The sequence below is a fragment of the Nelumbo lutea genome, chromosome 1, assembly GCF_056320005.1.
Source record: "Nelumbo lutea isolate HS-2025 chromosome 1, American lotus-T2T, whole genome shotgun sequence".
NCBI classification, from domain to species: Eukaryota; Viridiplantae; Streptophyta; class Magnoliopsida; order Proteales; family Nelumbonaceae; genus Nelumbo; species Nelumbo lutea.
The window spans coordinates 113,765,827-113,837,915 of record NC_142684.1 but is presented as its reverse complement, the minus strand read 5'-3'; the positions used below and the strand labels follow the sequence as shown (position 1 = coordinate 113,837,915).

Genomic DNA, 72,089 nt, shown 5'->3' with positions numbered 1-72,089 from the left:
AAGAAGGGGCAAGAGCCCCCTTGAAAAACTATATAAGGAGGCCTCTAGGAGGGGAGAAAGTGGTTCAATTGCTTGAGAGGAAGGCTCTCCCACTCTTAGAGGTTCGGCCACCTTGAGAGAAGAGAAGAGAAGAAGGCTAGGCGCAAGGAAGAAGAAGAAGAAGGGCTGAAGGAAGTTCAAGACAAGCAAGCTAGAAGAAGAAGGTGAGTTCGAATTGAGGGATTGTGATTCAAAGATTTTTTGTAATAAATCATTTGTAGTTTCATTCTCTTTTGATTTGAATTCAGTTTCTTAGTTATATGTTCTTTCTTCTTTCTCCTTGTTTCCATTCTTCCTTGATGTATTTCAGCTTGTAAAATTCCAGTTCAGCAATCTAATTCTTTTTTATTCATTCAAATGGTCATGCATTGTACTTGAAATTTCTTGAATAAGGGTGTGATTGCAGATCAATTCGGCCAACTAACCTTCAAAACTCAGATCTGAATTCTCAGATCTGAGGTTGCAAGATCTGAATTGCTTGAAAGAGAATTCAGATCTGCAAATTTCAGATTGGGCGAATTAATCTACAGCTTGGAATTCCTAGAGTGCTTGAGAGAGACTCTAGGAATTCAGATCTACTATTCAAGAACTGAATTGAGTGCAAGGTTAGAGATAACTTGCACAATTCAGTTGGTGATCAATTCAGATTTGAATTGATGCCTTAGAAGTGTTTGAAGAAATGCATTCATGGGGATTAGATTCTTGCTAGAGATAGAAGAACCGTCACTCATGCATAGGATGAACATGCACTTGAGAGAGGCTGTTCATGACCTTGGGGTTTCACCAAACCAAGGCTCAATCATGATTCATTCGAATGATCCAAATTGATAGATTGCTGAATTCTGAGATTGACATTTACTGCTTACTCTTCTAACCTGAATTGAAGGCAATTGGACCAATGATTTAGATAGATTTTAATTTAGGATTTCTTAGCTTTCATTAGAGTTTTGATTTATTTGTTGATCAGATAAGAAGTGCTCAATTTAGTATTGGTAATTGTTTCCTAAATCCTCGTGGGAACGATACTTCACTCACTACTTTATTACTTGAACGGCTAGTGCACTTGCTAGTGTCACAATGAGCTACAAATCAAGAAGGCATTCTACCCAATTTGCACAGACATGGGTTTTGGGAAATTTGTTCCCAAAATAGATGGGCAAAGAATCTAAATTAATTTTAAATAAATTTGATTATTATTTAGAATAGTTCTTCATAATTTTCTTTATTTATGGGTTGTTCGTACAAGAGGAGATCGAAATCTTGGTTTGCGAAGGGAGAACTACAAGATTTGCAATTTATTGAATTTATTTGTTACATTTGGTCTGTAAATATTTTTTTTATTTTTTGACTCAATGTATAGGCATTCGATCTAATGTAATAATTAATACAAATAGGTTTTTTATTTATTTTAATTTTTGGTTCGAAGATGGCAGCGCAGAGAAGGAGATTTCGCTGATGGGAGATTCGCTATCTGTGATTTGCAGTTTAAGAAACTGCAATCTGTGATCTAACCTCTATTTTGCAGGACGGAGTGTGTGAACAGCCCTGATTAACTGATTATTGATTTTCTTTTATCTGTTACTTAATTTCAGATTATTTTCTTGAATTAAGGATTTAATTAAAAATCAAACCCTAGACCCATTCGAACAAAGATTGGTTCAAACTGTTTAGACCAAACCTAGGGTTTAATCAAGGCTGAAAGTCATCCCCAATTTTCCCACTAATGGGCCTAAGGATTGATATTTAATTAAATGGTTAATTCGGCCCAGCCTGTGAAGGCCCAATTTTAAATAGTTAAAACTGCAAAAGCCTATTTTAAAGGATAAAGCTATATGGGCCGAACTGGGTAACCCTAATTCAGCCCATATACCTAGATAAAATTAATGGTTAATATTATGGAATTTTAATGGGCTTCCAACAAACCTTACAGATAATTAATTGATTGGATCAATCTATCCATGCATGAGATGTATGGATGTGTGATGTGCTACGTACATGGGCCATAAGTGCTTGGCGCATGCTCATTCGACAGTGGCTCTTGCGCACACCATGGCTGAATGCACATCATTGCCATGGTGTTCCTTTAGGTCAATGGATGACCTCCCTCAGTGGTGGGTCCCACACCTCTGAAGGGATGAGAGATCATCCCATGGACGCCCAAAGATTGCGGAATAAGTGGGCGAATTTCAAAAATTTTTCTCTCCCTTCAACTGGGAATCACATTCCCTATTTAGAAAATCATATTTTCAATGATCATTCTTGAACCTTAAACTGAACCAGATCCGAACCAAAAGGAATAGGAGAGAATTATACCTGATACGGAGAAGTAATATCTCCCAACGAAGGTGTTCACGCCCAAGGAAGGATCAAAAGACTGCTCCCACTGAAAATGGCACAGTGTAGGATGGAGCAGAATCAGTAGTGTTCTTCCCCAACAACTCTGTCCTTCGTAAGAATCAATAGAATGGTACATGAGCACAGCTTCCTTTTCAATCCTTTCTCAAAGAACTGATGTCAAGATCCAATCTTGACTTCTCCCACAACTGGAGATCAAACTGGCAAACAGGGCGGCAAGAACAGGGAGGCGGCAAAAGAGTATTCGCAGCGTGCAGAATTCTCTCTTCTTCATTTCAGCACTAAAGAGAATCTGATGTATATCTCCTAAAGGCTGCCGCCCCCTCCTTCTTTTGTTAACTTAAAAGATCAGCTTGTAATACCATTAAGAGCTGCTTATCCAAATCATATTTTGATCAGCCTTCTCTTCTAGTGATAAGGATAAACCCTTATCTTATCTACAGATTAGATCAGCTTTCTCCTAATCCCATTAGGAGGTTTCTAGATCTGAATCACATTCAGATCTGCACTCTCTGAGTGGATAGGATTAAGACCCTATCCTATCTGCTAATCCATCTCAGAATTTTCCCCTTTAATTAACTAAATAAATAGCCCAGCTCGAAATGGGCTTTAGGCCCATTAAGCTTATGTGCTCACTTAACCTTCCTAACTGCTGCCCAGTTGGGCTTCCTTGTATGGCGTGGAACCCAAGCATTGATCTACACATCAGCCACATGGGTTCGGCCCAGCCTTTGTTACAAGGCCTGGTCGAATACACTGTTAAAGATAGTGCACCCCCTGAAACCCATCGAATGGGCTCTATGGGCCCAACACTTACCCTAAGTGGTCCCTGGGCCAAGCCACCTTGTAGCACCCTGTTAGACAGTTTTGTATGACCTTAGCTTCAATAAAAAATGATGTACTTTATGAGTTTATTGTAAATGAATAAAAGTACATATTTGATTCATGTTCCCTTGGTATGTTTCTATGTATTACCCTTAAACTGGACACTTATTGAGACTCGTGTTAGTTTTGAATGTTCACAGCCAGTGGGTCGGTCTGGGGAGACTTATCCTGACAAGGCTGACACTGTGGTGCCACCAAGTCGGTTGGGGTGGCTTGTCTCAGCTACCGGGGTGAGACCCTAGGCACATACAGTGTGGGATTAATTAAATCATTGAACTAGACCAGATTTCTAGTATTGCCCAGGACCTTGGAGATTTATGGGCAAAACTGGAAAGTTACACCCGACCCCTAGACTCGATTATGATACTGCACTAGGTGTCAGATCGGGCTGTCTTTTGATGTACCAATCAGTGAGGTCCTTAGCGGGGGTCAAAACCTGGGTATGTTGGGACAATCCGAGAATTCATCTGAGTGGGTGATCATAGTGACAGGATCAGCCCCTTTGTCGGACAAAGGTAATGATCGGGGATGCACTCTCACTGTTGGAAACCAAGACTACCGCCAACCGATTTCAACCGTTGAAATTTGTTTTGCAAAATATATTTTATATGAGATATAAAAGTATATACATTATGATTTTTAAAATGTTTGCAAAAGGGTTTTAATTCCCGGGATCCATATAAGTAGAGAGTGCAACACTGTTCCTTGCAGCCGAGGGAGAGGTCCTCTCTTGTCGGGCAGTGTATGATCGTTATGGGCAGAGAGGTTAAGTGTAAGACCATTGAGGATAATACTTGATGGGCTAATCTTGCATCTGCCCACAGTCCCTGGGTGTTACAAGGTGGCTTGGCCCAGGGACAACTTAGCATAAGTGTTGGGCCCATAGAGCCCATTTGATGGGTTTCAGGGGGTGCACTGTCTTTAACAGTGTATTCGACCAGGCCTTGTAACAAAGGCTGGGCCGAACCCATGTGGCTGATGTGTAGATCAATGCTTGGGTCCCACGCCATACAAGGAAGCCCAACTGGGCAGCAGTTAAGAAGGTTAAGTGAGCACATAAGCTTAATGGGCCTAAAGCCCATTTTGAACTGGGCTATTAATTTAGTTAATTAAAGGGGCGAATTCTAAGATGGATTAGCAGTTAGGATAGGGTCTTAATCCTATCCACTCAGAGAGTCCAGATCTGAATGTGATTCAGATCTAGAAACCTCCTAATAAGATTAGGATAAAGCTAATCTAATCTGCAGATAAGATAAGGGTTTATCCTTATCATTAGAAGAGAAGGCTTATCCAAATATGATTTGGATAAGCACCTCCTAATGGGATTAGGAGATGATCTTTTCAAGTTAACAAAAAGAAGGAGGGGGCGGCAGCCTTGAGAGAGAGGAAGAAACACATCAGATCCTCTTTAGTGCTGAAAACTGTTAGACAGTTTTGTATGCCCTTAGCTTCAATCAAAATTGATGTACTTTATGAGTTTATTGTAAATGAATAAAAGTACATATTTGATTCATGTTCCCTTGGTATGTTTCTGTGTAATACCCTTAAACTGGACAGTTAATGAGACTCGTGTTAGTTTAGAATGTTCACAGCCAGTGGGTCGGTCTGGGGTGACCTATCCTGACAAGGCTGACACTGTGGTGCCACTAAGTCGGTTGGGGTGGCTTGTCTCAGCTACCGTGGTGAGACCCTAGGCACATACAGTGTGGGATTAATTGAATCTTTGAACTAGACCAGATTTCTAGTCTTGCCCTTGGCCTTGGAGATTGATGGGCAAAACTGGAAAGTTACACCCGACCCCTAGACTCGATTATGATACTGCACTAGGTGTCAGATCGGGCTGTCTTTTGATGTACCAATCAGTGAGGTCCTTAGCGGGGGTCAAAACCTGGGTATGTTGGGACAATCCGAGAATTCATCTGAGTGGGTGATCATAGTGACAGGATCAGCCCCTTTGTCGGACAAAGGTAATGATCGGGGATGCACTCTCACTGTTGGAAACCAAGACTACCGGCAACCGATTTCAACCGTTGAAATTTGTTTTGCAAAATATATTTTATATGAGATATAAAAGTATATACATTATGATTTCTAAAATGTTTGCAAAAGGGTTTTAATTCCCGGGATCCATATAAGTAGAGAGTGCAACACTGTTCCTTGCAGCCGAGGGAGAGGTCCTCTATTGTTGGGCAGTGTATGATCGTTATAGGCTGAGAGGTTAAGTGTAAGACCATTGAGGATAATACCTGATGGGCTAATCTTGCATCTGCCCACAGTCCCTGGGTGTTACAAGGTGGCTTGGCCCAGGGACCACTTAGCGTAAGTGTTGGGCCCATAGAGCCCATTTGATGGGTTTCAGGGGGTGCACTGTCTTTAACAGTGTATTCGACCAGGCCTTGTAACAAAGGCTGGGCCGAACCCATGTGGCTGATGTGTAGATCAATGCTTGGGTCCCACGCCATACAAGGAAGCCCAACTGGGCAGCAGTTAAGAAGGTTAAGTGAGCACATAAGCTTAATGGGCCTAAAGCCCATTTCGAACTGGGCTATTAATTTAGTTAATTAAAGGGGTGAATTCTAAGATGGATTAGCAGTTAGGATAGGGTCTTAATCCTATCCACTCAGAGAGTGCAGATCTGAATGTGATTCAGATCTAGAAACCTCCTAATAAGATTAGGATAAAGCTAATCTAATCTGTAGATAAGATAAGGGTTTATCCTTATCATTAGAAGAGAAGGCTGATCCAAATATGATTTGGATAAGCACCTCCTAATGGGATTAGGAGATGATCTTTTCAAGTTAACAAAAAGAAGGAGGGGGCGGCAGCCTTGAGAGAGAGGAAGAAACACATCAGATCCTCTTTAGTGCTGAAAACTGTTAGACAGTTTTGTATGCCCTTAGCTTCAATCAAAATTGATGTACTTTATGAGTTTATTGTAAATGAATAAAAGTACATATTTGATTCATGTTCCCTTGGTATGTTTCTGTGTAATACCCTTAAACTGGACAGTTAATGAGACTCGTGTTAGTTTAGAATGTTCACAGCCAGTGGGTCGGTCTGGGGAGACCTATCCTGACAAGGCTGACACTGTGGTGCCACTAAGTCGGTTGGGGTGGCTTGTCTCAGCTACCGGGGTGAGACCCTAGGCACATACAGTGTGGGATTAATTGAATCTTTGAACTAGACCAGATTTCTAGTATTGCCCTTGGCCTTGGAGATTGATGGGCAAAACTGGAAAGTTACACCCGACCCCTAGACTCGATTATGATACTGCACTAGGTGTCAGATCGGGCTGTCTTTTGATGTACCAATCAGTGAGGTCCTTAGCGGGGGTCAAAACTTGGGTATGTTGGGACAATCCGAGAATTCATCTGAGTGGGTGATCATAGTGACAGGATCAGCCCCTTTGTCGGACAAAGGTAATGATCGGGGATGCACTCTCACTGTTGGAAACCAAGACTACCGGCAACCGATTTCAACCGTTGAAATTTGTTTTCCAAAATATATTTTATATGAGATATAAAAGTATATACATTATGATTTCTAAAATGTTTGCAAAAGGGTTTTAATTCCCGGGATCCATATAAGTAGAGAGTGCAACACTGTTCCTTGCAGCCGAGGGAGAGGTCCTCTCTTGTCGGGCAGTGTATGATCATTATGGACTGAGAGGTTAAGTGTAAGACCATTGAGGATAATACCTGATGGGATAATCTTGCATCTGCCCACAGTCCCTGGGTGTTACAAGGTGGCTTGGCCCAGGGACCACTTAGGGTAAATGTTGGGCCCATAGAGCCCATTCGATGGGTTTCAGGGGGTGCACTGTCTTAACAGTGTATTCGACCAGGCCTTGTAACAAAGGCTGGGCTGAACCCATGTGGATGATGTGTAGATCAATGCTTGGGTCCCACGCCATACAAGGAAGCCCAACTGGGCAGCAGTTAGGAAGGTTAAGTGAGCACATAAGCTTAATGGGCCTAAAGCCCATTTCAAACTGGGCTATTAATTTAGTTAATTAAAGGGGCGAATTCTGAGATGGATTAGCAGTTAGGATAGGGTCTTGATCCTATCCACTCAGAGAGTGCAGATCTGAATGTGATTCAGATCTAGAAACCTCGTATTAAGATTAGGATAAAGCTAATCTAATCTGCAGATAAGATAAGAGTTTATCCTTATCACTAGAAGAGAAGGCTGATCCAAATATGATTTGGATAAGCACCTCCTAATGGGATTAGGAGCTGATCTTTTCAAGTTAACAAAAGGAAGAAGAGAGAGAACAAGAAATACATTAGATCCTCTTTAGTGCTGAAATGAAGAAGAGAGAATTCTGCTCCCTGCGAATACTCTCTTGCCGCCTCCCTGCTCTTGCCGCCCTGTTTCCCAGTTCGATCTCCAACTGTGGGAGAAGTCAAGATTGGATCTTGGCATCAATTCTTTGAGAAAGGATTGAAAAGGAAGCTGTGCTCACGTTCCATCCTGCTGTTTATTGCAAAGGACAGAGTTCTTGGGGAAGAACACTGCTGATTCTTCTCCATCCTGCACTGCGCCATCTTCAGTGGGAGCAGTCTTTGGATCCTTCCTTGGGCGTGAACACCTTCGTTGGGAGATATTGCTTCTCCGTATCAGGTATCATTCTCTCCCATTCCTTTTGGTTCAGTTTAAGGTTCAAGATTTATCCTTGAAAATGTGATTTTCTAAATAGGGAATGTGATTCCCAGTTGAAGGGAGAGAAAAATTTTTGAAATTCGCCCCTTATTCCGCAATCTTTTGGCATCCATGTGATGGATCTCTCAACCCTTCAGTGGTATCAGAGCTACAGGTTCAAATCTTGAACCATTCTGTTTTAGATCTGAACCTGCGCAATTAGGGAGAAGGCGTTCTACCAAATTTGCGCAGATTTGGTTTTTGGAAATTTGTTCCCAAATCAGATGGGCAAATAATCTGAAATTAATTTTAAATAAATCTGATTGTTATTTAGAATTGTTCTTTATATTTTCTTGATTTATGGGTTGTTCGTGCAAGAGGAGATCGAATTCTTGGTTTGCGCAGGGAACCAGCGATTTTGCAGTTCTTGATTTATTTTGGGTCTGTAAATATTTTTTATTTCCTAGACTCAATGTATAGGTATTCGATCTGATGTAATTATTAATAGAAATAGGATTTCTATTTATTTTATTTTGGATCAAAGATGGCGGCACAGAGAAGGAGATTTCGCAGATAAGGGAAATGCTATCTGCGATTTGCCCTGTTTGACTGATTCTTGTTTTTTCTTTTATCAGTATTTAATTTCAGATTATTTTCTTGAATTAAGGATTTAATTAAAAATCAAACACTAGACCCATTCGAACCAAGATTGGTTCAAAACTGTTTGGACCAATTCTAGGGTTTAATCAAGGCTGAAAGTCAGCCCTAATTTCCCACTAATGGGCCTAAGGATTGATATTTAATTAAATGGTTAATTCGGCCCAGCCTGTAAAGGCCCAGTTTTAAATAGTTAAAACTGCAAAAGCCCATTTTAAAGGATAAAGCTATATGGGCCGAACTGGGTAACCTTAATTCAGCCCATATACCTAGATAATATTAATGGTTAATATTATGGAATTTTAATGGGCTTCCAACGGGCCTTACAGATAATTAATTGATTGGATCAATTTATCCCTACATGTGATGTATGGATGTGTGTTGTGCTGCGTACATGGGCCATAAGTACTTGGCCCATGCTCATTCGACAGTGGCTCTTGCGCACACCATGGCTGAATGCACATCATTGCCCTGGTGTCCCTTTTGGTCATTGGATGACTTCCCTTAGTGGTGGGCCCCACACCTCATCAAGAGGTTGCGTGTAGAACCCTAGCTGATTTAAGGCCCACCGAAATCTGGCTTTATGAAAGTCAGTGGAAGCCACTTTGGTTTGACCTAAATCAAACTAGGGCATAATTTTGTTCCCTCCACCTAATATGAGTGCATGTGATAGGGAGATTCATATGATGAACTCTCTAAAGGCCTTCCATCATTAGCAGCATGAGGATGGGTCCTTCAGTAATGAGGAAACGCACCAGAAAATGGGCTATCCATTTGCTGTTGGGCTTGTCTGAGTGTTTCATAAGATGATAGGGGCGTCATAGACCGATGTGGGAGGGGCTTCACCAGAAAATGGGAACTCTCTCACGGTACCTTGGCGTTCACAAATATGATGGGTAAGCACTCACTGGACAGAAAGGTTTACCTGAAAACGGTTATGAACCTTGTCTGACAGAGGCCAAAGGGAAAACTCATATGATGAGTGGATGTGATCCTTCACAGAAAGGTGGTGGGGTTTTGCAGCTGAAACTGTTGGCTCCATGCACACTATGTGATTTCCCACATTTCTAGAGACAATCCGTAGTCTCCGTCACTGAGAAAGGAGGGAAATCTTAGAGACGAATTAATGGAAATGGATCATAGATTAAAATCCATATCTATGAAATGAACATGAATCAAATTAGGTTGTGAACTGATGTTTGCTCTTTTATCAGAAAATGGCAAACGGATCTTTTGCAAAACTACTTGATGACAACAAGTTGAAGGGCCCAAACTATGCTGACTGGTACAGGAACCTTATGCTAGTCCTAGCTTCTGAAAAGCTGGACAAAGTGGCAAAGAATCCTGCCTTGGAGCGTCCGGGTGATAGGGCTTCTGAGGCCCGAAGAAGAGACTATCAAGAATGGGAGGAGAAAAACTCCCTTGCCCGGTCTTACATCATTGCCTCCTTGGACAACCCGATACAGAGGCAGTTCAATCAGATCGAACTTGCTGAAGACATATTGGATAGTCTCAGGACAATGTATGAAGAGCAGAATCGTTCTACTCGACAAAAGGTCTTGAAACAGTTCATGACCACACAAATGTCCAAGGGTCAACAAGTTCACGACCATTGTCTTCGGATGATGGGATACATCAACGAACTGGAGGCTCTTGGATCCGGGCTGGACCTTGCTACCCAGATAGATGCTATCCTTAACTCTTTGCCTCCTTCCTTTAATCCGTTCATCATGAACTATAACATGAACAAGCTGAATGTCAGCTTACAAGAGCTCAACAATATGTTGCAAAGAGCTGAGGAACTGATTAGAAAGGATGAGCCTGCAGCCATGCTTGTTGAAGCTGGCAAGACAGGCAAGAGAAAGAGGAAGGCAAAGAAGCCTAAAAAAAAAGCCACCAAGAGCAAGAAGCAGAGCAAAGACAAAGCATCGGATGCCTGTCACTTCTACAAGAAGACCAGCCACTGGAACAGGAATTGTCCTGCCTACTTGGAATCCAAGAAAGGTAACTTCGAAACTTGTGTTCTAGAAACCAATTTGTTGGTAGCTTCTGCTTCCTGGTGTATTGACTCCGGGGCTTCGACTCATGCTTGTAACTCACTGCAAGGATTCAAGGTAAGCAGAAGGCTGAGTGAAGGAGAAGTCACACTCTTCTTGGGGACTACTGCAACTGTTGCAGCCGCGGCCATAGGAACCGTGGAATTATTTTTTAGAGAAGGAATAATTGTACTGAAAGACTGTCTTTATGTACAAAATTTAATGAGAAATTTGATTTCTGTCTCAAAACTGTGTGCAGATGGTTATTCTGTCTTCTTTAGTAATACGATTACTGTTAAAAGAAACAACAGATTCATCGCATATGGGGAACTGGAGAACGGTCTCTATGTTCTACATCCTTCTCTAGAAACTAACATAACCAAAACTACATCGGCTGAAATCCCTAAGAAGAGAGCTCGTGATACAGTTAATCCCACGTATCTGTGGCATTATCGACTTGGCCACATCGGTGTTGACCGAATCACAAGGTTGGTAAAGGATGGTCCTTTGGATTATCTAACTGTAGAAGATCTTCCCACTTGTGAGCCTTGCCTACAAGGCAAGATGACGAAACGACCATTTAACGGTAAGCCTGAAAGATGTACGGGCACACTTGACCTAATACATACTGATGTATGTGGTCCCCTGAGTGTTAGGACACGAAATCAACACGTGTATTTCATCACCTTCACAGATGATTTTTCACGATACGGTTACGTGTACCTAATGAGACACAAGTCTGAATCCTTTGAAAAGTTCAAAGAGTTTAGACAAGAGGTCGAGAAACAGTTAGGGAGAGAAATTAAGGCCCTTCGATCAGATCGAGGTGGCGAGTATCTCTCTGACGAATTCAGAGACTACTTAAAGGACAATGGGATAGTATCACAATTAGCTCCTCCTACTACACCACAACTTAACGGTGTTTCAGAGAGGAGGAATAGGACCTTATTGGATATGGTCCGGTCGCTTCTCATACACTCAGAGTTACCCACATCCTTTTGGGGTTACGCATTAGAGACTGTGATTTATGTGCTAAATCGGGTTCCAACCAAATCGGTTCCGAATACTCCATATGAACTTTGGACCGGAAAGAAACCATGTGTCAGACACTTGAAGATTTGGGGTTGTCCATTTGTAAGCTACCCAAAAGGCTCTGTAGGTTACCTATTCTATGACCCAAGTGAGCAGAAAGTGTTCTGCAGTCGTAATGCGCAATTCTTGGAAACCGACTTTATCCTGGACACCCATCGTCAGGAAGTTGTTCTTGATGAGGAGAACTCAGGAGCAGTGGGAGATGTCCCACAAGTTCCAGGTAGTGACCAACCTAGAAGATCCACTCGGGTATCCAGGCCACCAGTCCGTTATGGTTATGACCAGGATAGTTACCTGGTGGAAACCTTGACTAGTGAGGAGGATCCCGTGACTTACACGGAAGCTATGTTGGACATACATTCCCAGAAGTGGGTGGAGGCCATGAGAGTAGAGATGGAATCAATGGAGACCAATGGAGTCTGGACTCTAGTAGATCCGCCCTCTGAGGTAAAAGCAATCGGTTGCAAATGGATTTACAAGAGGAAGAAGGGCCCCGATGGTAAGGTTGAGACCTTCAAGGCTCGTTTGGTGGTGAAAGGGTACACTCAGAAAGAGGGCATCGATTATGATGAAACCTTTTCGCCTGTGGCCATGCTTAAATCTATTAGGATCCTGCTAGCTGTAGTAGCATACCATGATTATGAGATTTGGAAAATGGATGTCAAAACTGCATTCCTGAATGGAGATCTTACTGAAGATATCTATATGCAGCAGCCGCAAGGCTTCATTACTGCAGGTCAGGAAAAAATGGTATGTAAACTTAATAGATCCATTTATGGACTTAAGCAAGCTTCTAGAAGTTGGAACATCCGTTTTGACTCTGCCGTCAAATCGTTTGACTTCGAGCAGAATCCGGATGAACCCTGTGTCTACAGGAAGTACAGTGGAGATAAGGTTACCCTCTTGGTTCTGTATGTAGATGACATTCTACTCATTGGGAATGATGTAGGTATGTTAACTACGGTGAAAGTATGGTTATCACAGCAATTCTCCATGAAAGATCTTGGAGAAGCCTCCTAAATACTGGATCTTCGACTCTATAGAGATAGATCGAAGCGGATAATAGGATTATCCCAATCTGCCTACATTGACAAAATAATCAAGAGATACAACATGGAAAACTCCAAGAAAGGAAATGTTCCTTTCAGGCACGGAGTCACTCTCTCCAAGAAGATGTCTCCCAAGACTTCTGAGGAGATTGATGGCATGAAAGACGTTCCCTATGCCTCTGCCGTAAGTAGCATCATGTATGCCATGCTGTGCACTCGTCCTGACATAGCTCAGGCAGTGAGTGTAGTAAGCAGATTTCAGGCCAACCCAGGGCAGGAGGATTGGACTGCTGTGAAAAACATACTTAAGTACATTCGAAGGAAAAAAGAGTTTTGTCTAGTATTCGACGGTAGCTCACTACAGATCCAAGGGTATACAGATGCCGATTTCCAGTCAGACCCAGATGATAGAAAGTCTACATCTGGATATGTTTTCACGATAGGATCGTGTGTTGTTTGCTGCAAAAACAGCAAACAGTGGTCCATATGGATGAAGAAGTTCATTCATGAGTTGGGAGTAGTTCCGTCCGACACATCACCCATCCCATTGTTGTGTGACAACAATGGAGCCATTGCTCAGGCTAAGGAACCACGAGCCCAATCGAAGTCGAAGCACATCGAGAGGAAGTACCACGTACTGCGGGAGATTGTTGGTAGAGGGGACGTCTTGATTCAGAAGGTAGCGTCAGCGGATAATGTAACAGACCCATTGACAAAGCCACTATCACAGAAAGTGTTTGAGAAACACGTGGAAAGCATGGGACTCCGGATAGTACCTGATTGGACCTAAGTGCAAGTGGGAGCTATTAGACAGTTTTGTATGCCCTTAGCTTCAATTAAAAATGATGTACTTTATGAGTTTATTGTAAATGAATAAAAGTACATATTTGATTCATGTTCCCTTGGTATGTTTCTGTGTATTACCCTTAAACTGGACACTTATTGAGACTCGTGTTAGTTTTGAATGTTCACAGCCAGTGGGTCGGTCTAGGGAGACTTATCCTGACAAGGCTGACACTGTGGTGCCACCAAGTCGGTTGGGGTGGCTTGTCTCAGCTACCGGGGTGAGACCCTAGGCACATACAGTGTGGGATTAATTAAATCTTTGAACTGGACCAGATTTCCAGTATTGACCTGGACCTTGGAGATTGATGGGCAAAACTAGAAAATTACACCCGACCCCTAGACTCGATTATGATACTGCACTAGGTGTCGGATCGGGCTGTCTTTGATGTACCAATCAGTGAGATCCTTAGCGGGGGTCAAAACCTGGGTATGTTGGGACAATCCGAGAATTCATCTGAGTGGGTGATCATAGTGACAGGATCAACCCCTTTGTCGGACAAAGGTAATGATCGGGGATGCACTCTCACTGTTGGAAACCAAGACTGCTGGCAGCCGATTTCAACCGTTGAAATTTGTTTTGCAAAATATATTTTATATGAGATATAAAAGTATATACATTATGGTTTCTAAAATGTTTGCAAAAGGGTTTTAATTCCCGGGATCCATATAAGTGGAGAGTGCAACACTGTTCCTTGCAGCCGAGGGAGAGGTCCTCTCTTGTCGGGCAGTGTATGATCATTATGGGCTGAGAAGTTAAGTGTAAGACCATTGAGGATAATACCTGATGGGCTAATCTTGTATCTGCCCACAGTCCCTGGGTTTTACAAGGTGGATTGGCCCAGGGACCACTTAGGGTAAGTGCTGGGCCCATAGAGCCCATTCGATGGGTTTCAGGGAGTGCACTGTCTTAATAGTGTATATCGACCAGGCCTTGTAACAAAGGCTTGGCCGAACCCATGTGGCTGATGTGTAGATCAATGTTTGGGTCCCATGCCATACAAAGAAGCCCAATTGGGCAGCAGTTAGGAAGGTTGAGTGAGCACATAAGCTTAATAGGCCTAAAGCCCATTTCGAACTGGGCTATTAATTTAGTTAATTAAAGGGGCGAATTCTGAGATGGATTAGCAGTTAGGATAGGGTCTTAATCCTATCCACTCAGAGAGTCCAGATCTGAATGTGATTCAGATCTAGAAACCTCCTAATAAGATTAGGATAAAGCAAATCTAATCTGCAGATAAGATAAGGGTTTATTCTTCTCATTAGAAGAGAAGGCTGATCCAAATATGATTTGGATAAGCACCTCCTAATGGGATTAGGAGCTGATCTTTTCAAGTTAACAAAAAGAAGGAGGGGGCGGCAGCCTTGAGAGAGAGCAAGAAACACATCAGATCCTCTTTAGTGCTGAAATCAAGAAGAGAGAATTCTGCACCCTGCGAATACTCTCTTGCCGCCTCCCTGCTCTTGCCGCCCTGTTTGCCAGTTCGATCTCCAGCTGTGGGAGAAGTCAAGACTGGATCTTGATATCAATTCTTTGAGAAAGGATTGAAAAGAAAGCTGTGCTCACGTTCCATCTTGCTATTTCTTGCAAAGGACAGAGTTCTTGGGGAAGAACACTGCTGATTCTGCTCCATCCTGCACTGCGCCATCTTCAGTGGGAGCAGTCTTTGGATCCTTCCTTAGGCGTGAACACCTTCATTGGGAGATATTGCTTTTTCGTATCAGGTTTCATTCTCTCCCATTCCTTTTGGTTCAAATCTGGTTCAGTTTAAGGTTCAAGATTTATCCTTGAAAATATGATTTTCTAAATAGGGAATGTGATTCCCAGTTGAAGGGAGAGAAAAATTTTTGAAATTCGCCCCTTATTCCGCAATCTTTGGGCTCCATTTGATGGATCTCTCAACCCTTCACACCCAGGGACTGTGGGCAGATGCAAGATTAGCCCATCAGGTATTATCCTCATTGGTCTTACATTGAACCTCTCAGCCCTTAATGATCATCCACTGCCCAACAAGAGAGGACCTCTCCCTCGGCTGCAAGGAACAGTGTTGCACTCTCTACTTATATGGATCCCAGGAATTAAAACCTTTTTGCAAACATTTTAGAAACCATAATATATATACTTTTATATCTCATATAAAATATACTTTGCAAAACAAATCTCAATGGTTGAAATCGGTTACCGGCAGTCTTAGTTTCCAGCAGTGAAAGTTAATCCCCGATCATTACCTTTGTCCGATAAAGGGGCTGATCCTGTCACTATGATCACCCACTCAGATGAATTCTCGAATTGTCCCAACATACCCAGGTTTTGACCCTCGCTAAGGATCTCACTGATTGGTACATCAAAGACACCCCGATCTGACACCTAGTGCAGTATCATAATCGAGTCTAGGGGTCGGCTGTAACTTTCCGGTTTTGCCCATCAATCTCCTAGGTCCAGGGCAATACTGAAAATCTGGTCCAGTTCAAATATTCAATTAATCCCACACTATATGTGCCTAGGGTCTCACCCTGGTAGCTTAGACAAGCCACCCTAACCGACTTGGTGGCACCACAGTGTCACCCTTGTCAGGATAGGTCTCCCTAGACCGACCCAATGGCTGTGAACATTCTAAACTAACACGAGTCTCAATAAGTGTCCAGTTTAAAGGTATTACACAGAAACATACCAAAGGAACATGAATCAAATATGCACTTTTATTCATTTACAATAAACTCATAAAGTACATCAATTTGATTGAAGCTAAGGGCATACAAAACCGTCTAACAGCTCCCATTTGCACTTAGGTCCAATCAGGTACTAGCCACAGTCCCATACTTTCCACGTGTTTCATAAACACTTTCTGTGTCAGTGGCTTAGTCAATGGGTCTACCACATTCTCCGTTGATGCTACCTCTTACTATCATCCTCCCATAGGTCCAATGTTGTCCTACAACAATGGAATGAGTCTACCACATTCTCCGTTTGCTGACACTCAGAAAACAATACACAATTCTATCGTGAAAACATATCTAGATGTAGACTTTCTATCATCTGGGTCTGACTGGAAATTGGCATCTGTATACCCTTAGATGTGTAGTGAGCTACCGTCGAATACCAGACAAAACTCTTTTGTCCTTCGATGGTACTTAAGTATGTTTTTCACAGTAGTCCAATGCTCCTGCCATGGGTTGGCCTGAAATCTGCTTACTACACTCATTGTCTGAGCTATGTCAGGACGAGTGCACAGCATGGCATACATGATGCTCCCTACGGCAGAGGTATAGGGAACGTCTTTCATGCCATCAATCTCCTCAGAAGTCTTGGGAGACATCTTCTTGGAGAGAGTGACTCCGTGCCTAAAAGGAACATTTCCTTTCTTGGAGTTTTCCATGCTGTATCTTTTGTCTATTTTGTCAATTAGGCAGATTGGGATAATCCTATTATCCTCTTCGATCTATCTCTATAGAGTCGAAGATCCAGTATATAGGAGGCTTCTCCAAGATCTTTCATGGAGAATTGCTGTGATAACCATACTTTCACCGTAGTTAACATACCTACATCATTCCCAATGAGTAGAATGTCATCTACATACAGAACCAAGAAGGTAACCTTATCTCCACTGTACTTCCTGTAGACACAAGGTTCATTCAGATTTTGCTCGAAGTCAAACGATTTGACGGCAGAGTCAAAATGGATGTTCCAACTTCTAGAAGCTTGCTTAAGTCCATAAATGGATTTATTAAGTTTACATACCATGTTTTCCTGACCTGCAGCAATGAAGCCTTACGGCTGCTGCATATAGATATCTTCAGTAAGATCTCCATTCAGGAATGTAGTTTTGACATCCATTTGCCAAATCTCATAATCATGGTATGTTGCTACAGCTAGCAGGATCCTAATGGATTTAAGCATGGCCATAGGCGAAAAGGTTTCCTCATAATCGATGCCCTCTTTCTGAGTGTATCCTTTCGCCACCAGACGAGCCTTGAAGGTCTCAACCTTACCATCGGGGCCCTTCTTCCTCTTGTAAATCCATTTGCAACCGATTGCTTTTACCTCGGAGGGCAGATCTACTAGAGTCCAGACTCCATTGGTCTCCATTGAGTCCATCTCTGCTCTCATGGCCTCCACCCATTTCTGGGAATGTATGTCCAACATAGCTTCCGTGTAAGTCATGGGATCCTCCTCACTAGTCAAGGTTTCCATCAGGTAACTATCCTGGTCATAACCATAACGGACTGGTGGCCTGGATACCTGAGTGGATCTTCTAGGTTGGTCACTACCTGGAACTTGTGGGACATCTCCCACTGCTCCTGAGCTCTCCTCATCAAGAACAACTTCCTGACGATGGGTGTCCAGGATATAGTCGGTTTCCAAGAATTGTGCATTACGATTGCAGAACACTTTCTGATCACTTGGGTCATAGAATAGGTAACCTACAGAGCCTTTTGGGTAGCCTACAAATAGGCAACGGCTGGTCTTGGATTCCAACTTGTCTACACTCGTTCCTTTAAGGTGTGTTGGACAACCCAAAATTTTCAAGTGTCTGACACTTGGTTTCTTTCCGATCCAAAGTTCGTATGGAGTATTCGGAACCGATTTGGTTGGAACCCGATTCAGCACATAAATCGCAGTCTCTAATGCGTAACCCCAAAAGGATGTGGGTAACTCTGAGTGTACGAGAAGCGACTGGACCTTATCCAATAAGGTCCTATTCCTCCTCTCCAAAACACCGTTAAGTTGTGGTGTAGCAGGAGGAGCTAATTGTGACACTATCCCATTGTCCTTGAAGTAGTCCCTGAATTCGTCAGAGAGATACTCGCCACCTCGATCTGATCGAAGGGCCTTAATTTCTATCCCTAACTGTTTCTCGACCTCTTGTCTAAACTCTTTGAACTTTTCAAAGGATTCAGACTTGTGTCTCATTAAGTACACATAACTGTATCGTGAAAAATCATCTGTGAAGGTGATGAAATACACGTGTTGATTTCGTGTCCTAACACTCAGGGGACCACATGCATCAGTATGTATTAGGTCAAGTGTGCCTGTACATCTTTCAGGCTTACCTTTAAATGGTCGTTTCATCATCTTGCCTTGTAGGCAAGGCTCACAAGTGGGAAGATCTTCTACAGTTAGAAAATCAAAAGGACAATCATTTACTAACCTTGTGATTCGGTCAACACCGATGTGGCCAAGTCGATAATGCCACAGACACATGGGATTAACTATATCATGAGCTCTCTTCTTGGGGATTTCAGCCAACGTAGTTTCGGTTATGTTAGTTTCTAGAGAAGGATGTAGAACATAGAGACCATTCTATAGTTCCCCGTATGCGATGAATCTGTAATTTTTTTAAATAGTAATCGTATTACTAAAGAAGACAGAATAACCATCTGCACACAGTTTTGAAACAGAAATCAAATTTCTCCTTAAATTTTGCACATAAAGACAGTCTTTCAGTACAATTGTTCCTTCTCTAAAAATTAACACCATGATTCCTATGGTCGCGACTGCAACAGTTGCAGTAGTCCCCAAGTAGAGTGTGACTTCTCCTTCACTCAGCCTTCTGCTTACCTTGAACCCCTGCAGTGAGTTACAAGCATGAGTTGAAGCCCCGGAGTCAATACACCTGGACGCAGAAGCTACCAACAAACTAGTTTCTATAACACAAGTTTCGAAGTTACCTTTCTTGGATTCCAGGTAGGCAGGACAGTTCCTTTTCCAGTGGTCGGTCTTCTTGCAGAAGTGACAGGCATCCGATGCTTTGTCTTTCTTCTGCTTCTTGCTCTTAGTGGCTTTCTTCTGAGGCTTCTTTGCCTTCCTCTTTCTCTTGCTTGTCTTGCCAGCTTCAACAAGCATGGCTACAGGCTCATCCTCTCTAATCAGTTCTTCAGCTCTTTGCAACATATTGCTGAGCTCTTGTAAGCTGACATTCAGCTTGTTCATGTTATAGTTCATGATGAATGGATTAAAGGAAGGAGGCAAAGAGTTAAGGATAGCATCTATCTGGGTTGCAAGGTCCAGCCCAGATCCAAGAGCCTCCAGTTCATTGATGTATCCCATCATCCGAAGACAATGGTCGTGAACTTGTTGACCCTTGGACATTTGTGCGGTCATGAATTGTTTCAAGACCTTTTGTCGAGTAGAATGATTCTGCTCTTCATACATTGTCCTAAGACTATCCAATATGTCTTTTGTCCAAGGAGGCAATGATGTAACACCGGGCAAGGGAGTTTTTCTACTCCCATTCTTGATAGTCTTTACTTCAGGCCTCAGAAGCACTATCACCCGGACGCTCCGAAGCAGGATTCTTTGCCACTTTGTCCAGCTTTTTAGAAGCTAGGACCAGAATAAGGTTCCTGTACCAGTCAGCATAGTTTCGGCCCTTCAACTTGTTGTCATCAAGCAATTTTGCAAAAGATCTGTTTGCCATTTTCTGATAAAAGAAAAAACATCAGTCCACAACCTAATTTGATTCATGTTCATTTCATAGATATGGATTTTAATCTATGATCCATTTCCATTTATTCGACTTTGAGATTTCCCTCCTTTCTCAGTGACGGAGACTACGGGTTGTCTCTGGAAATGTCGAAAATCACATAGGGTGCATGGAGCCAACTGTTTCAGCTGCATAACCCCACCACCTTTCTGTGAAGGATCATATCCACTCATCATATGTGTTTTCCCTTTAGCATCTGTCAGACAAGGTTCAGAGTTGTTTTTAGGTAAACCTTTTTGTCTAGTGAGTGCTTACACATCATATTCGTGAACGCCAAGGTACCGTGAGAGAGTTCCCATTTTCTGGTGAAGCCCCTCCCACATCGGTCTATGACGCCCCTATCATCTTAGGAAACACTCAAACAAGTCCAACAGCAAATGGATAGCCCATTTCTGGTGCGTTTCCTCATTACTGAAGGACCCATCCTCATGGTAATGATGGAAGGCCTTTAGAGAGTTCATTATATGAATTTCCCTATCACATTCACTCATATTAGCTGGAGGGAACAAAATTACACCCTAGTTTGATTTAGGTCAAACCAAAGTGGCTCCCACTGACTTTTATAAAGCCAGATTTCGGTGGGCTTTGAATCGGCTAGGGTCCCGCACGTAACCTCATGATGAGGTGTGGGGCCCACCACTGAGAGAAGTCATCCAATGACCAAAAGGGACACCATGGCAATGATGTGCATTCATCCATGGTGTGCGCAAGAGCCACTGTCGAATGAGCATGGGCCAAGTACTTATGGTCCATGTACGCAGCACATCACACATCCATACATCTCATGCAGGGATAAATTGATCCAATCAATTAATTATCTATAAGGCCCATTGGAAGCCCGTGAAAATTCCATAATATTAACCATTAATATTATCTAGGTATATGAACTGAATTAGGGTTACCCAGTTCGGCCCATATAGCTTTATCCTTTAAAATGGGCTTTTGCAGTTTTAACTATTTAAAACTGGGCCTTTACAGACTGGGCCGAATTAACCATTTAATTAAATATCAATCCTTAGGCCCATTAGTGGGAAATTAGGGCTGACTTTCAGCCTTGATTAAACCGTAAAATTGTTCCAAACAGTTTGAATCAATCTCGGTTCGAATGGGTCTAGGGTTTGATTTTTAATTAAATCCTTAATTCAAGAAAAAAATCTGAAATTAAATACTGATAAAAGGAAAAACAAGAATCAGTCAATCAGGGCTGTTCGCACAATCATTCCTATAAAACAGAGGTTAGATCACAGAATGCAGTTTCACAAACTACAAATCGCAGATAGCGTTTCTCTCATCTGCGAAAACTCCTTCTCTACGTAATCTCCTTTTCTTCGCCACCATCTTCGATCCAAAATAAAAATAAATAGAAATCCTATTTCTATTAATAATTACATCAGATTGAATACCTATACATTGATTCTAGAAAATAAAAAAAAAAAAATTATTTACAGACGCAAAAATAATTCAAGAACTACAAAATCGTAGGTTCCCTGCACAAACCAAGAATTCGATCTCCTCTTGTACGAATAGCCCATAAATCATGAAAATTATAAAGAAGAATTCTAAAAAATAATCAGATTTATTTAAAAATAATTTCAAATTATTTGCCCATCTGTTTTGGGAACAAATTTCCCAAAAAACCATATCTGTGCAAATTGGGTAGAATGCCTTCTCCCTAATTGCGTAGGTTCAGATCTGAAACAGAATGGTTCAAGATTTGAACCATGGCTCTGATACCACCGAAGGGATGAGAGATCCATCCCATGGACGCCCAAATATTGCGGAATAAGGGGGAGAATTTCAAAAATTTTTCTCTCCCTTCAACTAGGAATCACATTCCCTATTTAAAAAATCATATTTTCAAGGATCATTCTTGAACCTTAAACTGAGCCAGATCGGAACCAAAAGGAATAGGAGAGAATTATACCTGATACAGAGAAGTAATATCTCCCAACGAAGGTGTTCACGCCCAAGGAAGGATCCAAAGACTGCTCCCACTGAAGATGGCGCAGTGCAGGATGGAGCAGAATCAGTAGTGTTCTTCCCCAAGAACTCTGTCTTTCGCAAGAATCAGTAGAATGGTACGTGAGCACAACTTCCTTTTCAATCCTTTCTCAAAGAACTGATGTCAAAATCCAATCTTGACTTCTCCCACAACTGGAGATCGAACTGGCAAACAGGGCAGCAAGAACAGGGAGGCGGCAAGAGAGTATTCACAGCGTGCAGAATTCTCTCTTCTTGATTTTGGCACTAAAGAGGATCTGATGTATATCTCCTAAAGGATGCCAACCCTTCCTTCTTTTGTTAACTTAAAAGATCAGCTTCTAATCCCATTAGGAGCTGCTTATTGATGTGTGGCTCATTGTGACACTAGCAAGTGCACTAGCCGTTCAAGTAATAAAGTAGTGAGTGAAGTATCGTTCCCACGAGGATTTAGGAAACAATTACCAATACTAAATTGAACATTTCTTATCTGATCAACAAATAAATCAAAACTCTAATGAAAGCTAAGAAATCCTAAATTAAAATCTATCTAAATCATTGGTCCAATTGCCTTCAATTCAGGTTAGAAGAGTAAGCAGTAAATGTCAATCTCAGAATTCAGCAATCTATCAATTTGGATCATTCGAATGAATCATGATTGAGCCTTGGTTTGGTGAAACCCCAAGGTCATGAACAGCCTCTCTCAAGTGCATGTTCATCCTATGCATGAGTAACGGTTCTTCTATCTCTAGCAAGAATCTAATCCTCATGCATGCATTTCTTCAAACACTTCTAAGGCATCAATTCAAATCTGAATTGATCACCAACTGAATTGTGCAAGTTATCTCTAACCTTGCACTCAATTCAGTTCTTGAATAGTAGATCTGAATTCCTAGAGTCTCTCTCAAGCACTCTAGGAATTCCAAGCTGTAGATTAATTCGCCCAATCTGGAAATTGCAGATCTGAATTCTCTTTCAAGCAATTCAGATCTTGCAATCTCAGATCTGAGAATTCAGATCTGAGTTTTGAAGGTTAGTTGGCCGAATTAATCTACAATCACACCCTTATTCAAGAAACTTCAAATACAATGCATGACCATTTGAATGAATCAAAAAGAATTAGATTGCTGAACTGAAATTTTACAAGATGAAATACATCAAGGAAGAATGGAAACAACGAGAAAGAAGAAAGAACATATAACTAAGAAACTGAATTCAAATCAAAAGAGAATGAAACTACAAATGATTTATTACAGAAGATCTTTGAATCACAAACTCTCAATTCGAACTCACCTTCTTCTTCTAGCTTGCTTGTCTTGAACTTCCTTCAGCCCTTCTTCTTCTTCTTCCTTGCGCCTAGCCTTCTTCTCTTCTCTTCTCTCAAGGTGGCCGAACCTATAAGAGTGGGAGAGCCTTCATCTCAAGCCATTGAACAACTTTCTCCCCTCCTAGAGGCCTCCTTATATAGTTTTTCAAGGGGGCTCTTGCCCCTTCTTGAAGCCTCTAGAATGGGGTGTATTACACCCCTCATGAACCTTCTAGAGTGCACCCTCCTTCTCTTCAAGAAACTCCTAGAAGTTGCCGCCCCTAGCTCCCTTTGGGCTGCTATTTGGGCTACAACTTAGCTTGCTTTTGAGCTCATGTGGGCTACACTCTAGGCTGTTATTTGGGCTAAAAATGGGCCTTCCTTGCTGGGCCGAATTCTCCTCATAGCTAGGCTTTATTTTCTTGGGTTTTCTCAAGGAATTCACTTGCTCTTTTTGGGCCGAAGTGCTCTCTCTTGCTTCCATGACCGGGCTGGACTGAAATTGGTCTTTTTGAACATTCTTTTCTTGCTTTTTTCCTTCCTTTTCTTGGATTGATTATCCCTGAACTTATTCTTAGCATTAAGCTAAATTAAGGCAAAATTTAATAAAACCGGCATAAAAATCCATGCTAAAGTCCTCAAAAATTATAGATAAATTGTAAGTTCATCAAATACCCCCACACTTAAGCTTTTGCTTGTCCTCAAGCAAAGACATCAGCCATAAACTTAACATTCCCCCCTTCTGTTCTCACCATTTACCTGGTGAACTTTTTAAGATAGAAATGCATTGAGTAGTCGGGGAACTTTTGTAAGTGCTCAACTCTTATTCTTGTAAATTACCATTTAAGATATGTATCAGATCCGAGGAAAGGAGAATATGAATTTCATCATAGTCTAGCCTTCACTCCTAATTCATATATAAATCAGCTCCTTAATTATCAAGGTTAATAATCAAATTTCACTAAGTTTCACATCTGTAACTAAATCTCAATGAGAGTTCAACTTTAGAGTGCCCCTTTGAACCTCGGTTGTCACCACAATTACTTATTTCTAAGGGTGAGTGCATCTTATGCTCCATCTCACCCTTTTCTTTTTTTTTTTTTTTTTTTTTTTTCGGTGTGAGTGCATTTTATGCTCCATCTCACACACTTGTCTCTCTCTTTTTTTTTTTTTTTTTTTTTTTTTTTTTTTTTTTTATGGTGTGAGTGCATCTTATGCTCCATCTCACACTGGTAACTTACTTGAGGTAGGACTCATGTTCTGAGCTGCTAGTTTTACTATTCAACTCAAAATAGCGGAGTCAATTTGGGCTTTTGTCCTTCTTTGCAATTATTGAACCTCAAGAATTAGCACTTCAGATGTGCACTAGCTCTCTTGACCATTAACCATAAAATCAAGGGCTTCCATACACATGAAGATAGTTAGGGCTAGTCATGCTAAAAAGCATATTCAGCTCCCCTTTTCTCATGCATATATCAAATTGGGTCATTCACAAGAATAAAAACTTAACAAGTACATCAGTCTCCCTCAACTCATTGAATTCCTTCTTAAAAATCTTCAAATAAATAGTAATGAACTTGAGGGGTTCCAGTCTTTTTTTTTTTTTGGTGATGTCATTGCCTGCATATGTGTGTTGGGGTGAATGAGGTGCATGGTTTCAGCCCCCATACCCTAGTCTCAGGCTCACTCCCCCACACTTAAGATGAACATTGTCCTCAATGTTCCTAGTGTTAGGGAGTGACAATAAAACCAACAAGAGAAATTCCAAGTAAAGAGAAGGGTGTATAGAGGACTTCCTGAAGATTAATTTCCAGATATGCAAGAGTTCTTTTGGTGGGAGCCTCTTCTGCTAGAATTTACTTGCAAGAGAGATCAAGAGCTTTGTTCTAACTAAAAATAATTTAAACCAAATAATAAAAAGACTACTATACAAAATTCCAAACAATGTAAATAATTTAACCAGTCTGTAATACACAACAGAAACTTACAAGGCCAAGAAGTTTGAATTCTATCTAACAAAATAAATAAATAAATAAATTAAAAAAAAAAAACAAGATCAAAAGCCAATATAAATATCTCTTGGAATCTGATATGCAAGTGATAAACAAGTGATTTACAAGATTGAAACTAGCCTAGAAGTCTAAGAGTTCTTGAAATCAGCACACTACCAAAGTTATTTGATTTTTTTTTTTTTTTTTTTTTTGGTTAGAACTTGACTTTTGAGAACAGTCACTTACAAAAACTCCAAACCTAATATCAATAAGTAGGTCTAAAATCTGTTGCAGTTAGGTCTGAAATAAGTTTGATCCCAAGAGCTTAAGACTTCTCTTTCAAGTCCCAACTTAAATGTCTTGTATGCCTCAGACCTGAAATCAGATCTGCAATTTTATAATGAAAGCAGCCTTGATTTAGATCTGAATACCATTACATCAAAAATATGAAGCTCTTTTTGGACTTTTCAGGCCTCACAAACATCAGTCCTAATCCAATCCAAACATCAATCCACAGCCAATTCAGATCGGGTGCAAGTGATTTAAAAGATAACAAAACATCAAGTTCACAAAAATTTCAGATCATGTACTTATACTGCCTCAAATTCTCATGCACTTCAGATCCGATTTTACCATTCATGGCTTAAATTTTCATCAATGAGGCAAGTCTGATGCATTAAATTGTGAATTGGGTGCTGTCACTACCCGAATTCACATCAAAATAGAGTGGGTTCAGGTCTGAGTTCAGATGAACTCAAATCTGAACCTAGCAGAATGCAGTCCTGCAACCGGCTGAACTCAGATCTGAACTTCAAATCTGAGTTTCAGATTTGAAAACTCACATGCTATTTTTTCATTGTTTTCTTTTTATTTTCTTTATCTATTTTTTTCTTTTTTTTTTTATAAATCTAAAACAAAATACAGCAATGCAACCAAAATCTTTTTGGATGAGTGCAGGTCTGATTGATGAATGCAATTCAGATCTGAACTCATTTAAAATTTTTTTTTTTTTTCGGTTGAGTGCTGCAGTTCTGCTATAGCAGATCTGAGTGCCGAATGCAACTCAGATCTGCAACACTCATGATTTTGTGATTTTTTTCTTTTAGAGGGTAATAACTTCAAGATAGAAAGAAAAACGGGTCTCCTTTTATTAAAATTAAACTGAAACAAGGAAAATAAAGTAATCTACTAAAGAGAAAAGAAGCATAACTACAGTAATACAGTAGTTGCATTCAAAGCAAAAATGAAAAATTAAGCAAATTAAACCAACTATGAATGCAATGCTGAAGAACTACATCTAAAGAACTACATCTACCAGCCACACTAAATCAGCAATCAAATATGAAATAGATCATCAATGGGAAAGAGAGCTAACTAGATCAGCAGTGGAGTTTCATGCTAATTGCTGTACTGTAGCAGCCCTGCTACAGCTCTGAATGCTAGTGGAATGCACTGCTGCTTTTATTGAATATGTGAGGCATCACAATTATTCAATCCAAACACACATCCTCAGCAAATTTAGATTGGGTACAAGTGGGTAAAGCCAAGAATTCAGTCCACCCAGAATTCATAGTATGCTCTGTATCAGTTCAGTCCTCACATCATATCAACTGCATTTCAGATTTGAATTTCTCTCATTCTTTGCTATCCATTCACCCTTGAGGCAGGTTGGATGTATCATAGGGTGGATTGGGGTAGTGATGGCACCCAATTCACCTCAAACTTGCATCGGTTCAGATCTGAGTTCAGAGGAATTCAGATCTGAACTGAGTAGATCTGTAACAGCAGAATTCAGATCTGAACTCAAGTCTGAGTTTGGATCTGAATTCTCAATTGCCTTACCTTCAGTTATTGCTACCAAATTGTTTTTGGGGAATAGCAGAAGTGCCCTAGGGTGAATTGGGGTGGTGATGACACCCAATTCCCCTCAAAATTTCATCAGTTCAGGTCTGAGTTCAGAGGAACTCAGATCTGAACTGTTGCAGATCTGCAATAGCAGAATTCAGATCTGAACTCAGATCTGAGTTCTGATCCGAATTCTCAATTGCTCCTCTGGTTGTTCAAAAGATCTCCCCCTTTTTTTTTTCATTTGTTTTTTTTTTTTTTTGTAATGAAAGAAAAGAATAATAAAATCTGAAACACAAGCAACTCTTTTCGGCTGAGTGCTGCAGATCTGAAATCTGCTGATCTGAGTGCCGAATGCAACTCAGATCTGCAACACTCATGTTTATGTGAATTTTTTTTTTTTTTTCTTTTTGAAGGGAACAACATCAAGATTGAATAGAAATCAAATATGCCTTTATTAAAATGAAACTGAAACCAAAAAAAAGAAATTAATCTACTTAAGAAAGAAGAAACATAACTACAGTAGTACAGCAGTTGCATTCAAAACTAAAATGTAAAGTTAAGAAAGTTAAACCAACTATGAATGCAATGCTGAATGATACCAGATTAAGAATGCTCAATGTTTCCTAATATTGTTTCTCTAATTCCCCGGCAACGGCGCCAAAAACTTGATGTGTGGCTCATTGTGACACTAGCAAGTGCACTAGCCGTTCAAGTAATAAAGTAGTGAGTGAAGTATCGTTCCCACGAGGATTTAGGAAACAATTACCAATACTAAATTGAACATTTCTTATCTGATCAACAAATAAATCAAAACTCTAATGAAAGCTAAGAAATCCTAAATTAAAATCTATCTAAATCATTGGTCCAATTGCCTTCAATTCAGGTTAGAAGAGTAAGCAGTAAATGTCAATCTCAGAATTCAGCAATCTATCAATTTGGATCATTCGAATGAATCATGATTGAGCCTTGGTTTGGTGAAACCCCAAGGTCATGAACAGCCTCTCTCAAGTGCATGTTCATCCTATGCATGAGTGACGGTTCTTCTATCTCTAGCAAGAATCTAATCCTCATGCATGCATTTCTTCAAACACTTCTAAGGCATCAATTCAAATCTGAATTGATCACCAACTGAATTGTGCAAGTTATCTCTAACCTTGCACTCAATTCAGTTCTTGAATAGTAGATCTGAATTCCTAGAGTCTCTCTCAAGCACTCTAGGAATTCCAAGCTGTAGATTAATTCGCCCAATCTGAAAATTGCAGATCTGAATTCTCTTTCAAGCAATTCAGATCTTGCAATCTCAGATCTGAGAATTCAGATCTGAGTTTTGAAGGTTAGTTGGCCGAATTAATCTACAATCACACCCTTATTCAAGAAACTTCAAATACAATGCATGACCATTTGAATGAATCAAAAAGAATTAGATTGCTGAACTGAAATTTTACAAGCTGAAATACATCAAGGAAGAATGGAAACAAGGAGAAAGAAGAAAGAACATATAACTAAGAAACTGAATTCAAATCAAAAGAGAATGAAACTACAAATGATTTATTACAGAAGATCTTTGAATCACAAACTCTCAATTCGAACTCACCTTCTTCTTCTAGCTTGCTTGTCTTGAACTTCCTTCAGCCCTTCTTCTTCTTCTTCCTTGCGTCTAGCCTTCTTCTCTTCTCTTCTCTCAAGGTGGCCGAACCTCTAAGAGTGGGAGAGCCTTCATCTCAAGCCATTGAACAACTTTCTCCCCTCCTAGAGGCCTCCTTATATAGTTTTTCAAGGGGGCTCTTGCCCCTTCTTGAAGCCTCTAGAATGGGGGGTATTACACCCCTCATGAACCTTCTAGAGTGCTCCCTCCTTCTCTTCAAGAAACTCCTAGAAGTTGCCGCCCCTAGCTCCCTTTGGGCTGCTATTTGGGCTACAACTTAGCTTGCTTTTGAGCTCATGTGGGCTACACTCTAGGCTGTTATTTGGGCTAAAAATGGGCCTTCCTTGCTGGGCCGAATTCTCCTCATAGCTAGGCTTTATTTTCTTGGGTTTTCTCAAGGAATTCACTTGCTCTTTTTGAGCCGAAGTGCTCTCTCTTGCTTCCATGACCGGGCTGGACTGAAATTGGTCTTTTTGAACATTCTTTTCTTGCTTTTTTCCTTCCTTTTCTTGGATTGATTATCCCTGAACTTATTCTTAGCATTAAGCTAAATTAAGGCAAAATTTAATAAAACCGACATAAAAATCCATGCTAAAGTCCTCAAAAATTATAGATAAATTGTAAGTTCATCACTTATCAAAATCATATTTGGATCAGCCTTCTCTTCTAGTGATAAGAATAAACCCTTATCTTATCTGCAGATTAGATCAGCTTTCTCCTAATCCCATTAGGAGGTTTCTAGATCTGAATCACATTCAGATCTACACTCTCTGAGTGTATTGGATTAAGACCCTATCCTATCTGCTAACCCATCTCAGAATTCACCCCTTTAATTAACTAAATAAATAGCCCAATTCGAAATGGGCTTTAGGCCCATTAAGCTTATGTGCTCACTTAACCTTCCTAACTGCTGCCCAGTTGGGCATCCTTGTATGGCGTGGGACCCAAGCATTGATCTACACATCAACCACATGGGTTCGGCCCATCCTTTGTTACAAGGCCTGGTTGAATACATTGTTAAAGACAATGCACCCCCTGAAACCCATCGAATGAGCTCTATGGGCCCAACACTTACCCTAAGTGGTCCCTGGGCCAAGCCACCTTGTAACACCCAGGGACTGTGGGCAGATGCAAGATTAGCCCATCAGGTATTATCCTCAATGGTCTTACACTGAACCTCTCAGCCCTTAATGATCATCCACTGCCCGACAAGAGAGGACCTCTCCCTCGGCTGCAAGGAACAGTGTTGCACTCTCTACTTATATGGATCCCGAGAATTAAAACCTTTTTGCAAACATTTTAGAAACCATAATATATATAATTTTATATCTCATATAAAATATACTTTGCAAAACAAATCTCAACGGTTGAAATCGGTTGCCGACAGTCTTGGTTTCCAACAGTGAGAGTGCATCCCCGATCATTACCTTTGTCCGACAAAGGGGTTGATCCTGTTACTATGATCACCCACTCAAATGAATTCTCGGATTGTCCCAACATACCCAAGTTATGAACCCTGGTAAGGATCTCACTGATTGGTACATCAAAGACACCCCGATCCGACACCTAGTGCAGTATCATAATCAAGTCTAGGGGTCGGGTGTAACTTTCCGGTTTTGCCCATCAATTTCCAAAGTCCAGGGTAATACTGGAAATCTGGTCCAGTTCAAAGATTCAATTAATCCCACACTGTATGTGCCTAGGGTCTCACCCCGGTAGCTGAGACAAGCCACCCCAACCGACTTGGTGGCACCACAGTGTCACCCTTGTCAGGATAGGTCTCCCCAGACCGACCCACTGGCTGTGAACATTCTAAACTAACACGAGTCTCAATAAGTGTCCACTTTAAGGGTATTACTTAGAAACATACCAAGGGAACATGAATCAAATATGCACTTTTATTCATTTACAATAAACTCATAAAGTACATCAATTTGATTGAATCTAAGGGCACACAAAACTGTCTAACAACCTCATCAAGAGGTTACGTGCGGAACCCTAGCCAATTTAAGGCCCACCGAAATCTGGCTTTATGAAAGTCAGTGGGAGCAACTTTGGTTTGACCTAAAACAAACTAGGGCGTAATTATTTGTTCCCTCCAGCTAATATGAGTGCAAGTGATAGGGAGATTCATATGATGAACTCTCTAAAGGCCGTCCATCGTTAGCATGAGGATGGGTCCTTCAGTAATGAGGAAACGCACCAAAAAATGGGCTATCCATTTGCTATTGGGCTTGTCTGAGTGTTTCATAAGATGATAGGGGCATCATAGACTGATGTGGGAGGGGCTTCACCAGAAAATGGGAACTCTCTCATGGTACCTTGGCGTTCACGAATATGATGGGTAAGCACTCACTGGACAGAAAGGTTTACCTGAAAATGGCTCTGAACCTTGTCTGACAGAGGCCAAAGGGAAAACTCATATGATGAGTGGATATGATCATTCACAGAAAGGTGGTGGGGTTATGCAGCTGAAACAGTTGTTTCCATGCACCCTATGTGATTTCCCTCATTTCTAGAGACAACCCGTAGTCTCTGTCACTGAGAAAGGAGGGAAATCTCATAGATGAATAAATGGAAATGGATCGTAGATTAAAATCCATATCTATGAAATGAACATGAATCAAATTAGGTTGTGGACTGATGTTTGCTCTTTTATCAGAAAATGACAAACGGATCTTTTGTTAAGCTTCTTGATGACAACAATCTTAAGGGCCCAAACTACGCCGACTGGTACAAGAACCTTATGCTGGTACTAGCTTCAGAAAAGCTGGACAAAGTGGCAATGAATCCTGCCCTGGAGAATCCGGGAGACAGGGCTTCTGAGGCCCGAAGGAGAGACTATCAGGAATGGGAGGAGAAAAACCCCCTAGCCCGGTGTAACATCATCGCCTCTTTGGACAACCCAATACAGAGGCAGTTCGATCAGATCAAACTTGCCAAGGACATATTGGACAGCCTAAGGATGATGTATGAAGAGCAGAATCATTATACTCAGCAAAAGGTCTTGAAGCAGTTCATGACCACTCAAATGTCCAAGGGCCAACAAGTTCACGACCATTGTCTTCGGATGATGGGTTACATGTCACTGTTGCATGTCACTTCTGCAAAAAGACTAGCCACTAGAAATGGAATTGTCCTGTCTACCTGGAATCCAAGAAAGGTAAGTTCGAAACTTGTGTTATAGAAACCAATTTATTGGTAGCTTCTGCATCCTGGTGTATTGACTCCGGGGCTTCAACTCATGCGTGTAACTCACTACAGGGGTTCAAGGTAAACAGAAGGCTGAGTGAAGGAGAAGTCACTCTCTACTTGAGGACTACTGCAACTGTTGCAGCTACGACAATAGGAACCATGGAGTTAATTTTTACAGAAAGAAAAATTATACTCAAAGATTGTCTTTATTTACAAAACTTAAGAAGAAATTTGATTTATGTTTCTAAACTGTGTGCAGATGGTAATTCTGTCTTCTTTAGTAATATGATTACTATTAAAAGAAATAACAGATTCATCGCATATGGGGAACTGGAGAACGGTCTCTATATTCTACATCCTTCTCTACAAACTAACATAACCGAAACTATGTCGGTTGAAATCCCCAAGAAGAGAGCCTGTGATACAGTTAATCCCACGTGTCTGTGGCATTACCGACTTGGCCACATCGGTGTTGACTGAATCACAAGGTTGGTAAAGGATGGTCCTTTGGATTTTCTAACTATAGAAGATCTTCCCACCTGTGAGCCTTGCCTACAAGGCAAGATGACGAAACGGCCATTTGACGGGAAGCCTGAAAGATGTACAGGCACACTTGACCTAATACATAGTGATGTATGTGATCCCCTGAGTGTTAGGACACGGAATCAACATGTGTATTTCATCACCTTCACAGATGATTTCTCACGATATGATTACGTGTACCTAATGAGACATGATGAACCTACAATTTATCTATATTTTATGAGGTTTTTGCATGAAATTTTATGATGGTTTAATTAAATTTTGCCCTATTTTAACTTGATTGCAAGAAAGATTTCAGGGGGAGCCAAATCAACAAAAAGAAGGCAAAAGCAAGAAAAGAAAACCCAAAATTTATCAAGTTCAGCCCTGCCCAGCCATGAGAGCAAGAGAATTTCATTCGGCCCAAGAAGAGCAAGTGAAACTCTTTGGAAAATCCAAGGGAAGAAGCCTAGCAAGAAGGAAATTTTGGCCCAGCCCATTTTTAGCCCAAATAACAGCCTAGAGTGTAGCCCATTTGAGCTCAAAAGCAAGCTAAGTTGTAGCCCAAATAGCAGCCCAAAGGGAGCTAGGGGCGGCAACTTCTAAGAGTTTCTTGAAGAGAAGGAGGGAGCACTCTAGAAGGTTCATGAGGGGTGTAATACACCCCATTCTAGAGGCTTCAAGAAGGGGCAAGAGCCCCCTTGAAAAACTATATAAGGAGGCCTCTAGGAGGGGAGAAAGTTGTTCAATTGCTTGAGAGGAAGGCTCTCCCACTCTTAGAGGTTCGGCCACCTTGAGAGAAGAGAAGAGAAGAAGGCTAGGCGCAAGGAAGAAGAAGAAGAAGGGCTGAAGGAAGTTCAAGACAAGCAAGCTAGAAGAAGAAGGTGAGTTCGAATTGAGGGTTTGTGATTCAAAGATCTTTTGTAATAAATCATTTGTAGTTTCATTCTCTTTTGATTTGAATTCAGTTTCTTAGTTATATGTTCTTTCTTCTTTCTCCTTGTTTCCATTCTTCCTTGATGTATTTCAGCTTGTAAAATTTCAGTTCAGCAATCTAATTCTTTTTGATTCATTCAAATGATTATGGATTGTACTTGAAGTTTCTTGAACAAGGGTGTTATTGCAGATCAATTCGGCCAACTAACCTTCAAAACTCAGATCTGAATTCTCAGATCTGAGATTGCAAGATCTGAATTGCTTGAAAGAGAATTCAGATCTGCAATTTTCAGATTGGGCGAATTAATCTACAGCTTGGAATTCCTAGAGTGCTTGAGAGAGAATCTAGGAATTCAGATCTACTATTCAAGAACTGAATTGAGTGCAAGGTTAGAGATAACTTGCACAATTCAGTTGGTGATCAATTCAGATTTGAATTGATGCCTTAGAAGTGTTTGAAGAAATGCATGCATGGGGATTAGATTCTTGCTAGAGATAGAAGAACCATCACTCATGCATAGGATGAACATGTGCTTGAGAGAGGCTGTTCATGACCTTGGGGTTTCACCAAACCAAGGTTCAATCATGACTCATTCGAATGATCCAAATTGATAGATTGCTGAATTCTGAGATTGACATTTATCGCTTACTCTTCTAACCTGATTTGAAGGCAATTGGGCCAATGATTTAGATAGATTTTAATTTAGGATTTCTTAGCTTTCATTAGTGTTTTGATTTATTTGTTGATCAGATAAGAAGTGCTCAATTTAGTATTGGTAATTGTTTCCTAAATCCTCGTGGGAACGATACATCACTCTCTACTTTATTACTTGAACGGCTAGTGCATTTGCTAGTGTCACAATGAGCAACACATCAAGACACAAGTCTGAATCCTTTGAAAAGTTCAAAGAGTTTAGACAAGAGGTCGAGAAACAGTTGGGGAGAGAAATTAAAGCCCTTCGATCTGATCAAGGTGGCGAGTATCTCTCTGATGAGTTCAGGGACTACTTAAAGGACAATGGGATAGTATCATAATTAACTCCTCCTGCTACACCACAACTTAACAGTGTTTCAGAGAGGAGGAAGAGAACCTTATTGGATATGGTCTGGCCACTTCTCATACACTCAGAGTTACCCACATCCTTTTGGGGTTTTGTATTAGAGACTTCGGTTTATGTGCTGATTTGGGTTCCAACCAAATCGATTCCGAACACTCCATATGAACTTTGGACCGAAAAGAAACCAAGTGTCAGACACTTGAAGATTTGGGGTTGTCCAGCACACGTTAAAAGAACGAGTGCAGACAAGTTGGAATCCAAGACCAGCCATTGCCTATTTGTAGGCTACCCAAAAGGCTTTGTAGGTTACCTTTTCTATGACCCAAGTGAGTAGAAAGTGTTCTGCAGTCGAAATGCCCAGTTCTTGGAGACTGATTATATCCTGGACACCCATCGTCAGGAAATTGTTCTTGATGAGTAGAGATCAGTGATAAGAATAAAATTTGTCTTATGTTTATCCCTCAATATTCAGTATTATACACTTAATTGGTACCTAATTGGACTCATTACTCTTGTATTTCGATTCAGGGCAAGCAAGAAAGCGATTGGAAGAAAACAAGGCTAATCGGATGTTTTTGTACAATTTCGGCACCGATCAGTGATATGGGCCTAACTCTCGATTCCGGACTCCGATTTGGATATTTCAAGAATCACTGGAAAGATAAGGAAAAGGCCCACAACTTTTATGTTTTGAGTTTTGGCAGAATCTGTCCGCATCGAAGACGAATTCGGACCCAATGTCAGAACAATTTCGCAGCAAGGCCAATTTCACAAGCTGAAGCCCATTTCGCAGAGAGTCTTGAAGCAAGCCCGAATTGTTAAAGAAGCCCAGATCAAATTCAAGATCCAAGAGTCCCATTAGAATAGAAGTTGAATGAAATCTCAATAAAAGAGTTTTACCAGATTTAAATTCTCAAATTGTAATCCTATATAGATAAGAGATAAGAGTTAGATAGGATAAGTTCAAATTAGACTAGGACTTTCCAGTTTGAGGATAATCTCCTTAAGGGAGTTGGAGAGCAGCCCTCTCCCCAAATCTATATAAAGGGGGGTGGACCAGCACCCAAGGCATCAATTCCTCCAAGAGAGCTTCAGTCTTCAGAGAGGGAAATCAGCAACTAAGGAGGAAGAAGCAAGAGTTCGCCCCCCTTTCTCATCTAGAAGCTGTGCCTTCATCATGAAGTGTCTGTAAGTTTTTTTTTCTGGTTGAAGGGTTAGGGAAGCCTTGATTCTGTATTATTGTGAGATCTAATTGATGTTTTTTATTTTAGTTCATTGTTTATGTGTATTCATATGTTTTCTGCTAATTAACTGTGAGGATTATTTTTGTTGATTAAGCAAGAAGGGCCCCTTGCTCATTCAATGGAAATAATCTATGGCCGATTGAACCTCCAGTTTCGTATATGATTGGTAGGTTCAATCATGGTGGCAACTAACATAAATTGATTGAAAAAAAAGTTTTTGATCTATGTTAGGAAAATATATGATCTGGTTTAAACGATCCGAGTTTGTGAGATCGCTAACTAGAATTGGGTCTCTCCCCTCTTAATGCTATTAATAGGTTAAATCCTAAGAGCTTGTTTAGGACTGCCTATTAATAAGGGAAGCAATGAAAGAGCTTGTTTTGGTTGTCGAATAATAAGAGTAGAGGCTGGCTGTTAGAGCTTGTTAGTAACTATAAACAATTTATTCATAAACATAGGAATCTATCTTTGCATCAAGGATCAATGCTACGAATCAAAGCTGAACTTGTCCCTTCAACCGGAAGCCATCTCCCATCGATTTAATCTTTGTTTTCTGTTATTTTCTGCTATTTTCTTATTTTCGTTAGCTTTACAACCCCCCTTAATCCATCTACTTGGAAATAAATCACCCAATCCCTGTGGAGAACGACCTTGCTCATCACTATCTCCAAATTATTAACCCAGAGCAAGAATATTTATCTTTGGTTGGGTTCGGCACCCACCAAAAAAAATTTGGCGCCATTGCCGGGGATTGGCGTCCTAAGTAGGTTTATTTCCTTTTGTTTGGTTTATGCCTCGCTCTTCTCGTGTAGGTGAACTCCACTATGACCCTGAGATCGAGAACACAGTTCGCCGCTTGAGGAAAGAAGCCAAGCAACGCCGCAACCAATCAGCATCACTCCCCACTTCCGGAGTGATGTCGGCTGCAGAAATCGTTGAGCCATCCAACCACTCTAAAGAAGAAGTCATGGCCAACAACGAAGAAAGAACCCTTAGAGAGCTAGCTGCACCAGATCTACACCAACAACCTCTCTGCATCGAATATGCAGATCTAGCGGTACCCTTTGAACTTAAATCAGGTCCTATACACTTACTCCCTACTTTTCATGGACTTACAGGTGAAGACCCTCACAAGCACCCAAAAGAATTCCATGTAGTATGCTCAAGCATGAAACCTCAAGGTGTTATTGAGGAACATATCAAACTGCGTGCCTTTCCTTTCTCACTAGCTGATAAGGCTAAGGATTGGCTGATAAAGCTAAGAGTTGGTGAACAAAACTCCTACACAAGCAAGAGAGTTGATCTCAAATATGGCAGCCAACTCTCAACAATTTGGCTATAGCCTCAACCCTCCAACAACTCATGCTAACGAGGTAAACATCTCATCCTTATAACAGAAAATTGCAAGCCTGACCTCTCTTGTCTGTCAAATGGCCACAAGTAATACACAAACGATGAAGACTTGCGGGATTTGCTCAACTCCGGGACATCCAACTAACATGTGCCATACGCTTCAAGATGAACTTTATGAACAAGCTAATGCTGTTGGAGGATTCCCACAAAAGAGATACGATCCCTACTCGAACACCTACAATGCAGGATGGAGGGATCATCCCAACCTGAACTATGGAACCAAGGCCTTCGGCTTCCAACATCAGCATCAAACCAGGCCGCCGGCTCCACCATATTCAGCCGCTCCAAACTCAGGTATGTCTCTCAATGAAATTGTGAAAGCCCTTGCAACTAACACTCAACAATTTCAATAGGAGACGAGGACAAGTATCCAAAACCTAGAGAATCAGGTCAGCCACTTAGCGACAGCTATGAGTCGAATGGAATCCCAAACATCAGGGAGGCTACCTTCCCAGACCACGACCAACCCGAAACAGAATGCTAGCGCTATCACATTGAGAAGTGGGAAGGAGCTGAATGAACCCAATCAAGAAGCATCCAAGGATACAACCAAAAAGGAGACACCATCTCCCCAAACGGATTCAAGCGAAAAGCCACCCCAATCCATAGTCATCGATCCACCTTTTCCTAGCTGATTCGCGAGATCCAAGAAGAAGGAGCAAGACAAGGGCATTCTCGAGACCTTCTGCAAGGTTGAGGTAAACATCCCCCTCATTGATGCAATTAAGCAAGTACCCCGCTATGCCAAATTTCTCAAGGAGTTGTGCACTACTAAGAGAAGGCTGAAAGGTGATGAGAAGGTCCATATAGGAGAAAATGTTTCAGCCATTCTTCAGAAAAGACCACCCCCTAAATGCGAGGATCCAGGTATGTTTACCATTCCCTGTAAGATAGAAAATGTCCAGATCGAAAAGGCTATGCTAGACCTAGGAGCTTCAATAAATGTCATGCCCCATTCTATTTATACAACAATGAATCTCGGACCATTAAAAGAAACGGGTGTGATCTTACAACTTGCTGATTGGTCTACTACATACCCAAAGGGAGTCTTAGAGGACGTCCTAGTCCAAGTTAATAATTTGGTCTTTCTCGCCAATTTTTATGTGATCGACACGGAAGAAGATAACTCTTCCAACTCGACCCCAATTTTGCTAGGAAGACCCTTTCTTAAGACGTCCAGAACAAAAATCGATGTGCACAAGGGGACACTTACCATGGAATTCGATGGTGAGATCATTAATTTTAATATCTATGATGCCATGAGATACCCTAATGATGCGCATTCTATTTTCTCTATAGATGTTATTGATTCCTTAGTGCAGAAAACTTTTGAGCTAGAAGATGAAGACACACTGAGAGTTGCACTTAACAATGGGCCTGATCAACTGCAACGAGCAAAGCAGAAGTTTATGCTGAATTCAGAACTGCAAACTTTGACTTCTGAACTGAACTCTTTTGAATTTGCCCGTAATTATTCTTTCATTAGTTTACCCCTATCTCACACAAGGCTCCTTCCATCTATTGTGCAGGCACCCCAACTGGAGCTGAAATCATTACCAAAGCACCTAAAGTACATGTTCCTAGGCAAGGGGGAGACACTACCTGTGATAATTTCCTCCAAACTCGGTACACTCGAAGAAAGGAAACTAATTCAAGCACTTAAGGAACGCAATGAAGCAATCGGATGGACTGTAGTTGATATCAAGGGGATAAGCCCATCTACCTGCATGCACAAAATACTCTTGGAAGAAGACTCCAAACCTACAATCGGAGCCCAACGCCGATTAAATCCACCGCTGATGGAGGAAGTGAAGAAAGAAGTTTTAAAACTTCTAGATGCCAGGATAATCTATCCCATTTCAGATAGTAAGTGGGTAAGTCCAGTACAAGTAGTTCCGAAGAAAACAGGTATGACGGTGGTCAAAAATCAAGATGGTGAGTTAGTGCCTACCCGAATTCAAAATGGGTGGCGGGTGTGTATAGATTACCGGAAGCTGAATTCGTTAACCCGAAAAGACCACTTCCCACTCCCTTTTATCGATGAAATGCTTGAAAGACTAGCTGGCAAATCTCATTACTGTTGTCTTGATGGTTATTCAGGGTTTCATCAAATTCCAGTTGCACCTGAGGACCAAGAAAAGACTACCTTCACCTGCCCCTTCGGTACCTTTGCTTATCGGCGCATGCCATTCGGTCTCTGCAATGCTCCCGCCACATTCCAAAGATGTATGGTTAGTATATTTTCAGATTATGTGGAAAGCATTATAGAGGTATTTATGGACGACTTCACAGTGTATGGGGATTCTTTTGATTCATGCTTATCTAACCTTACAGGTACCTGAAAGGTGTATAGAAAAGAACCTCGTGCTGAATTATGAAAAATGTCATTTCATGGTCGACCATGGCATCATTCTAGGGCATGTAGTCTCTTCTAAGGGAATCAAAGTTGATAAAGCAAAAGTAGATGTTATTAAGTCCTTGCCCTATCCCACGAACATTCGGGAAGTTCGCTCTTTCCTTGGACATGCAGGATTCCATCGGAGATTCATCAAGGATTTCTCCAAGATAACTCACCCCTTATGTAATTTACTCCAGAAGGATGTGATGTTTGATTTTGATGAAGGGTGCAGGGCAGCCTTTGATAAGCTGAAGGAATCGCTGACTTCAGCCCCAGGCATCCTACCACCAAATTGGGATCTTCCCTTCGAAATTATGTGCGATGCAAGCAATTATGCCATCGGTGCTGTTCTGGGACAGAGGGTTGGAAGAGCCGCTCATGCAATATATTATGCTTCGAGGACCCTTGATGCTGCCCAATGCAATTATTCAACAACAGAGAAGGAACTCTTGGCTATAGTTTTTGCCTTAGAAAAATTCTGTTCATATTTATTGGGTACTAAGGTGATTGTTTATTCTGATCATGCAGCCCTAAAATATTTGCTCGCCAAGAAAGAAGCAAAGTCGAGGCTTATCCGCTGGATTCTCCTGCTACAAGAATTTAACCTCAAAATCTGTGACAAGAAGGGTGCAGAAAATTTGGTTGTAGACCATCTTAGTAGGCTGACTACAAGTGAAGAGGCAACACCCTTGAAAGACGAGTTCCCAGACGAGCACCTTTTCGCAATTCAAAAAGGAACTCCATGGTATGCAGATATAGTTAATTATTTGGTTACTAGAACCATACCAGGAGAATTAACAAGAGCTCAAAGAGATAAGGTAAGAAGCGATGCCAAGTACTACATCTGGGATGACCCATATCTGTGGAAACAATGTGTCGATCAGGTCCTTCGAAGGTGTGTGCCCGACCCCAAAATCCCCTCCATTCTTCACTTCTGCCATTCATATGCCTGTGGGGGCCATTTTGGCCCAAAGAGGACAGCACGTAAGATACTAGAGTGCAGATTATTTTGGCCTACCCTATTTCGTGATGCTTATATGTTCTGCAAGGCCTATGAAAATGCCAAAAGACAGGAAATTTAAGCCATAAGGATCAAATGCCACTTACCCCTATACTGTAATGTGAAATATTTGATGTATGGGGTATAGATTTCATGGGCCCATTCCCATCCTCTTTCGGTAATGTTTACATCCTACTAGCTGTGGACTATGTTTCGAAATGGGTAGAAGCTAAAGCTACCCGGACTGATCATGCTAAAGTTGTTGTGTAAATTGTCAAATCCCACATTTTCTCCAGGTTTAGAATGCCTAGGGTGATAATAAGTGACCAAGGCACTCACTTTTGCAACCGAGTGGTGGAAGCTCTATTCAAGAAATACAATATCACCCATCGAATTTCCACTGCATACCACCCACAAACAAGTGGACAAGCCGAAGTGTCCAACAGGGAGATAAAATCCATACTTGAAAAAACAGTTGACCCTAGAAGGAAGAATTGGAGTCTGAGACTCAATGATGCACTATGGGCCTACCGAATAGCCTATAAAACTCCTATAGGTATGTCTCCCTACCGTTTGGTATTCTGCAAGACATGTCATCTCCCTGTGGAATTGGAACATAAAAAATACTGGGCGGTCAAACAATGCAACATGTGCATGGATGAGGCAGGAGAACAGAGGAAGTTGCAGCTACAAGAACTAGAAGAGATCCGCAATGACGCTTATGAGAGCTCTCGAATCTACAAGGAAAAGACAAAAGCCTTCCATGACAAGACTATCTCAAGGAAAGATTTTGCAGTTGGCCAGAAAGTTCTTCTTTTCCATTCTAGGCTTAAACTCTTTCCCGGTAAGTTGCGATCTCGGTGGGTTGGACCTTTCACTGTTACTAATATCTTACCTTGTGGAGTAGTTGAGATTCAGAGTTCGACCACAGACAAAAGGTTCAAGGTAAATGGGCACCGTCTAAAATCCTTCTATGAAGGATTTCAGGTATACAATGTGGAAGAAGTATCCCTCGAAAGTTCAACCTATGCAGAGTAAGGGCATGTAACTCTGTCTCCCCACCCACCTTCCACCGCATCAGGGAAGTTTGTTCCTTTTCTTTTTTTTTTCTCTCTCCACTTGTTTTCCTTTTAGTTTCCACCTTTTATTAAGTCTTAAGTGTGGGGGGAGTACAGGCTTTAATCGTTTTATTTCAGTACGAAAAAAAAAAACACTAAACTCTTTCGAAATCAATTGAAACAATATTTTGGGAAAATTCTTGTGGACCTAGTAATGAGGTACAATTAAGGAGTACATGACCTTTCTGAAGCCATTTCCTTTTAAGCTAGTCCTAAATTCAGGTTTAAGTAAACAGGGCAAATACTTTACCATTGCTACAATTGGTAGGATGGAGCATAAAATGCACCTACCAGCCAAGTCATCTGATAGTAGGACGGAGCATAAAATGCACCTACTAGCTAGTAATTCAAATAGTAGGACGGAGCATAAAATGCACCTACTGACCAAGTAATCCAAAAGTAGGATGGAGCATAAAATGCACCTACTGACCAAGTAATCCAAAAGTGAGATGGGAGCATAAAATGCACTCGCTTCTTTAGAAGAGAGAAAAAGAAAATAAAAGAGAGAGAAGATAAAAAGGTTTTCCCTGATTTACTACCTGGTTTGTAGAACCAAAAATTGGATTGACTGATGAATGAGTCGTGTATGACTCGGTTGTGTTGATTTAATGATTCACAATAATTAACCTAGAATATTTGTAGAGAAAGATGAAGGAGAGTTGAGTTTAAAAATTGGTAGGATAGCTAGTTTGTTTTTGTTCTATTTTTACTTGAATTTTGACTTGCCCGAGGACGGGCAAGGTTTAAGTGTGGGGGAATTTGATAAGAATAAAATTTGTCATATGTTTATCCCTCAATATTCAGTATTTTAAACTTAATTGGTACCTAATTGGACTCATTACTCTTGTATTTTGATTCAGGGCAAGCAGGAAGGCGATCGGAAGAAAACAAGGCTAATCAGATGTTTTTGTACAATTTCGGCACCGATCAGTGATATGGGCTTAACTCTCAATTTCGACTCTGATTTGGATATTTCAAGAAGCACTGGAAAGATAAGGAAAAGGCCCACAACTTTTATGTTTTGGGTTTTGGCAGAATCGGTCCGCATCGACGACGAATTCGGGCCCAAAGTCAGAGCAATTTCGTAGCAAGGCCCATTTCACAAGCCGAAGCCCATTTCGCAGAGAGTCTTGAAGCAAGCCCGAATTGTTAAAGAAGCCCAGTTCAAATTCAAGATCCAAGAGTCCCATTAGAATAGAAGTTGAATGAAATCTCAATAAAAGAGTTTTACCAGATTTAAATTCTCAAATTATAATCCTATAAAGATAAGAGATAAGAGTTAGATAGGATAAGTTCAAATTAGACTAGGACTTTCCAGTTTGAGGATAATCTCCTTAAGGGAGTTGGAGAGCAGCCCTCTCCCCAAATCTATATAAAGGGGGGCGGACCAGCACCCAAGGCATCAATTCCTCCAAGAGAGCTTTAGTCTTCAGAGAGGGAAATCAGCAACCAAGGAGGAAGAAGCAAGAGTTCACCCACCTTTCTCATCTAGAAGTTGCGTTTTCATCATGAAGTGTCTGTAAGTTTTTATTTCTGGTTGAAGGGTTAGGGAAGCCTTGATTCTGTAATATTGTGAGATCTAATTGTTTTTTTTTTATTTTAGTTCATTGTTTATGGGTATTCATATGTTTTCTGCTAATTAACTATGAGGATTATTTTTGTTGATTAAGCAAGAAGGGCCCCTTGCTCATTCAATGGAAATAATCTATGGCCGATTGAACCTCCTGTTTCGTATATGATTGGTAGGTTCGATCATGGTGGCAACTAACATAAATTGATTGCAAAAAAAGTTTTCGATCTATGTTAGGAAAATATATGATCTGGTTTAAACGATCCGAGCTTGTGAGATCACAGACCAGAATTGAGTATCTCCCCTCTTAATGCTATTAATAGGTTAAATCCTAAGAGCTTGTTTAGGACTGCCTATTAATAAGGGAAGCAATCAAAGAGCTTGTTTTGGTTGTCGAATAATAAGAGTATAGGCTGGCTGTTAGAGCTTGTTAATAGTTATAACCAATTTATTCATAAACATAGGAATATATCTTTGCATCAAGGATCAATGCTACGAATCAAAGCTGAACTTGTCCCTTCAACCGGAAGCCATCTCCCATCGATTTAATCTTTGTTTTCTGTTATTTTCTGCTATTTTCTTATTTTTGTTAGCTTTACAACCCCCCTTAATGCATCTACTTGGAAATAAATCCACCCAATCCCTATGGAGAACGACCTTGCTCATCACTATCTGCAAATTATTAACCCAGAGCAAGAATATTTATCTTTGGTTGGGTTCGGCACCCACCACTCAGGAGCAGTGGGAGATGTCCCACCAGTTCTAGGTAGTGACCAACCTAGAAGATCCACTTGGGTATCCATGCCACTAGTCTGTTATGGTTATGACCAGGATAGTTACCTGGTCGAAACCTTGACTAGTGAGGAGGATCCCGTGACTTATGCAGAAGCTATGTTGGACATAGATTCCCAGAAGTGGGTGGAGGCCATGAGAGTAGAGATGGAATCAATGGAGACCAATGGAGTCTGGACTCTAGTAGATCCGCCCTCCGGGGTAAGAGCAATCGGTTGCAAATGGATTTACAAGAGGAAGAAGGGCCCCGATGGTAGAGTTGAGACCTTCAAAGCTCGTCTGGCGGCGAAAGGGTACACTCAGAAAGAGGGCATCGATTATGAGGAAACCTTTTCACCTGTGGCCATGCTTAAATCCATTAGGATCCTGCTAGTTGTAGCAGCATACCATGATTATGAGATTTGGCAAATGGATGTCAAAACTGCATTCCTGAATCAAGATCTTACTGAAGATATCTATATGCAGCAACCACAAGGCTTCATAGTTGCGGGTCAGGAAAACATTGTATGTAGATTTAATAGATCCATTTATGGACTTAAGCAAGTTTCTAGAAGTTGGAACATCCATTTTGACTCTGCCGTCAAATCGTTTGACTTCGAGCAGAATCCGGATGAACCCTGTGTTTACAAGAAGTACAGTGGAGATAAGGTTACCTTCTTGGTTTTGTATGTAGATGACATTCTACTAATTGGGAATGATGTAGGAATGTTGACTACGGTGAAAGTATTGTTAGACAGTCTTGTATGCCCTTAGCTTCAATCGGATTTGATGTACTTTTGTTATTTAGTGGAAATAAATTAAAGTGCATTTTTGATTCATGTTGTTTGGTATAATTCTGTGTAAGACCCTAAAACTGGACACTTATAGAAACTTGTGTTAGTTTTAAATGTTCACAGCCATTGGATAAGTCTGGGAAGATTTATTCTGCCAAGGCTGATACTGGTGTGCCACCAAGTGTTGGGATGGCTTGTTTTGGCCATCAGGGTAAGACCCACGGCAACATGCAGTATGGGATTGCTTGAACCCTTGAACCGGACCAGATTTCCAGTATTGCCTAAGACCTTGGAGATAGATGGGCAAAACTGGAAAGTTACACCTGACCCCTAGACTCGATTATGACACATCACTAGGTGTCAGATCGGGCTATCTTTGATGTGTCAATCAGTGAGATCCTTAGTGGGGGTCAAAACCTGGACATGTTGGGGCACTCTAAGAATTCATTTGAGTGAGTGGTCATAGTGACAGGATCATCCCCTTTGTCGGACAATGGTAATGATCGGTAATGCACTCTCTCTAATGGAAACCAAACTGCAGGCAGTTGATTTCAATCGTTAGAATTTTGTTTTGCAAAATAAGATATATATATATATATATATGTATGTATATGTACGGTTTCAAAAGATTTGCAAAAGGTTTTAATTCCCGGGATCCATGTGAGTAGAGAGTGCGGCATTGTTCCTTGCAGCCGAGAGAGAGGTCTTCTCTTGTCGGGCAGTGCTTGATCATTAAGGGCTGAGAGGTTTAGTGTAAGACCATTTAGGATAATACCTGATGGGCTAATGTTGCACCTGCTCACAGTCCCTGGGTTTTTATAAGATGGCTTGGTCCAGGGACCACTTAATGTAAGTGTTGGGCCCATAGGTTCCATGTGATGGGCTCAAGGGGGTCACTGAGTCTTTCAGTGAATTCGGCTGGGCCGTGTAAAAAAGGCTGGGCCGAACCCATGTGGCTGGTGTGTAGATCAATGCTTGGGTCCCATGCCAAACAAAGAAGCCCAACTGGGCATCAGGTTGGAAACTAGTTAAACACTGAACACTTAATGGGCCAAAAGCCCATTTCGAACTGGGCTGATATGATCACCAGTTCATAGGGCGAATCTGAGATTAGTGTTAATAAAAGGATTGGGTCTTTGACCTTATCCACTCTAAGAGACCAAATTCAAATTAGATTTGAATCTGGTAACCTCTTGATAAGATTAGGAGTTAACTAACTTAATCTGCAGATAGGATTAAGATTAACCTCTATCCAAATACTGATTTGGATTGGGATAACTCCCAAATTATTGGGAGGTTTCTTAATCAAGAAGAAAGAGGAGAAAACCCTAGCAGAAATATCAGATTTTGAACTAGGGGGTTTTGAGTAAGCAAGAAACACATCCTGCAATCTGAGATTTGATCTCTCACAGACTCCAGAGAGAAGAGACAATTCTGCCCTCTTCGTCCCTGGACTTCTCCTCCTTCAGCCGCCGCCACTACCTGTTGGAAGATTGGATCTTTGCAGCAACAAGAAGTCAAGAAAGCAATTCTTGACAATAGTCTTGCAAGAAAGACACTAGGATTCGGTGTTCAAGGTTTCCAGAGGGTTCTTGTGAAGAATCCAGTGTGTAGGACGCACCCTACTGGTTTCGTTCCATCCACAGCTGTGTCATCTTCAGCAAGAGTGGATCTTGGTCACTTCTTTGGGCGTAAACACCAACTTTGGGAGATATTATTTCTCTAGATCAGGTATAATCATTCCTGTTTCCTTTTGGTTCAGATCTGGTTTGTTTATGGTTTAAGTAGGATCCTTGAATAATGTATTCTAAATTTTGGGAATATGATTCCCAGTTGGAAGAAGGTAGGATATTTTTGAAATTTGCCCCCCATTCCGCACCTTTCTTTGCATCCATTAGATGGATCCTACCATTCTTTCAATGGTATCCGAGCCACAGGTTCGAATCTTGAACCAAAAGAAAATCAGATCTGACCCTGCGCAGATGAACAAAATATGTTTTGCCAAGATCTGCGCAGATTGCTTTCCTTTTTTTTTTCAAGAAATGGTTTCTTGTTAAGGGCGTTTGATCTGAAATTAATTATGTTAAATCCAAAAATTTATTTAGAATTGTTCTTTATTTATTTTTGATTTAATGGATTGTTTGAACCTGGAGATCGCAGTGCAGATTTGGCGTAGATAGTCTGCGCACCCTTTTTTCTTCCTTTTATTATTATTCGGTCTGTAAATAATTTTTTTTTATTTTTCTAGACTGAATGTATAGGATTTGATCAAGAATGTAATTAATTAATAGAAATAGGATTTCTGCTTTTTATTTATTTTCTTGATTAAAGAAGAAGGAAGAAGATGGCGGCGCTGGAGATTTGTAGATGGAGAAATCACATACTGCGATTTACAGTTTATGAAACAGTAACTTTTGTGATTAACCTCTGTTTTGCAGGTGGTATGAACAGTCCATATTTTTTATTTGTGATTGTCTAAAATAAAAAATTATTAATTTCAGATCTCTCTTGAATTAATTCTTGAATTGAAAATCAGTTTTGGACCATTTCGGACTAGATTGGACCAAAATTGTTTGGACCGAATCTGAGATTTGAAGGGGGCTATTTTTCAGTCCATATTTCTCACACTGATTATTCCAAATCTGATGTTCAATTACAGGGATTAATTCAGTCCACCTGTAAAGCCGAGTTTTAAAGGGTTAAAACTGCAAAAGCCCATTGTTGTGAGAAAAGTTGTATGGGTCGAACTGCTAACTGCAATTCAGCCCATACACCTAGTAAAAATTAATTGTTAATGCTTTAAGTTTTAAATGGGCCATTCGATGGGCTTTACAGTAGTTAATTGATTGGATCAATTCTTCCTTTACATGTGATGTTTGGATGTATGATGTGCTACGACCATGGGCCATAAGCACTTGGCCCATGTTAATTCGTTAGTGGCTCTTGCGCACACCATGGCTGAATGCACATCATTGCCATGGTGTCCCTTAAGGTCATTGGATGACCCCTCTCTACTTGGTGGGCCCCGTAACCTTGAAAAGGGATGCGTACGGAACCCCTAGCCGATTGAGGCCCACCAGAAATCTGGCTTTATGAAAGCCAGTGGGAGCCACTTTGGTTTGACCTAAATTAGAACTATGGCATAATTTTGTTCCCTCCAAGCAAATATGAGTATGTGTGATAGGGAGATCCATTTGATGGACTCTCTAAAGGCCTTCCGTCATTAACAGAATGATGGGTCCATCAGTAATGAGGAAACGCACCATAAAATTGGGCTATCCATTTGCTGTTAGATCTATTATAGTGTTTCATTAGATGATAGGGCGTCATAGACCGATGTGGGAGGGGCTTCACTAGAAAATTGGAACTCGCTCATGGTACCTTGGCGTAACCTGAATATGATGTGTGTGCACTCACTAGACATAAAGGTTTACCTAAAAACGGCTCTGAACCTTGTCTGACAGAGGCAAAAGGGAAACTCATCTGATGAGTGGATATGATCCGTCACAGAAAGGTGGTGGGGTTATGCAGCTGAAACAGTTGACTTCATGCACCCTATGTGATTTCCCACATTTCCAGAGACATTCCATCATCTCCGTCACTGAGAAGGGAGGGAAAATCTCAGAGATGAATAAATGGGAATGGAACATAGATTAAAAGCCATATCTATGTAGGTAACATGAATCAAACTAAGGTTGTGGACTAACGTTTTTGTTGTTTTATCAGAAAATGAAAAATGGTCAATTTGCAAAGCTTCTAGATGATAACAAGCTTAAGGGCCCAAACTATGCCGACTGGTACAAAAATCTTATGTTGATCCTAACTTCTGAAAAGTTAGATAAGGTGGTGAAAAATCCTGCGCCTGAACATCTGGGTGATAGGGCTTCTGAGGCCCGTAGGAGGGACTATCAAGATTGGGAGGATAAGAACTCCCTAGCCCGCTGCTTCATCATTGCCTCATTAGACAACTCAATACAGAAGCAATTCGATCAGATCGAACTAGCAAAGGACATATTGGACAGTCTAAGAAAAATGTATGAAGAGCAGAACCGTTCTACTCGACAGAAGGTCCTGAAATTGTTCAAGACCGCGCAGATGTCCAAGGGGCAGAAAGTTCATGACCATTGTCTTCAGATGATGGGATACATTAATGAACTTGAAGCTCTTGGATCCGGGCAATATCTTGGCATGCAAGTGGTTGCCATCCTGAATTCTTTGCCCTCTTCCTTCAATGCATTCACTATGAACTACAATATGAATAAGCTGAATGTCAGCATCCAGGAACTCAGCAATATGTTGCAGAGGACCGAGGATCTTTTAAAGAAGGATGAGCCTGTGGTTATGCTTGCTGAAGCTGACAGATTGGGCAAGAAAAAGAGAAAGGCAAAGAAGCCCCAGAAGAAAGCTGCCAAACCTAAGAAGCAGAAGAAAAACAAAGAATCGGATGTCTGTCACTTCTGCAAACAGACCGGCCACTGGAAGAGGAACTGTCCTGCCTACCTGGAATCTAAGAAAGGTAACATCGAAATTTGTGTCATAGAAACTAATATGTTAGTTACTTCTGTGTCCTGGTGTGTTGACTCCGGGGCTTCCACTCATGCGTGTAATTCACTGCAGGGGTTCAAAGTTAGTAGAAGATTGAGTGATGGCGAGGTGACACTATTCTTGGGAATGACTGCAAGTGTTGCAGCTGTGGCGATAGGAACCATAGAATTAGTTTTTAGAGAAGGAGTCCTTGTACTTAAAGATTATCTTTATGTACAGAACTTGAGAAGAAAATTAATTTCTATTTCTAAACTATGTGCTGATGGGTATACTATTTATTTTTGTAATATGATTACTGTTAAACGAAATAACAAATTCATCGCATGCGGGGAAGTGGAGAATGGTCTCTATGTTCTACATCCTTCTCTAGAAACTAACCTAACCGAAACTACGTCGGTCGAAAATCCCAAGAAAAGGAATCGTGATACAATTAACCCCATATGCCTCTGGCATTACCAACTTGGCCATATCGGTATTGACCGAATCACAAGACTGGTAAAGGATGGTCCTTTGGATTTTCTAACCGTAGAAAATCTTCCCACTTGTGAGCCTTGCCTTCAAGATAAGATGACTAAGCGGCCATTTGACGGTAAGCCTGAAAGATCTGGAGGCACACATGACCTAATACATACTGACGTATGTGGTCCCCTGAGTGTTTGGACACGGAATCAACATGTGTACTTCATCACCTTTACAGATGATTTTTCACGATATGGTTACGTGTACCTAATGAGACACAAATCTGAATCCTTTGAAAAGTTCAGAGAGCTCAGACAGGAAGTTGAGAAACAGTTAGGGAGAGAAGTGAAGGCCCTTCGATCGGATCGAGGTGGCGAGTATCTCTCTAATGAATTCAGGGACTACTTAAAGGACAATGGGATAGTGTCACAACTAGCTCCTCCTGCTACACCACAACTCAATGGTTTTTCAGAGAGGAGGAATAGGACCTTTTTGGATATGGTCTGGTCACTTCTCGTACGCTCAAAATTACCCACATCCTTTTGGGTATATGCATTAGAGACTGTTATCTACGTTCTAAATCGGGTTCCAACCAAATCAGTTCCGAAAACTCCATATGAACTATGGACCGGAAGGAAGCCAAGTGTAAGACACTTGAAGATTTGGGGTTGTCCTGCACACGTTAGAAGAACAAGTGCGGACAAGTTGGAATCCAAAACCAGCCGTTGCCTATTTATAGGCTACCCAAAGGATTCAGTGGGTTATCTATTCTATGACCCAAGTGAGCAGAAAGTGTTTTGCAGTCGAAATGCCCAATTCTTAGAATCTGAATACATCATCGACACTCACCATCAGGAAATAGTTCTTGATGAGGAGAGCTCATGAGCAGTGGGAGATGTCCCACAAGTTCCAAGTAGTGACCAACCTAGAAGGTCCACTCGAGTATCCAGACCACCAGTCCGATATGGTTATGACCAGGATACCTACCTAGTGGAAGCTTTGACTAGTGAAGAGGATCCCATGACTTACGCGGAAGCTATGTTAGACATAGATTCCCAGAAGTGGGTGGAGGCCATGAGAGCTGAGATGGACTCAATGGAGACCAATGGAGTTTGGACTCTAGTGGATCCGCCCTCCGAGGTAAAAGCAATTAGTTGCAAATGGATCTACAAGAGGAAGAAGGGCCCCGATGGCAAGATTGAGACCTACAAAGCTTGCTTGGTGGCGAAAGGGTATACTCAGAAAGAAGGCATCCTTTATGAGGAAACCTTTTCACCCGTGGCCATGCTTAAATCCATTAGGATCCTGGTAGCTGTAGCAGCATACCATAGCTATCAGATTTGGCAAATGGATGTCAAAACCACATTCCTGAATGGAGATCTTAGTGAAGATATCTACATGCAGCAGCCACAAGGCTTTATTTCTTCTGGTCAGGAACACATGGTATGTAAACTCAACAGATCCATATATGGACTTAAGCAGGCTTCTAGGAATTGGAACATCCGTTTTGATTCTGCCGTCAAAATGTTTGACTTTGAGCAGAATCCGGATGAGCCCTGTGTTTACAGGAAGTCCAGTGGGGATAAGATTACTTTTAGTATTGTACGTGGACGATATCCTACTCATTGGGAATGATGTGGGAATGTTGACTTCGGTCAAGGTATGGATGTCACAGCAGTTCTCCATGAAAGATCTTGGAGAAACTCCATACATACTGGGTCTTCGACTCTATAGAGATAGATCGAAGCAGATAATTGGATTATCCCAGGCTGCTTACATTGACAAAATTGTCAAAAGGTACAGCATGGAAAACTCCAAGAAAGGAAATGTTCCTTTCAGACATGGAGTAACTCTCTCCAAGAAGATGTCTCCCAAGACTTCTGAGGAGATTGAGGGCATGAGAGACGTTCCCTATGCCTCAGCCGTAGGGAGCATCAGTTATGCCATGCTGTGCACTCACCCGGACATAGCTCAGGCGGTGAGTGTGGTAAGCAGATTCCAGGCTAACCCAGGGCAGGAGCATTGGACTACTGTGAAGAACAAATTTAAATACATTCGAAGGAAAAAAGAGTTTTGTCTGGTATTCGATGGTAGTTCACTACAAGTTCTAGGGTATACCGATGCTGATTTCCAGTCGGATCCAGATGAAAGAAAGTCTACATCTGGTTATGTTTTCACGATAGCATCGTGTGCTGTTTGCTGGAAAAGTAGCAAACAGGGGTCCACTGCAGACTCCACAACCGAGGCCGAGTACATTGCCGCAAGTGAAGCTGCCAAGGAAGTCGTGTGGATGGAGAACTTCATACACGAATTGGGAGTGATTCTGTCCAGCACATCACCCATCCCGTTGTTGTGTGACAATAATGGAGCGATCACCCAGGCTAAAGAGCCTCGGGCCCACTCGAAGTTAAAGCACATCGAGAGGAAGTACCATGTACTGCGAGAGATCATTGGTAGAGGGGACGTCCTAATTCAGAAGGTAGCATCAGAGGATAATGTGGCAGACCAATTGACTAAGCCACTGACACAGAAGGTGTTTGAGAAACACGTGGAAAGTATGGGACTCCGGCTTGTACCAGATTGGACCTAAGTGCAAGTGGGAGCTGTTAGACAGTCTTGTATGCCCTTAGCTTCAATCGGATTTGATGTACTTTTGTTATTTAGTGGAAATAAATTAAAGTGCATGTTTGATTCATGTTGTTTGGTATAATTCTGTGTAAGACCCTAAAATTGGACACTTATAGAAACTTGTGTTAGTTTTAAATGTTCACAGCCATTGGATAAGTTTGGGGAGATTTATCCTGCCAAGGCTGATATTGGTGTGCCACCAAGTGCTGGTATGGCTTGTTTCGGCCATTAGGGTAACACCCAAGGCACATGCAGTATGGGATTGCTTGAACCCTTGAACCAGACCAGATTTCCAGTATTGCCCTAGACCTTGGAGACAGATGGGAAAAACTGGAAAGTTACACCTGACCCCTAGACTCGATTATGACACATCACTAGGTGTCGGATCGGGCTGTCTTTGATGTGTCAATCAGTGAGATCCTTAGTGGGGGTCAAAACCTGGACATGTTGGGGCACTCTGAGAATTCATCTGAGTGAGTGGTCATAGGGATAGGATCAGCCCCTTTGTCGGACAATGGTAATGATCGGTAATGCACTGTCTCTGATGGAAACCAAACTGCCGGCAGTTGATTTCAATCGTTGGAATTTTGTTTTGCAAAATAAGATATATATATATATATATATATATATGTATATGTATATGTACAGTTTCAAAAGATTTGCAAAAGGTTTTAATTCCCGAGATCCATGTGAGTAGAGAGTGTGGCACTGTTCCTTGCAGCCGAGAGAGAGGTCTTCTCTTGTCGGGCAGTGCTTGATCATTAAGGGCTGAGAGGTTAAGTGTAAGACCATTTAGGATAATACCTAATTGACTAATCTTGCACCTACCCACAGTCCCTGGGTTTTTATAAGATGGTTTGGCCTAGGGACCACTTAATGTATGTGTTGGACCCATAGGGTCTATGTGATGGGCTCAAGGGGGTCACTGAGTCTTTTAGTGAATTCGGCTAGGCCGAACTCATGTGGCTGGTGAAAGAATGGTAGGATCCATCTAATGGACGCCATAAAGGTTGCGAAATGGGTGGGCGAATTTCAAAAATTTCCTACCTTCTCTCAACTGGGAATCATATTCCCTAAGTTTAGAATACAATATTCAAGGATCCTACTTGAACCATAATCAAATCAGATCTGTATCAAAAGATAAATGGGAGGAATATACCTGATATGGAGAAGCAGTATCTCCCAAAGTTGGTGTTCACGCCCAAAGAATGCTCCAAAATCGGTTCCTGCTGAAGATGACATAGCTGTGGATGGAATAGAACCAGTAGGGTGCGTCGTACACACTGGATCCTTCACAAGAATCCTCTGGAAACAATAAACACTAAATCCTTTTAGTCTTTGTTGCAAGACTAATGTCAAGAACAGATTTCTTGACTTTCCTTTTCTGCAAAGATCTAATCTTGCAAAAACAGATGGCGGCGGCAGGAGGAGAACTCTAAAGCGAAAAGGCTGAACTGCCTTTTTTCTTTTCTGGAGTATGAATGAGATCCTATCTCAATTCGCAGGAGATATCCTATCTTCCTTCAAGGAGGTTCGAAATCTGATATTTTTCCTTCTTGGTTTGGGTTTCTCCTCCTTTCTTCTTGATTAAGAATCCTCCTAATTAGGAGTTATCCCAATCCAAATCTGTATTTGGATAGGGGATAATCTTAATCCTATCTGCAGATAAAGTAAGCTTACTCCTGATCTTATCAGGAGGTTACCAGATTCAAATCTAATTTAAATTTGGTCTCCAAGAGTGGATAAGGCTAAAGGCCCAATCCTTTTACTAACATTAATCTCAGATTCGCCCCAAGGATGGGTGATCATATCAGCCCACCTCGAAATGGGCTTCTGGCCCATTAAGTGTTCAATGTCTAATTACTTTCCAATCTGCTGCCCAGTTGGGCTTCTTTGTATGGCATGGGACCCAAGCATTGATCTACACACCAGCCACATGGGTTCGGCCCAGCCTTTAATACAAGGCCTAGCCGAATTCACTAAAAAACTCAATGAACCCCTTGAGTCCATCATATGGACCCTATGGGCCCAACACTTACATTAAGTTGTCCCTGGGCCAAGCCATCTTATAAAAACCCAGGGACTGTGGGCAGGTGCAAGATTAGCCCATCAGGTATTATCCTCAATGGTCTTACACTTAACCTCTCAGCCCTTAATGATCAAGCACTGCCCAACAAGAGAGGACCTCTCCCTCGGCAGCAAGGAACAGTGCCGCACTCTCCTCTCACATGGATCCCGGGAATTAAAACCATTTGCAAACAATTCGAAACCGTACATATACATATAAATATATTAATTTTGCAAAACAAAATTCCAAGTATTGAAATCAACTGCCGGCAGTTTGGTTTCCATCAGAGAGAGTGCATTCCCGATCATTACCCTTTGTCCGACAAAGTGGCTGATTCTATCACTATGATCATCCACTAAGATGAATTCTCAAACTGCCCCAACATACCCAGGTTTTGATCCCCGCTAAGGATCTCACTGATTGGCATATCAAAGGCAGCCGGATCCAACACCTAGTGAAGTGTCGTAATCGAGTCTAGGGGTCAGGTGTAACTTTCCAGTTTTGCCCATCTATCTCCAAGGTCCAGGGCAATACTGGAAATCTGGTCCGGTTCAAGGATTCAAGTAATCCCATACTGCATGTGCCTCGGGTCTTACCCTGATGGCTGAGACAGGCCATCCCAACACTTGGTGGCACACCAGCATCAGCCTTGGCAGGATAAATCCCCCCAGACTTATCCAACGGCTGTGAAAATTTAAAACTAACATGTGTCTCTATAAATGTCCAGTTTTAGGGTTTTACACAGAATTAAACCAAACAACATGAATCAAACATGCACTTTATTTATTTCCACTAAATAACAAAAGTACATCAAATCAGATTGAAGCTAAGGGCATACAAAAACTGTCTAACAGCTCCCACTTGCACTTAGGTCCAATCTGATACAAGCCGGAGTCCCATACTTTCCACGTCGGTAATGCCGATATGGCCAAGTCGGCAACCTTGTGATTCGGTCAATACCGATATGGCCAAGTCGGTAATGCCAGAGGCACGTGGGACTTACTGTATCACGATTCCTTTTCTTGGGATTTTCAACCGACGTAGTTTCGGTTAAGTTAGTTTCTAGAGAAGGATGTAGAACATAGAGACCGTTCTCTTGTTCCCCGCATGCGATGAATTTATTATTCCGTTTAACAGTAATCACATTACTAAAATAAACAGTATATCCATCAGCACACAGTTTTGAAACAGAAATTAAATATCTTCTCAAGTTCTGTACATATAGACAATCTTTAAGTACAAGTATTCCTTCTTTAAAAACTAATTCTACGGTTCCTATTGCCGCTGCTGCAACACTTGCAGTTGTTCCCAAGAATAATGTCACTTCACCTTCACTCAACCTTCTGCTAACTTTGAACCCCTGCAGTGAGTTACACGCATGAGTTGAAGCCCCAGAGTCAACACACCAGGACACAGAAGTAACTAACATGTTAGTTTCTATGACACAAGTTTCGATGTTACCTTTCTTAGATTCCAGGTAGGCAGGACAATTCCTCTTCCAGTGGCCGGTCTGCTTGCAGAAGTGACAGACATCAGATGCCTTGTTCTTCTTCTGCTTCTTAGGATTGGCAGCCTTCTTCTGAGGCTTCTTTGCCTTTCTCTTTTTCTTGCCCGATTTGTTAGCTTCAGCAAGCATAACTACAGGCTCATCCTTCTTGAGTAGATCCTTGGCTCTCTGCAACATATTGTTGAGTTCCTGGACGCTAACATTCAGCTTATTCATATTGTAGTTCATTGTGAACGCATTGAAGGAAGAGGGCAAAGAATTGAGGATGGCATCCACTTGCGTGCCAAGATCTAGCCCGGATCCAAGAGCTTCAAGTTCGTTAATGTAACCCATCATCCGAAGACAATGGTCATGAACTTTCTGCCCTTTGGTCATCTGCGCGGTCATGAACAATTTCAGGACCTTCTGTCGAGTAGAACGGTTATGCTCTTCATACATTGTTCTTAGACTGTCCAATATATCCTTGGCTAGTTCGATCTGATCGAACTGCCTCTGTATTGAGTTGTCTAATGAGGCAATGACAAAGCAGCGGGCTAGGGAGTTCTTATCCCCCCACTCTTGGTAGTCCCTCCTACGGGCCTCAGAAGCCCTATCACCCGGGCGTTCCGGTGCAGGTGTTTTCACCACCTTGTCTAACTTTTCGGAAGTTAGGACCAGCATAAGATTTCTGTACCAGTCGGCATAGTTTGGGCCCTTTAGCTTGTTATCGTCTGGAAGCTTTGCAAATTGACCGTTTGCCATTTTTTGATAAAATAGCAAAATCATTAGTCCACAACCTTAGTTTGATTCATGTTACCTACATAGATATGGCTTTTAATCTATGTTCCATTCCCATTTGTTCATCTCTGAGATTTCCCTCCTTTCTCAATGACGGAGATGACGAAATGTCTCTGGAAATGTGGGAAATCACATGGGGTGCGTGAAGCCAACTATTTCAGCTGCATAACCTCACCACCTTTCTATGACGGATCATATCCACTCATCAAATGTGTTTCCCTTTGGCCTCTGTCAGACAAGGTTCAGAGCCGTTTTCAGGTAAACCTTTCTGTCCAGTGAGTGCTTACCCATCATATTCAGGTTACGCCAAGGTACCGTGAGAGAGTTCCCATTTTCTGGTGAAGCCCCTCCCACATCGGTCTATGATGCCCCTATCATCTTATGAAACACTCTAATAGATCCAACAGCAAATGGATAGCCCAATTTTGTGGTGCGTTTCCTCATTACTGAAGGACCCATCATTGTGCTAATGACGGAAGGCCTTTAGAGAGTCCATCATATGGGTCTCCCTATCACATGCATTCATATTTGCTGGAGGGAACAAAATTACGCCCTAGTTTTAATTCAGGTCAAACCAGAGTGACTCCCACTGACTTTCATAAAGTCAGATTTCGGGTGGGCCTTAATCGGCTAGGGGTTCCGTATGCATCCCTTTTCAGGGTTGTGGGGCCCACCAAGCAAAGAGGGGTCATCCAATGACCTTGAAGGACACCATGGCAATGATGTGCATTCAGCCATGGTGTGCGCAAGAGCCACTAACGAGTCTTCATGGGCCAAGTACTTATGGCCCATGGTCGCAGCACATCAAACATCCAAACATCACATGTAAAGGAGGAATTGATCCAATCAATTAACTGCTGTAAAGCCCATTGAATAGACCATTTAAAATCTAAGTCATTAACAATTAATGACTACTAGGTGTATGGGCTGAATCGCAGATAGCAGTTCGGCCCATACAGCTTATCTCACAGTAATGGGCCTTTTGCAGTTTTAACCCTTTAAAACTGGGCTTTACAGGTGGGCTGAATTAATACCTGTAATTGAACATCAGATTTGGAACAGCAAGTGTGAGAAATACAGACTGAAAAACAGTCCCTATCGAACCCCAGATTCAGTCCAAACAGTTTTGGTCCAATCTAGTCCGAGAGGATCCAAAACTGATTTTCAATTCACGAATTAATTCATGAAAGATCTGAAATTAATAATTTTGATTTCAAACAATCACAAATCAAACTATGGACTGTTCGCACCACCTGCAAAACAAAGGTTAATCATAAGGGTTGCAGTTTCACAAACTGCAAATCGCAGAAAGCGATTTCTCCAACTACAAATCTCCAGCGCCGCCTTCTTCTTCCTTCTTCTTTAATCAAGAAAAAATAACAGAAATCCTATTTCTATTAATTACATTCTTGATCAAATCCTATACATTCAGTCTAAAATAAAAAAAAAATATTTACAAACCGAATATAAATAAATAGAAAGAAAAAGGGTGCGCAGACTATCTGCGCCAAAACTGCACTGTGATCTCCAAGTTCGAACAGTCAATTAAATCAAAATAAATAAAGAACAATTCTAAATAAATTCTGGATTTAATAAAATTAATTTCAGATCAATCGCCCTTAACAAGAAACAGTTTCTTGAAATAAAGAAAACAATCTGCGCAAATCTTGAAAGAACACCTTATATCCATCTGCGCAGGGTCAGATCTGATTTTCTTTTGGTTCAAGATTCGAACCTGTGGCTCTGATACCACAGAAAGAATGGTAGGATCCATCTAATGGATGCCATAAAGGTTGCGGAATGGGTGGGCGAATTTCAAAAATTTCCTACCTTCTCTCAACTGGGAATCATATTCCCTAAGTTTAGAATACAATATTCAAGGATCCTACTTGAACCATAATCAAACTAGATCTGTACCAAAAGATAAATGGGAGGAATATACCTGATCTGGAGAAGCAGTATCTCCCAAAGTTGGTGTTCACGCCCAAAGAATGCTCCAAGATCCGTTCCTGTTGAAGATGACACAGCTGTGGATGGAACAGAACCAGTAGGGTGCGTCCTACACACTGGATCCTTCACAAGAATCCTCTGAAAACACTAAACACTGAATCCTTTTAGTCTTTGTTGCAAGACTAATGTCAAGAACAGATTTCTTGACTTTCCTTTTCTGCAAAGATCTAATCTTGCAAAAACAGATGGCGGCGGCAGGAGGAGAACTCTAAAGCGAAAAGGCTGAACTGCCTTTTTTCTTTTCTGGGGTATGAATGAGATCCTATCTCAATTCGCAGGAGATATCCTATCTTCCTTCAAGGAGGTTCAAAATCTGATATTTTTCCTTCTTGGTTTGGGTTTCTCCTCCTTTCTTCTTGATTAAGAATCCTCCTAATTAGGAGTTATCCCAATCCAAATCTGTATTTGGATAGGGGATAATCTTAATCCTATCTGCAGATAAAGTTAGCTTACTCCTGATCTTATTAGGAGGTTACCATATTCAAATCTAATTTGAATTTGGTCTCCAAGAGTGGATAAGGCTAAAGGCCCAATCCTTTTACTAACATTAATCTCAGATTCGCCCCAAGGATGGGTGATCATATCAGCCCACCTCGAAATGGGCTGCCCAGTTGGGCTTCTTTGTATGGCGTGGGACCCAAGCATTGATCTACACACCAGCCACATGGGTTCGGCCCAGCCTTTAATACAAGGCCCAGCCAAAATCACTGAAAAACTCAATGAACCCCTTGAGTCCATCATATGGACCCTATGGGCCCAACACTTACATTAAGTTGTCCCTGGGCCAAGCCATCTTATAAAAACCCAGGGACTATGGGCGGGTGCAAGATTAGCCCATCAGGTATTATCCTCAATGGTCTTACACTTAACCTCTCAGCCCTTAATGATCAAGCACTGCCCGACAAGAGAGGACCTCTCCCTCGGCTGCAAGGAACAGTGCCACACTCTCCTCTCACATGTATCCCGGGAATTAAAACCATTTGCAAACAATTCAAAACCGTACATATACATATAAATATATTAATTTTGCAAAACAAAATTCCAAGGATTGAAATCAACTATCGGCAGTTTGGTTTCCATCAGAGAGAGTGCATTCCCGATCATTACCCTTTGTCCGACAAAGTGGCTGATTCTGTCACTATGATCATCCACTAAGATGAATTCTCAAACTGCCCCAACATACCCAGGTTTTGATCCCCGCTAAGGATCTCACTGATTGGCATATCAAAGGCAGCCGGATCCAACACCTAGTGAAGTGTCATAATCGAGTCTAGGGGTCAGGTGTAACTTTCCAGGTTTGCCCATCTATCTCCAAGGTCCAGGGCAATACTGAAAATCTGGTCCGGTTCAAGGATTCAAGTAATCTCATACTGCATGTGCCTCGGGTCTTACCCTGATGGCTGAGACAGGCCATCCCAACACTTGGTGGCACACCAGCATTAGCCTTGGCAGGATAAATCCCCCCAGACTTATCCAACGGCTATGGTCATTTAAAACTAACATGAGTCTCTATAAATGTCCAGTTTTAGGGTTTTACACAGAATTAAACCAAACAACATGAATCAAACATGCACTTTATTTATTTCCACTAAATAACAAAAGTACATCAAATCAGATTGATGCTAAGGGCATACAAAACTGTCTAACAGCTGGTGTGTAGATCAATGCTTGGGTCCCACGCCATACAAAGAAGCGCAACTGGGCAACAGGTTGGAAACTAGTTAAACACTGAACACTTAATGGGCCAAAAGCCCATTTTGAACTGGGCTTATATGATCACTAGTTCATTGGGCGAATCTGAGATTAGTGTTAGTAAAAGGATTGGGTCTTTGACCTTATCCACTCTAAGAGACCAAATTCAAATTAGATTTGAATCTGGTAACCTCTTGATTAGATCAGGAGTTAACTAACTTAATCTGCAGATAGGATTAAGATTAACCTCTATCCAAATACTGATTTGGATTGGGATAACTCCCAAATTATTTGGAGGTTTCTTAATTAAGAAGAAAGAGTAGAAAACCCTAGAAGAAATATCAGATTTTGAACTAGGGGGTTTTGAATAGGCAAGAAACACATCCTGCAATCTGAGGTTTGATCTCTCACAGACTCCAGAGAGAAGAGGCAATTCTGCCCTCTTCGTCCCTTGACTTCTCCTCCTTCATCCACCGCCACTACCTGTTGGATGATTGGATCGTTGCAGCAACAGGAAGTCAATAAAGCAGCTCTTGACAATAGTCTTGCAAGAAAGACACTAGGATTCGGTGTTCAAGGTTTCCAGAGGATTCATGTGAAGAATCCAGTGTGTAGGACGCAGCTTGCTGGTTCCGTTCTATCCACAGCTATGTCATCTTCAGCAGGAGCGGATCTTGGTCACTTCTTTGGGCGTGAACACCAACTTTGGGAGATATTATTTCTCCGGATCAGGTATAATCCTTCATGTTTCCTTTTGGTTCAGATCTGGTTTGTTTATGGTTCAAGTAGGATCCTTGAATAATATATTCTAAATTTAGGGAATATGATTCCCAGTTGGAAGAGGGTAGGAAATTTTTTTTGAAATTCGCCCCCCATTCCGCACCTTTCTTGGCATCCATTAGATGGATCCTACCATTCTTTCAAGTATGGCTTTCACAGCAATTCTCCATGAAAGATCTTGGAGAGGCCTCCTATATACTGGGTCTTCGACTCTATAGAGATAGATCGAAGTGGATAATAAGATTATCCCAATCTGCCTACATTGACAAAATAGTCAAAAGATACAGCATGGAAAATTCCAAAAAAGGAAATGTTCCTTTCAGGCACGGAGTCACTCTGATGAGACCAAAACAAACCCTAATTTTATCCCCTAATATTCACTCTTTTACATTTATTTAACACTTAAATGGACTCATTACTCTTGTATTTCGATTCAGGGCAATAAAGAAGGCAATTTGAAGAAAATAGGGCAAATCGGGTGATTTTGCACAGTTTCGGCGACAGTCAGTAATCTGGGCCTAACTCTCAATTCCGGACACCGAATTGGACAATTCAAGAAGAATTAGAAAGATAAAAGGAAGGCCCACAACTTTTATGTTTTGGGTTTTGACAGATTCGGCCCGCATCGAGTATGAAAACGAGACCAAAGTCGGAGCAAGTTCGCAGCCAAGCCCATTTCACAACTTAAGCCCAACTCGTAGAAGTACCTTGAAGCAGCCCAACTCGAATTCAAGAGTTAAGAGTCCGAATTTCGAATGTAATCTACAATGAGAGAGTTTTATCAGATCTAAAGTCTTGAATATAATCCTAGAGAGATAAGAAGATTGAGATTAGAGCATTAGATAAGAGATAGGATAGGATTAGTTCAAGATAAGATCAAAACACCCTAAAGATAAGATGATCTCCTAGAAGGAGTTGGAAAACAGCCCTCTCCTTTGGCCATATAAAGAGGGGGGCGAACCAGCTCTAGCAATCAATCATTCAGCAATCAAGCATCAAGCAACTCAAGAAGATCAGTTCGGCCATGGAGAAGCAAAGCATGGAGATTGCGCAGATCATGAGAAGCTAAGCTTCTTTTTCTGGTTCAAGGGGGGAGGTTCGATTGTGCCATTGTGAGGTTCTGTAGTTACTTTATTTTCTTTCTTTTTAATTCAAGTATTCATTGGTTCTTGTGCACATTTTTATTGGATGTTAATGTTAATTAGTCTGACAAACTGAATTAATGTTGATTTTCCTACTGCTATCCATGATTTCGGTGATCCGTAATTGTCACGAATAATGGTACAAGTAGCAATTAGGTTGATATCTTTTTGGGTCAATTGTTCGTGACATCCTTTGACCAATGTTTTAACATGGTTCAACCTAAAAGAATCGATGGAACAAAATTCAGTAATTGCAGCTATCTCAATTATTGTTATTTTGGTTTAACTGTTTTCACAAATCTTAATGCTATCATTGTTTAACATGAAACGCTATCGTACCCAGTTGAGTGGTGATAAGTGTTGATCGAATGCTGGGTTTGGTCAACTGAATTAGGAAAACACAAGGTTTATTATGGCTATCCTAATAAGTCTAAGGTTAAATGCTTGAATTGCAAGAATGCTGAATTGTACCTAGGATCGATGGCCAATCGATTCAACCCGAACCCTTGAACCAGAATTCGGTAAGACTGATTTTCTCTTGTTTGCTTAGTTTGTAATTCTTTTAATTTTAGTTATTTAATTTTCCCACACAATTATTTTATCCATTCGGCTAAGAAATTACTGATTTGCTCCCTGTGGGATTCGACCTAGAACCATTTTTACTGCAAATATTTTATTGTGGGACTAGTAATAATTTTGAGGGCTTCGACAAACCCGTCACACTCTCTCCAAGAAGATGTCTCCCAAGACTTCTGAGGAGATTGATGGCATGATAGACATTCCCTATGCCTCTGCCGTAGGGAGCATCATGTATGCCATGCTGTGCACTCGCCCTAACATTGCTCAGGTAGTGTGTGTAGTAAGCAGATTTCAGGCCAACCCAGGGCAGGAGCATTGGACTGCTGTGAAAAACATACTTAAGTACCTTCGAAGGACAAAAGAGTTTTGTCTAGTATTCGATGGTAGCTCACTACAGATCCAAGGGTATACAGATGCCGATTTCCAGTCGGATCCAGATGATAGAAAGTCTACATCTGAATATGTTTTCACAATAGGATCGTGTGTTGTTTGCTGAAAAAGCAGCAAATAGGGGTCCACTACCGACTCCACGACCGAGGCCGAGTACATTGCCACAAGTGAGGCTGCCTCATGAATGAAGGTGTTCATTCCTGAATTTGGAATTCAGCACATCACCCATTCCATTGTTGTATGAAAAGACTGGACCTACGGAAGGATGATAGTAAGAGGTAGCATCAGTGGAGAATGTGGTAGACCCATTGACTAAGCCACTGATTGGACCTAAGTGCAAGTGGGAGTTGTTAAACAGTTTTATATGCCCTTAGCTTCAACCAAAATGATGTACTTTATGAGTTTATTGTAAATGAATAAAAGTGCATATTTGATTCATGTTCCCTTGGTATGTTTATGTGTAATACCCTTAAACTGGACACTTAATGACACTCGTGTTAGTTTAGAATGTTCATAGCCAGTGGGTCGGTCTGGGGACCTATCCTGACAAGGGTGACACTGTGCTGCCACCAAATCGGTTGGGGTGGCTTGTCTCAACTATCAAGGTGAGACCCTAGGCACATACAGTGTGAGATTAATTGAATCTTTGAATTGGACCAGATTTCCAGTATTGCCATGGACCTTAGAGATTAGTGGGCAAAACTGGAAAGTTACACCCGACCCCTAGACTCGTTTATGATACTGCACTAGTTGTCGGATTGGGTTGTCTTTGATGTACCAATCAGTGAGATCCTTAGCGGGGGTCAAAACCTGGGTATGTTGGGACAGTCTGAGAATTCATCTGAGTGGGTGATCATAGTGAAAGGATCAGCCCCTTTGTCGAACAAAGGTAATGATCGGGGATGCACTCTCACTGATGGAAACCAAGACTGCCGGCAGCCGATTTCAATCGTTGATATTTGTTTTGTAAAATATATTTTATATAAGATATAAAAGTATATATATTATGGTTTCAAAATAATTTGCAAAAGGTTTTAATTCCCGGGATCCATACTTGAGAGAGTGCAACACTGTTCCTTGCAGTCGAGGGAGAGGTCCTCTCTTGTCGGGCAGTGTATGATCATTATGGGATGAGAGGTTAAGTGTAAGGCCATTGAGGATAATACCTGATGGGCTAATATTGCATCTGCCCACAATCCCTGGGTTTTACAAGGTGGCTTGGCCCAGGGACCACTTAGGGTAAGTGTTGGGCCCATAGAGCCCATCTGATGGGTTTCAGGGGGTGCACTGTCCATAACAGTGTATTCTGCCAGGCCTTGTAACAAAGGCTGGGCTGAGGCCATCTGGCTGATGTGTAGATCAATGTTTGGGTCCCACACCATACAAGGAAGCCCAACTGGGCAGCAGTTTGGAAGGCTAAATGAATACATAACCCTAAATGGGTCTTAAGCCCATTTCGAACTGGGCTAATTTGATTAGTCTTTAAGGGGCGAATTCTAAGATAAGATCCGCTAATAGGACTAGGCCCACACCCTATCCACTCAGGGAGTCCAAGATCTAAATGAGATTTAGATTTGGAAAACTTTCTAATTAGATTAGGAACTGGTTGATCTAATCTACAGATAAGATAAGGATTATCCCTTATCTTAAAGGGACTTCTAATCCATATATGATTTGGGTTAGCAACTCCTAATTGGATTAGGAGCTGATCCTTTAAGTCTATAAAAGGAAGAGGGGGCGGTAGCCTTTAGACATCCAACACAACAGACAACCAGCAGTCTTGTCTTCTGAGATGAGATCACAGAAGAGAGAATACTGCACCCTGCAAATTCTCTTTAGCCGCCTCCTTCCTGCAGTCGCCGCCTATAGCAGTTTGATCTCCATTCCTTCAGAGAAATCAAGATTGGATCTTGATTCCAATCTTTTGGAGAAAAGATTGGTAGGAGTTGTATTCACAAGCCGTCTAGGTGATTCTTGGGAAGAATCAGGTTCTTAGGAAGGATACTGTTGATTCTACTCCACCTTGCACTACGCCACCTTCAGTGGGAGCAGATTTTGGATCCTACCTTGGGCGTGAACACCTCAATTGAGAGATACTATTTCTCTGTATCAGGTATTATCTCTCCCTACTCCTTTTGGTTCAGATCTGGTTTAGTTTGTGGTTTAAGAATGATTCATGAAAATATGATTTTCTAAATAGGGAATTCGATTCCTAGTTGAAGGGAAAGAAAAAATTTTTGAAATTCGCCCCTTTATTCCACAATCTTGGGCGTCCATATGATGGATTTCCTATCCCTTCAAAAGGGTACACTCAGAAAGAGGGCATCGATTATAAGAAAACCTTTTTGCCTGTGGCCATGCTTAAATCCATTAGGATCCTGCTAGCTGTAGCAGCATACCATGATTATGAGATTTGGCAGATAGATGTCAAAACTGCTTTTCTGAATGGAGATCTTACTGAACATATCTATATGCAGCAGCCGCAAGGCTTCATTGCTACGAGTCAGGAAAACTTGATATGTAAACTTAATAGTTCCATTTATGGACTTAAACATGCTTCTAGAAGTTGGAACATCCGTTTTGACTCTGCTGTCAAATCGTTTGACTTCGAGCAGAATCTGGATGAACCCTGTGTCTACAAGAAGTACAGTGGAGATAAGGTTACCTTCTTGGTTCTATATGTAGATGACATTCTACTCATTGGGAATGATGTAGGAATGTTAACTGCGGCGAAAGTATGGCTTTCACAGCAATTCTCCATAAAAGATCTTGGAGAAACCTTTTATAGGATTATCCCAATCTGCTTACATTGACAAAATAGTCATAAGATACAGCATGGAGAACTTCAAGGAAGGAAATGTTCCTTTTCGGCATGGTGTCACTCTCTCCAAGAAGATGTCTCCCAAGACTTCTAGGATATTGATGGCATGAAAGACATTCCCTATGCCTCTACAGTAGGGAGCATCATGTATGTCATGTTGCGCCCTCATCATGACATTGCTCAGGCAGTGAGTGTAGTAAGTAGATTTCAGGCCAACCCAGGGCAGGAGCACTGGACTGCTGTGAAAAACATACTTAAGTACGTTCGAAGGTCAAAAGTGTTTTGTCTGGTATTCAACGGTAGCTCACTATAGATCCAAGGGTATACAGATGCCGATTTCTAGTCGGATCGTGTGTCATTTTCTGAATGTCAGCAAACAGGGGTCCTAAGTAGCAAATTAATAGTCCACAACCCAGGCCGAACTTATTGCCATAAGTGAGGCTGCCTTATGAATGAAGGAGTTCATTTCTGAATTTAGAATTCAGCACATCACCCATTCCACTGTTGTGTGACAACACTGGACCTATGGGAGGATGATGTTAAGAGGTAGCATTAGCAGAGAATGTGGTAAACTCATTGACGAAGCCACTATCACAGAAAGTGTTTGAGAAACACATGGAAAGCATAGGACTCTGGCTTGTACCTGATTGGACCTAAGTGCAAGTGGGAGCTGTTAGACAATTTTGTATGCCCTTAGCTTCAATCAAGATGATGTACTTTATGAGTTTATTGTAAATGAATAAAAGTGCATGTTTGATTCATGTTCCCTCGGTATGTTTCTGTGTAATACCCTTAAAGTAGACACTTTATGAGACTCGAGTTAGTTTAGAATGTTCACAGCCAGTAGGTCGGTCTGGGGAGACCTATCTTGACAAGGCTGACACTGTGGTGCCACCAAGTCAGTTGGGGTGGCCTATCTCAGCTACCAGGGTGAGACCCTAGGCACATACAGTGTAGGATTAATTGAATCTTTGAACTGGACCAGATTTCCCGTATTGCCCTGGACCTTGGAGATTGATGGGCAAAACTGAAAAGTTACACCCGACCCCTAGACTCGATTATGATACTGCATTGGGTGTCGGATTAGGCTATCTTTGATGTACCAATCAGTGAAATCCTTAGCACGGGTCAAAACCTGGGTATGTTGGGATAGTCTGAGAATTCATCTGAGTGGGTGATCATAGTGACAGGATCAGCCCCTTTGTTGGACAAAGGTAATGATCAGGGATGCACTCTCACTAACGGAAACCAAGACTGCCGGCAGCCGATTTCAATCGTTGGGACTTGTTTTGCAAAATATATTTTATATGAGATATAAAAATATATATATTATGGTTTCTAAAAGGTTTGCAAAAGGTTTTAATTCCCGGGATCCATATAAGCAGAGAGTGCAACACTGTTCCTTGTAGCCGAGGGAGAGGTCCTCTCTTGTCGGGTAGTGTATGATCATTATGGGCTGAGAGGTTAAGTGTAAGACCATTGAGGATAATACCTGATGGGCTAATTTTGCATCTGCCCACAGTCTCTGGGTGTATCAAGGTGGCTTGGCCTAGGGACCACTTAGGGTAAGTGTTGGGCCCATAGAGCTCATGAGAGGGGTTTCAGGGGGTGCACTGTCCATAGCAATGTATTCGGCCAGGCCTTGTAACATAGGCTAGGCCAAACCCATGTGGCTGATGTGTAGATCAATGTTAGGGTCCCACGCCATACAAGGAAGCCCAACTGAACAGCAGTTTGAAAGGCTAAATGAATACATAACTTTAAATGGGCCTTAAGCCCATTTCGAACTAGGCTAATTTGATTAGTCACTTAAAGTGGTGAATTCTGAGATGGATCAGCTGATAGGATTGGGCCCAGACCCTATCCATTTAGAGAGAAAAAATTTTGAAATTCGCCCCCTTATTCCGCAATCTTTGGGCGTTCATAGGATGGATATCCTATACCTTCATGTTTGACAAAAATAATCACTGAGAAAGTGTTTCATATGAAAGAGGGGATATGGAACCCCATCAGTTCCAGCCATAGGAAATGATTTCAAAATAAACTAACACAAAGTTACAAATTGTAATAAAACTGCAGTTGAATGAAGACCAAACGACCAATAAAGGCCGCAATACAAGCACAAGAAGCATAAGAAGAGAAAGAGGAGAGTGATACAGGAAGCGAAAGGTTCTTCTTCTACTACAAATAAGGTAGCAGCATTGACAGAAACAGTTCAATGTTGTTATGGCCTGCGCTATTACCTTGAACAAGCTGTGAAGGCGTTCCTTAAGTGCCTGGGTCTGGATTCTACCTCTTGGGGTTCTTCAGCAGCAGCACAAGGTGCCCAGATTCCACAGCCTAGATAGCTGCTTTCCTTCTCAGGTGGGTTTCTGTTGTATTTCTCTCTCTCTCTCTCTCTCTCTCTCTCTCTCTCTCTGGACCATGTGCTCATGGAGATAAGAGAGGAAAATGATGATTTGCCAAGATAAGATTTTGTTTGATGGATGAAAACGAAGTTTGTTGAACGGCATGATTAATTAATCTATGTTTTTCAACATTGTCAAAAACATGCTGTGGGGATATAATTTTTCTTTTATGTGGCTTAGATGCATAGAGCTCTAACTGTCCTAACTCTTAAAGGCTTTGTACATTGTCATCGGGACCTATTCAATGGATTGGATTGGACCTGGTCCATCCATAATGAATTTATATTGGGTTCATGGATAGAAGATAAGAATATATATGTCAATAGACCAGGTTCGGATTAGAATTAATCTAAATTGAAACAAATTTAAATAGATTGGATGGTCTAGACATTGAATTGGACCAGTCCAAAATGACCCAAAATATTCATTGGATTCGATTAGACATGACCCATTTGTAATGGACTCACCCTGGACTGGATCGGAGTAGACCAAATCTAGTCCAATTGACACCCTATTTGCGAGGGCTCAGCTTTGTTTACAGCTGCTTTATATGTAGCTACTAAAGAGGCTGGTCTGTGTAAATCGCTGTAGAATAACCAATGAATCTCACAAAATCAAAAGCCAATGCGTAAAACCCCTCCCAAATGGGCACTCAGTTTGGGCTAGATAACAAAGGCCCGCGGTTAACAAAGCCCACGGGTTGGGTCAGAAATAGACTTATTTGTCTTTTCATTACAATTCTTCGTTAATGACTCAGTTAGCTCTCAGGCCCCGTTCATTTGCCGGAAAGTGTTAGCAGGGTAACATTTCTTTGGGTAAATGGGATTATCAGTGTTCTTTAGTTAGGAAATGTTAATTGGGTACATGAGTCAATTTTGCAACAAAGCACTAATTTTCTTTTGTTAAAAAGAACATTTATTTTAGTCCTACAATAGTTTGGCCAATTTTCCTTTTGGCTATGTTTGGCTCGAAGGAAAAGGTAGGGAAACCTATACCTTTTAGATTAGAGAAGAATAAGGAAAAACAAAGTCCTTTCGCGCTAGCTCTAAGATCCAATCCAGCCAAGCCTGAAAAAAGACACTAGTCTTTATTAAGGAAGCAAGGTTTAGCTAAATGCTTTGACTGTTCAGGACCGTGGAACCAATGATAAGGTTCCACGTCAATAATAAAATACATGGGGCCCACACCTTTCACAGTGGGGCCCATGAATTTGTTACTAGCGTGGAACCTCATCATTGGTTCCAAGGGCCTGCAGAACAGCTAGCTGCTAAGCTCAGCTATGAGCCATAGTATCGGCTGATCTATTTACAAAAGAGAAAACAACATGTCACTCTTTAGCAAATTCAACAATATCCTTCGCTAAGAAAAAGGCATCCCTGGCCACTTCAACCTTTCCTTGATTAATCAATAGCGTTCACAAGATTTAGGTAGTCACTTTCAATCATAAAAGAGGAGACCTGCAACCTGGGAATAATCTTTAAGCCTTGAAGGATAGCATAAGCTTCAGCTTTCATAGGGATTTCACTTTCATCTTTCCAAAAAGAGTTGCAACTACACAACTGGACTGATCCCTTGCAATAACACTGAGGCTCGGTGTTGGTGTAGTGGTAAGGCGACGAAGGTCGATCAAGTCTCCAAAGCTTCAGAGAATGCGACAAGAAAGAGAGAGAACGTAGGGATGAGAGGGGAAGAGAGAAGAGAATGGAGAGTCTCTTTCCGAGAAGCCCTAGGTCAAGGTCATATATATTGTTTGTCATGGGAGAGAGGTATTCCCCTTTATATAGAGAGGACCCTAAGGCTATAAGGAGAAGGAACTAAAAGGAGACCTTCCCTATTAGGAAAGGGATCTTTATGTCATCTATTAAAGAAGCACCATTGGGGTTTCTCCACATGTCTAGGGAGATCCTCCAAAGACAAAGTTTCCTTTCCCTTAAGGATTCTCACATGGCACATGCAAGTTACGTTCTCTTACAGGTTTCGCAATGGCAACGTTTAAAGGACAAGATCTAACTGGTGATGTTATAGCAAGTCAATGCCCATTGTTCATATATTGGACAATTTTGTATGCCCTTAGCTTCAATATGATTTGATGTACTTTTGAAATTTAGTGTAAATAAATAAAGTGCATGTTTGATTCATGTTGTTTGGTATAATTCTGTGTAAGACCCTAAAATTGGACACTAATTGAGATTCGTGTTAGTTTTAAATGTTCATAGCCATTGGATAAAGTTTGGGGAGATTTATCCTACCAAGGCTGATACTAGCGTGTCGCCAAGTGTTGGGATGGCCTGTCTCAGCCACCAGGGTAAGACCCAAGGCATATGCAGTATGGGATTACTCGAATCCTTGAACCGGACCAGATTTCTAGTATTGCCTTGAACCTTGGAGACAGATGGGCAAAACTGAAAAGTTACACTTGACCCAAGTTACACTTGACCCCTAGACTCGATTATGATACTTCACTAGTTATCAGATTGGGTTGTCTTTGATATGTCAATCAGTGAGATCCTTAGCAGGGGTCAAAACCTGGGCATGTTGGGGCAGTTTGAGAATTCATCCGAGTGGGTGATCATAGTGACAGGATTAGCCCCTTTTTCAAACAAAGGTAAATATCGGGAATGCACTCTCTCTGATGGAAACCAAACTTCCGACAGTTGATTTTAATCGTTGGAATTTTGTTTTGCAAAATTAATATATATATATATGTACGGTTTCAAAATGTTTGCAATCAGTTTTAATTTTTGAGATCCATGTGAGTGGAGAGTGCAGCACCGTTACTTACAGCCGAGGGAGAGGTCCTCTCTTGTCGGGCAGTGCTTGATCATTATGGGCTGAGAGGTTAAGTGTAAGGCCATTTAGGATAATACCTGATGGGCTAATCTTGCACCTGCCCACAGTCCCTGAGTTTTTATAAGATGGCTTGGCCCAAAACCACTTAGTGTAAGTGTTGGGCTCATAGGGTCCATATGATGGGCTCAGGGGGTTTACTGTGCTCCCCAGTAAATTCGGCCAGGCCTTGTAACAGAGGCTGGGCCAAACCCATGTGGCTGGTGTGTAGATCAATGCTTGGGTCCCACGCCATACAAAGAAGCCCAACTGAGCAACAGTCTAGAAGATTTTTGAGCACATAAGGAGCTACTCCTGATATGATCAGGAATTCCTTTTCTTAATCATTAAGCACAACTGGAAGAAACCTTAATTCGAATTACATAAATTTGAACCCTAGGGAGACGCAACATACTCTGTAGTTGGTGAGATAGGATCTTAGAAACCCTAGAAAAAAAGAAAAGTAGATCGCCATCTACTTTCTCTAGCTTCTTTCTGTTGCAGCCGCCATCCATCTGTCACAATTCGATTTCTCTGTTAGAGGGAGATCAAGAACAGTTCTTGATATTAGCCTTTGTTGAAAGAC

At 41.3% G+C, this 72,089-nt stretch overlaps 1 protein-coding gene across 1 annotated transcript; it reads left to right on the top strand.

The window, feature by feature from the left end:
- The first annotated feature begins 36,723 nt into the window (after positions 1–36,723).
- Positions 36,724–41,656, top strand: LOC148876895 (uncharacterized). Its single transcript, XM_088968235.1, is given in 5 exon segments — positions 36,724–37,071; positions 37,871–38,034; positions 38,965–39,549; positions 39,551–40,524; positions 41,028–41,656. Coding segments are annotated over 5 exon segments (2,700 nt in total).
- The last annotated feature ends 30,433 nt before the right edge of the window (positions 41,657–72,089 follow it).